Raw genomic sequence first — 68471 nt, forward strand, 5'->3', positions numbered from 1 at the left:
TTTCCTAGTCGGTAAATTGATGGATTGATGAAGTCCAGTTGTTGAAAATATACATATGATATAGGTGATGTATATAATTTGTTCATAACATACCTTGCACCAATGCCATTAAATTGTGGAATGGGACTTTGTCTGCGCGCACTTAAGCGTCATAATTGAAATCCAAGACTCCTTTCAGCGAAAAATAATATTGGAAGACTAGACAAACAATCGTTGAATGCACTCGTAGATAGAGAATAAACTTTTAGATATTTTCGCAATGAAATTGAAAAACTACTAAAACTACATTCGTGTATAGATTTAGGATAGAAACAAAACATGTAAAACTATTTTTTGAACACAAGACAAATGATCAACGAACGCACACAAAATAGACTAAAATATATTTTTTGATTGAAATTGATGAAGACTAAACAAATCATTCGTGTATAGATTTTAAGACACGTGGAGCACTCGTAATTGATTCACTCTGCCAATCATTTCTAACTCGTATTAGAGGATTACTCATGAATGATTATTACCAAAGAAAAAAACGAAAATACAACCCATTTCTTCCTTTCATATTTTGAATTTATTAACGGTTTGAAATGAAATCTCTTAATTTTGACAAAAAAGGAAACATATAAATGAATACATATTAGACCGATGCATTTCCAAATAACGATGAAAACTGATCATATGGAAAATACTATAAATGAACTACTTTACTGCACGGGTTGACAAGAAGAAAAGTGATAAAGCTATTTTTCTAAATACAGTTTCGTGACATTTAATCACTTATACAATTATAAGTTCGTACTATCTAAAACAAGCAGTGACTGCGGTGTAGCAAAATATAGCTCGACAGTAGACCGAATACCAAGGGAACATTGAGACATACGTTCACGGACATGTACTAGGAATCCATTTGAAAAAAAGTATTTACACGCTGAAAATTGCTACTGATCAATTCACAGGATCCCGTTCTATAGATTTGAGTATAGTTTTTAGAAATCGAAAGTTATCAATTCCAAACCTCAACCGAGGACCCGGGTCCAGTACACTTCCCCCTACTGGAAAAATCAAATGAAATTATTTATCTCGACGATTTTCTATAAAATATCGGTAAACTGGGAAACTTGATTAATGCCGATTGTGAAAGATTCTATTGGACACGTTTCGAGCGCTTCTGGTCAACGATCAGAGCGGCTGATGCCGGACCGTCTAAAAGAGCAGTATACGTCATCGCAGCCGCTGGTAACATACCTGGAACATTGAATACATCGCGGGCAAACGGTAACGACACCTGGTCTAATCTAACCTGGAAAACATCGTGCATGCCGGCTACAGCGTTTATACCCGGAACACGATTGGCAACAACACTTAATCTTCCACCCTCATTAAACCAACCTGACGGATCGAGAGTTTCCTCTGCCGTTCCGAAATTATTTGCACCCTTAACAGGCATGTCCCAAGGTTCTTTCGTAACTGCTTTACCACCCGGCTTCCAAGTGACGTCGTACTTGACAATCTTATTATACGCGTATCTCATCGACGACGTGACCAAACCGAGAACCAGGCCATCTTTAAACCGACCACCCGTTAATTCGCTAGCCGCCCCGGCCCCGACCCCTTGGGCTGCGACGCGTTCTAGATTCCAAGAATTTCCAAAATAGCCCCCGACACCTCCAGTTATAGCACCACCAAGGGCACCCTGCAGGCCTCCTTTTACTGACCCAGTTGCTATAGTACCCCCGACAAATCCAGCCGTCGCACCAGCTATCGCACCAGTTGCAACAGCAGCCGATGCACCAGTTAAACCGGCCGAAACGGCGAGACCGGCTGCCCAAGGAGTAGCTGCCCCAAACGTTACTGCAGAGGCCACCACGGCAATGATTACTCTTGGTGTGAAGACCTTCTTGAAGAATCTGCCAATTTTCTTGAAGAAAAATCCCGATGGATCGTTGTATCGTAGAGGGTTATTTTTAGCGTACGAGTAACGGTTAAAACTCTGCGTATCGTACGGATCCTGTACGTGTGGATCAGGACTCAAGAATCGCCCGACCTCCGGGTCGTAGACACGACCGTTCATATGGATTAATTGCAGCTCATCGATTCGTTCCTGTCCAGTAAAATCTCGTTTAATACCAGAGAACGAAGCGGCTGAATAGGAAACAGAAGAACGCTCGAAAGCCCAATCTTTGAAGGGTTGAGGTTTTCCAAACACGTTATAACGTTTTCTCAATAGTACCTGCCCGCTCTCACCAGTAATCGTATCAACTGATCCAACATGGTCGAGATGAACGTATCTCATATTTGTGTTGGAATTTATAACCGTCTCGATTCCCACTAGTTTATTATTGGCATAGACAAAATACTTGTGTTCATCGCCCTGGTCGTTTTCAGTAACTTCGTACACCTTTCCGAGGTAGTATGTCTTCTTTTCATTTTCGGTATGGTGGTCAAATGTACTTTTAACGTATCGACTACGATCCGGATCGTATTTGAAATTGACGACCTGGCTACTCGTTTCAAACTTTTCTGGCATGTTGAAAGAAGTCCATCCAACTGTCTGCATATTCTTGCGTATTACGTTCCCATTGTCGTCGTAAGCGTAAGAATTATGCCCAGCTTGGACGAGAGCCCTGGGCTTCTGCGAATGGTACACGTGATGTGGGCCGCCCATTCCGCTGAATCTACGAATATTACCGATTGCATCGTACTGCCAATCTTCGGTGAATGCGCGCTGATCAGCAGGATTCTGACTTCTCATAGTAGCTCTTACCACTCTATCGAGATTGTCGTATTCGAATGTTTCGATGGTTTTTCTCTCGCTGATGAGATCCTTCCTGCTCAGCATATTACCGTCTGTATTATAACCATACTGCCAGTGACGTAAGGTCCGCTTCGATTTGTCCGTACTACGTATATGGGTCACGTGATTCATCAAGTCGTATTGATACTCGGTTAGTATCCCATTCCCAGAGGTTTCCTTCGTTACCTGGCCAAACTGATCGTAGTTCAAACCAGTCCAGTAGTTATCAGTAAGAGGACCACTACAAGCCGACTTGCGCACGGCAATCAAATATCCAGTTGGCGAATAGCAGTAATGCACAGTCTTTCCACCAGGGTACGTTTGTTGTGTAATTTGGCTCTGCCTGTTATACGATGTTTTCACTTCCAATACCTTACTTCCAATTGTTGTATTGACGATAAATTCTCTGCCAACTGAATCATAATTATACTCCCTCGTGAAACCACCAGGCGCGGTTACCTTTGCCACCTTGCCCTTACCACGAGGCTTTGTATCATAAAACCAAAGCGTATCACCTTCTGGTTCATTCCTTTTGACGATCCTTCCGAGTTCATCAAAGTATTCTAGTTTCTCTTGCCCTTTAGCGTCGGTTTGTCGAACCAGTTCACCAAACGCATTGTATCCATATTTCCATGTTCCCATATCAGGGTCAGTCATTTGTATTTTATTTCCAACCTTGTCATAAATGAATTCGTCAGCATTACCCGCAGGATCTGTTATCTTTTTTAAATTGCCCACAGCATCGTACTGATAATTAAGTTCACCGCCATTAGCATCAATAACCTTAATCATTCTATCCATTACATCTCGCTGAGTAGTTGTTTTATGTCCTTTTCCATCGAACGATTCCGTTATCAATCCTTTAAACACTTTTCTCGTCACGTGTCTCAAATTGCTGTCCATCGGCCGATCGACCTTCACTTCGCGACCAATGACGTCATAAGTGTACTGCACCCAGGATGGCCTACAAGTTGATTTATAAGGCAACGACTGTTTTGCTACATGTCCCAGTCCGCTATAGGTGATATCTTCATAAACATCTTTACCGTTAAAATCTTTCGTGTGAATTCGAATCACTCGATCGAGTTTGTCGTAGATTCTTCTTCCAGATGGTTTTCCAGGTTCAGATGTGGAAACCTTGTAACCAGCATGCGGTATGGTATTATCCCACTGATAGGACCAATTGATTTGCGACCCATCTGGCCTCCTCTCTGAAAGCTTCCTTCCGAAATCGTCGTAGGTCCAACTCGTTTTTAAACCATTAGCACCGACCATAGCGATTGTGTTGCCTAATCTATCGTACTGATACGTTTCCGTGTGACCGAGGCTATTTGTAGTGCTCACTTTACGGACACCATTTGAATCATAGGCTGTCGTGACTGAACGAATCTGTTTCGCTTGATTACCGTGAGTGAATTTCGGAGTACGAGTTTGCTTTATCATGTTACCGAACTTATCGTAAATATTGTTGGTTACTAATGCCAGATTATCATCAGGTTCAATGACCATTGATGCGATGGTTCTCTTAGTGACGTCATACGACCGCATCGTTTGTCGTACGGCTTTCTTGCCGTGTTGATCTGTATGCGTAACCTTCAGACAAAGAACCTGCCCGATAAACCACTTCTGCTTATTATTCAAAAACGATCTATTAGTTTCCTGTTTGAACGTGACTCCGCCTCCACTAATCGTTCTCGTGATGTCTCGTGCATTTCCGTATTCATCGATGTTCTTAAACTCTTCCGTTTCCACTTTTATCGGGGTTCCATCGATTTCATTGACCTTCTGTATGATCTTATCAAGAACGATCTGAATGTTGTTGGCTCCGGCCTGTGGATTTTGACGATGGCTGAATGTTTGACTTTTTTCCGACACGACTTTACCATTTACGTTAATAGTGCTCTTCGCCACCGTTCGAGTTAACGGGTAAATAAGGTTGTAAACATCTCTTCGAACTTCGTTACTTTGAGGCAATTTCGCCTCTACCCACTCGTAGCCCAAGATACCACGACCTTTCATGTTAATGAAGAGTGGTCCATAAGTAAAATCAGTAACATTTTGTCCGCCAATACCATTATCATTATCGATGCGCTTCACCAGTTGTTGGGCGTTGTTAAACTGTGCATTTGGATAAGTATTTACTTTCTTTGTAGATTTATAGACGGTTTTATCCGCTTGTGTCGTGTACGTGATCGTATCTTTGTTGCCTAAACTGTCCGTGACACCGGTTAAAACTTTTACTTCATTCTTATTCAAAGATATGTAAACGCCAGAGTTCGCAAATCCGACAATATCCGTTAACCCATCCCCATTCACATCGACTAGCATTCTCGGATGTGCTGATACTCGCCAACCACCAGTAGAAGCACCATACTGACTCACCCAATAGGAAGGCGTTCCGAAAGAGCTACCTGTATTCAAGGATATGTATGCGCCAGCGTTTGCGAATCCTACGACATCTGGGAGTCCATCACCGTTCATATCACTCAGATATCGGGGATGAGACTCGACCCTCCAACCACCTGCTGAATAACCGTAATCTTTGACCCATAATTTTGCGGTAAGAAATGATTTACCAGTTCCGATAGATACATAAACTCCAGCATTAGCAAAACCAACTATGTCGGCGAGACCATCTCCATTTATATCAGTTACATATCTCGGATGAGATCGGACTCCCCAGCCGCCTGCAGTGTAACCAAATTGCCTCAGCCACAGCGATCCAGAAGCGAAGCTACGTCCAGTATTCAGTCCTACGTATACACCGGCATTAGCAAAACCAACAATGTCTGGAAGTCCATCTCCGTTCACATCTTCGACGAATCTAGGGTGTCTTTCAACTCTCCATCCCCCTCCAGAGTATGAGAACTGGCCGTTCAACCACAGAGCCGGGGTTTTAAATGAACTACCCGTATTCAAAGACACGTAAACCCCACCCGAACCAAAGCCCACCACATCAATTAATCCGTCACCATTAACATCTTTCATGAATCGGGGATGCATATTGATTCTCCAACCTTGGCTATAACCGAAATCGGCCACCCATAATTTTGGGGAAGCAAAGCTTTCTCCAGCCGTATTAAGGGCTACGTAAACCCCGGCATTCGCAAAACCTACAATATCGGGAAGGTTATCACCATTTACATCTACTACGAATCTCGGGTGAGATGCTACCCTCCATCCCCCTGCACTTTGGCCGAATGAACGAACCCAGTATTTTCCAGGGCTAAATTTGTTGTTGCCCGTGTTTAGGGCTACATAAACACCAGCGTTTGCGAAACCGACTATATCAGCCAGACCATCCCCGTTCACGTCTACGACATGTCGAGGATGATTACCAGTTGACCAGCCTCCACTCGAAGCACCAAACGCATTTATCCAATAGCCCGGTGTCGTGGTTTGTTTTACATCATTTAACCCTTTATATGACATTTCTACTGGTTTTAAGCAATTTCCGCTTCCACTACAAACCTTAACCTTATTCAAAACGCTCATTTTACTCTCGCCAGACGAACTGTATGTAATGTATATTTTTCGGTGTAAATTTCCACCGACTAATGTCTCAATCGTCTTCAATCTCATGCTAATTTTTCTCAGAATGTGTCCGTTGAAATATTCACTTCTCACATCTGGCCGATTTTCGTATCCGAATCGCACCTCCATTCCACCCGAACTGATCTTTGATAAATACGGGTAATCTTTGCCGGTCAAGTAAGTGAAGTGGATTGAAGCGTCGTTGTAGGCGCTCATTGATGTAACCAGCCATTCGTATGTTCCAGGTTGTGAAACGCCTTTCATCGAGGAATCGCCAGTTTTGCCGTAATACGTTTCGCGGTCAGTCGTCTCCACCTTGAAATAATCGGGTCCAGAAGCTTTCGTTCCGTATGATGTGATTCTACGTAAACTGTCAACTTCTGTATAATAGGTGGCGCCATTTGACCCATACGACCCGGATGCGCTAACCAAACGAGCGCCATCTAGACAAAACCGATCAGAGGAAGTATACGACACTCCTAACACGCGGCCATCTTGGGCAACAGTTTGGCGGCATCTGAAGACGAGAAAACACATCTTTATGATTATAAAATTCTCTTAAATACTTTCAAATCATTCATAAGACCTCGACACTTTTCCTCACCTTACTATTGAGCCGGGAACATCGATGTTCCAGCCCAAACCGACAGCGCCATTTCCGCGACTACTGTCGTACGAAAGAACTAGTTCCGGCATCAGACCATAGCCGAACCCATCCGGCAGCGGTATGGGTATTTTGTAAGCCGCATTACCTTGTTGGACGTTTAGTTGTGTAGGAACATTGCCTACGACCTCTGCAGCGTCACCCGTCGATGGTAAGCTGGTGACGACGAGGCCAAAAAATGTGTAAAACACACTTCGCAGCATTTCACCTAAAATTGAAAATGAAACCAGCTGAATATTTGTTGACACTGAATTACGTAGATCGCTTCAGTTCATGTAGATATATACATACACATACACAGATATCAACAATTCGTTATCTTTTATCATGTATCACTTCACGATAATTTAGTAATACATTTCATTTCCTGGTCCGATAAAGATAATATCCCCAGATATCAAGTCTCTGAATGTGTCTATAAGTGAAATAAACATTGAAAAAATCGAATTCGTGTGTAAGCCTCGAAAACGCTACTATCATAGTAAAGTGTCAAATTGGATAATTCTTGAAGATATCAAAGTGGTTTAGTATCCGGGATTTATGAGTTTGCACATAGAAATATGTGCACATTGAAAATTGGTTAAGTTTCTATGTATATGAAATACATTAGCCGTAATACAAAAGCTACCGATGCTACATTTTGCGACATATTTCAATAGAAACATTAATCATAGTAATTAGATGTGTTGTGCCCCTTTCACTGTGGATACAATGTTCAACATCGCTTTCCACTGGGACGTTAATAGAAAAGCGAAAACATTTCATTAACTCTTAATATAAATTCGAACCCAACCTGCATTCTATAGATAATCGATAATGAATTATATACCATAAAGTTGGACATAGGAAAACTTCTCAAACCAAAAATGAACTTCAGTGTAAACAAGTTTATTTTTTATTTTGGTATTCTATATTAGTTTGGTGTAAGGATTCTGCTTTTTCCGAAACTGATAATACACATTTCAGTCCTAGCGGTTTTCTACTAATGAATATGAAGGATTGATGAAGTCCAACTGTTGAAAAATACAATTGACGCAATCTAACTCGATACCGTGTAATGTCGAATTTGTTCATAACATACCTTGCACTGCTCCTAGTCAACCAGTGAAAACTGAAGAATGGTGTTGTCGCTTTCAGTACTGTTAAGTGTTGTGACAAGAGCGTCACAAGAGCTTGCTCATATCCTAGCAGATTTGGAAAACCCAAAGTATGAATGGACTGATATGACGTCTGCGGGTGTATGGACTTTTGCTCATATCCTAGCAGATTTGGAAAATCCAAAGCATGAATGGATTGATATGACGTCAGCGGGTGTATGGACTTTCCCCATTTATAAATACCCCGGTATAGTGTCTCAATCGTCTTTTCAACTCGCGCCGGAAAACCCAATTAACTGTTCTATGTATTTTAGGGACTGACGAAACTGTTACTCGAAAACAAGTTCTTAATAGAAATAATGTGAACAATAACAAGCCAGAAAAAGTGTCCCGGGATAGCTCTGTGTAATCAACCTATTTATTTTATTTGTAGCTTATCAATGAGTGTCATTCATTTGTGGAATTGAACTCAGCCTGCGCGCATTTCTTCGAAAAACGGAAAGACCTTGAGCGTCATGAATTTCCAGACAAAAAATATTTCAGCGAAAAATAATTTTTGAAGAGAAGACAAACAAGATCAATGAAAGTACAACGAGTAAACCAAAAACATTTTTGATTGAACGGCTAAACAATGCATTCGTGTATAGATCAAAGATGAAAAATTCATGGAGACATTAAGATACAAACCCACTATTTACAAATTAAAAGAATTCTAAAATCGAGAATTTATTTATTGAAACAATCTAAAATATAAGAACACGACGTTTCCATCTCACCCTAGAGATCATCGTCAGGTGTCAGTGTGGTTATCGTACTACATAGAGACATGTTTCTAATTCGCTCTGCTGATTATTTCTAACTCGTATTTGAAATAATAGCATTTCATCGTGGTAGATATTGGCATGTCTCTACCTATTCCGGAATTATATTCTGGCGCATTCATTTCGATACATAGTCAGGAAAAGAACCCGATTGAAACGACCGGGATGGGTTCGGATAGGTTTCGGCATGGTCTAATGCCGAAATTAGTTCTCTCGTCGCGGATAGCAGTCGCGGGAATGGCGCTGTCAGTTTGAGCTGGAACATCGATGTGCCCAGCTCAATAGTAATGCGAGGCAAAATACCGAGGTGAAGTAAATGATTCAATAGAAGAAAAGAAAGTAGTGAATAACGATGTGAATCCGTGTATTCAGATGCCGTCAAATTGTCCAAGATGGCCGCGTGTTAGGCGTGTCGCATAATTCCTCTGATCAGTTTAGTTTTAGAGGCGCTTGTTTGGTTAGCGTGTCCCCCACGCGGCGTGTCATACAATTATTTCGAAAAGGAAGAAAAAATATATGTTTTTGAAAACAAATTTAATAATAAAATCAACATTGCACGATATCGATGAAGTAATGAAAAATTGTTTAAAATACAATGATATCTACATGCAGCAGACTCAGCCTTACCCCGAAGAACTACTCAAATCGCTAGGTTAGGAAGACTTTACATAAATATATTCAATCGCAACCAGGATTTCGAGGCAAGCGAGGCCGGTCCATCAGGTTCGCAAGTTGGTTATAATCGCTCTATGGACCCTCAATATCAATCCGAGTTCATTGCGATTTGCCTAATGTCGTACACAGAAGAGACCAGTAACTTAGAGGTAAATTTTGCCCTTCTACGCACGCCATCTAGCAGAGGCTCCTAACTTCCTTGTGGAATATTTACTATCAATGCACTATACCGAGTAAGGGTAGAGTCTACTGTATGTAATTGTATGTAACATATTTGGATCTTTTCACGTTCTCTTCTGTAGCAATCGTTTACACCTGGAGAATTTAACGCAACGATTTTTATGTAGAACGAGGCCGGGCGCGCATTCACATCCGGGTACACACGGGCGATTGCAGTTCCGGTCAGCTGTCGGGTTTTCGCAGGTGCGCAGACACGCGGACATACACTTCTCATATTTCGAACCGTAGATACATTTCGGCGCTAAAATCGAAAAGAATGAAGAATATTTTTACACATTTTTCAAGTCGCTATTTTTCAAAAAGAAATATTACAAATTCCACGCGCTAGAACTACCAACACACGACTTTTCGACGTTTCACACTATGTCAGTTTCAAATGAACTGGGTAGAGAAGTAGGAATCTGTACAAGAGGTCATCATTCATTGAATTTAGAAAAGAGACGTTTCAACACCAAGTAGAGGAAACTTCTTTGGAGTACGCGTAGTCAACACATGGAAGTAGACAGCTCCATCAACGAATGCATTTAAGAACAGCGACATAACACCGTAAGTTCTATTGCTGCCACTATTGACATTTCAGGTCAAATGACACAAATGCTTTGTCGAAAAGTCGTGTCTTGATAATGTTCAGTGCTTTTTACACGCAATACTTTACTATTATTAATAGATAACTAATAATCATTTTATTAAATGAAAAGATTCTTACTTCCGCAGAAATGTGGTGTTTTCCATTCAGCGACGATATTAAAACGAGCACAGGCTTTCGTATAAGCGATCAACGCTTCACAGCTACACTGCATGTTACTTGGACAATCACATACATCAGTTACACACGCCCTGTAAAGATAATGCAATTCTTTTTTGAGTAAAGTGATTTCAGAAGGTTAGAAATGCGTCCATAAAAAAAGAGGTGGGACCAGAGACAGCAGCTCTCGGTTCTCGGGACTTAAAGCATTGAAACTTATCCAAACGCTATGTTCAAATTTAACCGACAATCTGTGGAATCAGGCACAAATTTGCGGTCAGTAACTCCCTCTTCGCGAAGCTTTCGTTATTTTGAGATCAATGAAACACACTACCGGGTTGTCTAGTGTACTACGAGTAAAGTCAGTTATATAGATAAATAAACTATTTCTTAGTTTCTACAGGCCCCTCCAGGTCTAATTTACTGTATTTTGTATTATGCTTTGTACACTATGCGGTAAATTATATTTGAAAAATAAAGTGTTCATTCATTCATGGACAAATTCTTTGTGGAAAATACAAAATGTATACGTACTTGTAATAAGGACGGACGGGTAAGACTTCTCGGCATTTGGCGAACGCCGGCGTGAACAAAAAACTGCATTCCTGATGAGCTAGCATTTTATGAGAGAAGACGCTTGGATTCAAACACGGCGAAGGTTTATTCGATCTGTTCGGTTTCAGACATTTCCCTCCGACTCGCCACTGATCGCCGAATTCCTTCGAATCGTGTACCCGTTTGCCGTTTTTACCAATGAAATCGTCGCTAGGATCGCCGTTGTAATTGCCGCACAAGCCGCACAGTTTCGTTTTCAACTTCGCGGGCACGGTCACCTCCAGATAACTGTCTCCGTCCCAGACGATTTTGATGCCGTTCGAAGCCCGAACTACGATCGACATATCCTCGATCGTGATATTAAAGCCGTCGTGCTCGTACGGTAAATCCACTGTTTTACGCTCGACGCGCACGAGCATTCTCTGCAACAGGAAAATCCGCGTCTTATTCAACTGAACGGCGGCCATCTTGGTCCAAGCGTAGTTTTCGTAAAGTCGCACGTGGTTTCGTACTCGTATGTTGAAAGCGGCCTCGTCCGAGCAGAGCTTCGTCAAAGTGTATTTACAATTTCCTTGGAAGTCGAACATTTTCCCGTCGTAGGTTCGATAATGCGGGTCTCCAAATACGGTACACACAGATTCACCTGGGGAAAAGACACAACATTTTCGTTTGAGATTCAGACATAAATTGCTTTTACGCATGAACAGAAGAACACGTTTTTTTGGTACATGCGATGTATTCTCTCGGATTGGGACCTCACGAGGCACGTACGCCATGCCGTAAGATAAACGGGTGAATTTCGCGAGCAAACTTACGGCTTGGAGTAATCAAATGATTTACTCAAAGCTTACGGGTTCAGTGGAACCATACGGGCAACCCATAAATCTCACGGCGGCGGGCCCAAAGCACCTCGTAACAGAATCGCTCATTGCAGACGTTTGTATTGATGATAAGTAGTATTCCTTTAAGAGCTTCGTATTTGCGGAATTTGCGGTATACTTACGTTCGACACACCTCGGGCAGCATTCGCCGGCCGGAGTTTTCAGTTCGAAATTCTGAAGGCATACGATTTGTTTCTTTTCACACGGGACGACTCTGCATACATTCTCACCGTTAACGCATTCGCACTGCGAACAGCCGTGTCGCCATGTTTGACCATGCTGCAAATAAGATGTTTCAGAATGAAATAATATTTCGTTTCTCAAAGAACAATTAATCGTCGAATGATCCCGACAATGTAGATTATAAGAACAATTTTGAAGCTATGGCTATATCAATTTGTTAGCTAACTGCATCACAGGCCAGTTGCTCAAAAGCTGATAAACTAAATAGCAGACAAAGTACTGCATTTTGACCATATAGTATTCATCTTTGATAATACAAAGATAAATTGATGACTGATTTATAAGAAGGTTAATTACCGCGTATGTGATATCTTCCATTTTACACATTTTCCCATGTTTACATTTCGGGCAACATTCTCCTGGTGGGTTGATTATATCTTCTAAACTACAGTCAAGAGGACCACATTTCTCCACATCACACACCACCATACTATTCTGTATTGAGATAGACATTGCTATTATCAAACCTTTAACATGTCGTACACAAATACATGAATAACGTAATGTGGCATTTGTTTTAGATTCAGCGCCGAATTCATGAATACATACCCTACAAAAACATCTTATACACGGATTATCAGCAACCATCGGCACATCTATAGAACCTTCAACGTCACACTTCGCAAGGGTTCCTACAGAATTGAAGATGAATACTTGTCAAAACAGACAATTCCATTATGGATAAACCATAGTGAGTAAAACCATTAGAAACTGTCAGAAAATTGAAATGCGGGTTTCGCTTAGTAACCCTGAATAATAAGATTAATATCACAGTCAACCAGTCATGAATAAGTGTAGTAGAAACAGTTCTACCTTCCAAACATATCGATTTTGAAATCTTTACCAAATCGTTTACAAACAATTTCGAAACTTTTTACGGCAAAAACTAAAATTCGTAGATCGCTTCAAGAACTGACATGAAAAGTTATTTACCTGCTAATACGGCGACTGCTTCGTCGATACAACCCGAAAACACAACGATTGAAAATACGATAGCTCTAAAAATCCAATCCATCTCCCATTTTGCCGTTACTGTGATATTCTAATCGTGTTGAGCGTATTCTCGAGCAGAAATAAATTGACCCGTTGCCTTTCACAATCACTGCATAAATGTGAATTTAAATAGACGAGCAGGCCGCTCTTTATAGTCTCGTGAAATGACATCTATAATATGAGGCGTGATCACCAGTCTTGCTGGGCACGTAGATTATCATTCACTGTGTTAATTATCCAGCGAATGGCGTTTGTTGACACCTAAATTAGACACAAACAATGTTAATCCCTTTACGTGTCACTTTGCAAGCGCCAGATTCGCTCCTGTCTAAAAATTCCTGTCCAATACAACGCTCCAGTTTAAGGTCCAGCTGTATCAGTCGTACTCAAGTCCATAAGTTATCTTAAATTTTAAGACTATATAGCCTTAGTCAGTTTGGGCCACATAAAAGTGGTCTGAATAACGTTAATAACGCTAAGACTGTGCAACTGGCCCATGGGCATCGGCGCTTTCCTACGTGGAGGCACCACGGTTATGCAATTCAAACTGTACTTGAACTGTGCCGTGAACTCATTTTAACTTGTAATATTTGAGCTGTGCGATAACTTCTGGTATTCACGAACTTTTATTTGTACAATAAAATTAATGTTCATGGTGTAAATTACTTCCAGGAATGCTAATCAAGTTAAGGGTAGTGTAATTGGCACCAAATAATTTCATGGGTAATTTACTATCTAATTCAGAAGAAGATTTATTGGGTAAAGCTCATAAAAGGAATGAGAAATTTCTATTTTGATTTATTTCAGTAAATGAGGTAGTTTGACGACGATCAATTGAAAAGTGACCCGGCTCGCGCGCCAGTTTATTTTACCGTACTGTACCGCCATCTATATCGCGTCGGGTCCGGTATCTTTCGGAGCCCGCCAGTCCGTACGGTGTCGCCATCTACATTAATGGAGGAGAGCTGTCAGAATTTTGTAAATAAAAACACACGTCATTCTTCATGTAAATTATCGGTGTTTTCACGCTTATCGCGAGTCGATGCGGCGCTGTTTATCGATAACAAGTCAGTTTAGATCTTAGATACAGTTAATTTTTTTGCTGTAGTCTTGTTGTCAGAGGCTAAATAGAACAATTTGGCCTCGAGCCCGAGATTCGAACAAAAAAAAACGAAACAGAAAAAAAATCCATTGTGTAGTTCGTTGATCACTGTTCAATTTGAAAATATCTGTAATTTTAAATCGTTTAGTAGGCTTAATCTTGAAATAATCTTTGCAAGGTTGCGTCCCATTATAATTTTTTCGTTATAAGCTTTTGTAACTTAATATTATATTGCCATTAAATTTATTAATTGACAATTGTTCTAAATTTTGAGATATCAAAAATTAGATTATTTTCCGTCTATCAATTTTGATGTTTAAGAAAATGATGGCCGTATGAATCATTGTTTTTATCTTCGAAGGTTAATTCCTGGTGAGAATATGATTTGACGAATGATACATCGCATCAGTTCAATGTAGTCGTAACGGAGTATAATGGATGCGAGTGCAGGTGAGCGCGCTGTTAAACTATTTCAGCAAGCTCAGTACGTCGATGCATGCGCCATCTATTCCAAATGTCTGGAACGAATTGTGGAGTCGTCGAATCAAGATGATCACGGAAAACGAGTTCAACTGTTGCTCAATCGATCGGCTTGTCACGTTAAATTGGTAAGTAGCAGGTCGACTAGTACACGGGTCAAACTCGTACCCGGTCAACTGGTGCACAGGTCAAACTCGTACCTGGGTCAACTCATACCCGGTCAACTGGTACACGGGTCAAACTGGTACCTGGGTCAACTCATACCCGGTCAACTGGTACACTGGTCAAATCGGTACCTGGGTCAACTCATACTCGGTCAACTGGTACACTGGTCAAATTGGTACCTGGGTCAACTCATACCCGGTCAACTGGTACACAGGTCAAACTGGTACCTGGGTCAACTCATACCCGGTCAACTGGTACACATGTCAAACTGGTACCTGGGTCAACTCATACCCGGTCAACTGGTACACAGGTCAAACTGGTACCTGGGTCAACTCATACCCGGTCAACTGGTACACAGGTCAAACTGGTACCTGGGTCAACTCATACCCGGTCAACTGGTACCCGGTCAAACTCGGAAGACTCTCATAAGCCTAATGCACCTGATATGACTTTCAAGATGATTTTGATGATATTCAGAACCAGGAACGCCTTACCTCTCATTGAGTCACTGGTACTTGCCTTTTCAGGGATATAAATCACACTGTTTTTGATATGTTTTGTTGCCCCTCTTTTGCGTGATAGTCTCTCTAGTTACAAGCTGGATCCATTAGGCTTTCATAACTTGAGATAATTATTACTATTTATTTTTATTTCAGAAAAACTATGAAGCCGCCATAGAAGATTATGAACAAGGTACGCTGTGAATGGAATGCCACAATTAACTCAAGCTCTCAGTCTTCTTATAGCTTTTAGACCTTACATCAAATAATGAAAAGGCAAAAACTGATATCAATTATTCAAAACTCTTTCAACCTGTTTTTCTGTTAGAAAAAGTATTTGATGTGAACAAACTTGACCTTAGAACAAACTGCTTCATTGTCAATGCTCATTGGTCAATTTTGGACAATATGGTTGACTATGTAACAGCTCCATTGCCCACTATGAGATAACTCGTATAAGCAACTGGGGGCAGTGAATATGTTAATTAAGCATTGGATTGTGGAACAGAATGAAAGATATTTTTAGAACCCCGGCCTTCAGTTTCCAAACTTTATTTTACAGTTTTGTTAATCGATGAGTTGAACGCGAAAGCGTTTTTAAAGAAGATAAAAGCTCTGTCGTCAATTGGCAAATTTGTAAACGCGTTCGAAACTGCGAAAACATGGCTCGAAAAGGATGAACAGGTACTATCATTTGATTTGAGGCACGATATAAAGATAGAGTCCAAAAGCTCTTGATCGTTATGAACTTTTGTATGTATGATTTTTAGAATGTACAAGCTAAGAAAGAAGTTGATCGACTGGAAATAGTTGTAAAAGCTCTACTCGACCAGGTAAGCTCATATTTAATGTGACCTGTCGGTTTAGTTTTTGAAGGTGTCTACCCCTTAAGCCTGAGAGTCTTAACCCTTGTTGTGATTAGCGAATATTTTTTGTGGCCCCAGCAGTGTTTTGATGTGAGTCTATACATCGGATGAAGTTTAGTTAAACTTAGATTTCATTTTCAAATGTGGAACTCTTTTAAGTCTTGTGTGTTGTACATCTATATATCCTAGTTTTACAAATGTTTTTTAATCACAAATATGGCCACTTCTAGCGTGCTTGTGGGTTGAATTTTAGACAATTTCTCATTGTAGCAGTTAGATGAAGATGATGATGACGTTATCATTATTGACAATGGAATAACAGTCGACTGGGAAAAGGAGGAAAATGTTGAGAGCACCCCGTCGATTGAGAAAACCAAACCAGATACGTGTAGTAATTGTGATATCACTGATGATAATGAGGAGGGTAAGTCAAGGGTGGATCCGAGGAGCGGGTGCAGGGGATGTGGCCCCCCTCCTAAAAATGTCAAGTTGCCCTGAAATTGTAGGCCTACAGGAAATAAAAAATACTAAATTGATACCTAAGAAAATTTAAATTCATAAGCTTGTTCTCTGTATATCCGATGATGAGTTAATGTTTGCGGTGAATTAATTATTTCGAAGATGAATTATTGCGAGTAACGTATAATTTTTCTAGAGAATGATTCGATGAAGATTGATTTAGCTATCGATGCATGTTTGGAACCTGCGAGCGGCGGTGCAAATGAAAATGACGATGACGTCGATGTCGAAGATGAAAAAGGTGATGACGATGATGGAGAATTGGAAGTTGATATTGCGGATAATAACGACAATTCTCAGCAGAGCGGTGACGATAAAAATGATGGCGGTCGAACATGGAGGTTCCGTGAACCGCCGCGAGGCCTTACCAGCGAAGAATTCCAGAAATGTCCCAGGTGTGTTCTGTAATATTCTGTATCCAGGACCCGCTTAAGTTGAATTCTACTCTACAAGATTACAGTTGAACCTCCTTGAAACGATTCTGTTTAAGATGAAACCCATTTACTACGATGGTTTCCAGCAGAGATATTTATATTAACAATTTCCCTTTTGACTACAAGAATTGTCTACATTTTCGCTCTTTCAACCCTAGCATGCTGCGATATTTCAATAGAGATTTAAAAAAGTCATTCCTACTTATATCAATATACTGTGATGCAATGTATTAGCAAAACCCATTACCGATCTATACACCGCACTGTGGTGTAGATGCACTGAAAGGATTAATGTTTAATGATCATTATTCTGCCAGGTTTATGTCGAGTGGAATTTGTCGATTCGGCGATAAATGTACGGAAGCTCATTGCGACGGAGAACTGCTTGAGTGGCGCAAACGTTTCGATGACCGTTACGAGCAGCTGCAGCGAGAGAGGGACGAGGAGAATCGTGGAGCCGGCCTCTCGTACGCTGAACAGCTACTAGAAAAATGGATGAACGCCGATAATCCAGAAACAATCGTAAGTGTCAACATTGAGATGGAGGAGTGGAGGCTGAGGCATGTATGATAGTGGCTACCACAGTTCAGACTGTACCCAGTTCCACAGTTCAGACTGTACCCAGTTCCACAGTTCAGACTGTACCCAGTGTCACATTTCTGATTGCACCCAGATTGCAGTTGGTTGAATAAATAGATTTTTGCTTTCACATTTCAGATGACGAGTAACCCTCCTGGTATCAAATTCTACTGCAATTCAGATTCATCAATAACTATGGCAACTAAAAGGTGTAATCACGCTTGGCTTTTCACGTTGACTAGCAAGGTAGGTAGCTTTAGCACGTGCTTCATTCATGATTGGGAATACGTACGTACACCTACATGCGCCATCAATTTCCACGTCGAAAAAGAAAGAACTAACTTTTTAAATCCGCTGAAAAATAATTTGCTAAGAGCTTACTGAAATGTCGTAAGTTTTGATTAAAATTTGAGTCTATTTCTATCCGTTGAAAGCTGTATTTAGCTCGTGTGATTCTATTGGACGAATCAAAACGCCATTTCAACATAACGTCCGTCACGATCGGCCCGAAGAAAAATCAAAAATCGCAAAAACTCGACGAGAGTTGTCAAGAATGGTTGAATCCTGTCGATCAGAATAACTTGTCAAAAAACGAAACTGTCTACAGAGTAAAGGTCAGTTTTATTTTCTCTCACTATGATTTTCTATTCCCCTAAATGCTAACTGCACAATTGAGTCTAAGCTCATTTTGGTTCTATAGTCAATCTAACAATATGACAAGACTAAGCTCATTTTGGTTCTATAGTCAATCTAACAAATTAACACTGGTCTAAGCTAATTTTGGTTCTATAGTCAATCTAACAAATTAACACTGGTCTAAGCTTATTTTGGTTCTATAGTCAATCTAACAAATTAAGACTGGTCTAAGCTTATTTTGGTTCTATAGTCAATCTAACAAATTAAGACTGGGGTAAGCTTATTTTGGTTCTATAGTCAATCTAACAAATTAAGACTGGTCTAAGCTTATTTTGGTTCTATAGTCAATCTAACAAATTAAGACTGGTCTAAGCTTATTTTGGTTCTATAGTCAATCTAACAAATTAAGACTGGGGTAAGCTCATTTTGGTTCTACGGCTAATCCAACAACTACAGAGCAGTTTTATGATTTAGTACCACTCCCCCTAAAGTTCACTGTTATGATAACATTCGACTATTTTCTATGATTTCAGATTCTATTTCGTACGGATATATTCGGAACGTTTCGTCAAACAGTCGTGTTTGATTTCGGTGTCGAACCGGTGATGTGTCAGCAGCTGTGCGTCGACTCCAGTCCGGTAATCGACGTCGATAAACTACAAGCTGAGTTAACCCTGAGTGAAAGCGGCCGCTGGGAAGTATCGACTATACCCATCGTTGAATTCCTCCCAAAGTAAGCGTTTTCCTTATCTGACTTTCAAAGTATTTTATCGAATTTACTGTACATCCATCATACTTTTTTGTGTACTGTGGACTGTGGATGGAATTTGTTGAAATTTTATGACTATTGGATCATGTTGAGAAGAGTTATGTATTTTTGAGGGTCCACCTTTCAACATGTCTGACTGGTGGCCGCATTTGTTCTTAAAGCTATCTAGGCAAACATCCTTCTGTTCAAGATACAGACTGAACCAGCGAATGGATTCTTAAATAAATTCACGACTTCTTATGAAATCTACCGGGTATGTGAAATAATTTGTGGTTAAAATTGTGATATCTGATTTCGTCGTAGGCCGCGTTGTAACCGTCGTGATGCCGAATTGTTGGAGAAATATCCGGTTCCGTCTGCCGCACAGATTGCTACTAGCCATTGTTTACAGGACGGCGTCACGTCGAAGGAAAACTACCGCGATCGAATGCACAGTTTGTTGTACATTGAAGAAATGGCGCAATATTCAAATGTATCCAAGTACGTAATACACTGATACTGATTAGTGAAAAATTGTGAAGAATGGAATGTCTGCTTAGAAATGTGAGAATCTGTGAAATATGATGAAAATGTGTGAACAGTTCAAGAAAAGTGTCTGTCAAGATATTTTGATTGCCGCTTATGTCATATACTGCAGAGCTTTGAATTCATTTTAATCTGTCCAAGTAGTAACCAATAACTGCTTATATTATTGATGTGAAACATTTGTAAAAGATTATGAAAAATGTGAAAAATCCTGATATTTCATAGTAGAAAATTGTGAAAAAGTAAGGATGTTATTCAGAGTTCATCAATTTGATCGATGTGAATTTTAAGCATTATCTATTCATAGGGAGTAGTGGCTAGCATCCAATTATCAGAAAAATCTTAAGCTTAAAAGCTTAAGAAAAGTTTCAATGAAGTGGTAATTGTTTTTGAACATTCCAGAGTTCATCGATCTGATCCTTTTATGCTCGTACACTTCAGATATAACATCAAAACCTGGTTGGATTTAACGACACGATTCATGTTGATGCCTTCGACGTATTCCACGGCTAAATACGCTCAAAACGACGAGCTGTTCGCGCACACGAACCTAGCGACGGAGATCTCCGAGGATACCGCTCACGGGCGGCTCATTTTACAGAACGTCAATCGCGTTCTCATCGCGGCCGTCGATAAAAATAACAAGTCCGAAAACCAAACTCCCGAAAAGGTCAGTGGTTTATCACTTAATTCCTCCCTGAATCAGTGCACCGTCCCGAATCAGACCTAGATTCACCCCTGAGATTATTCATGCTATGATTAAAATTCCGCTGTACACCATTTTCACTACTGACCCTGTGAAAATAACTCATGAATTCTCCATTCATTCAGGACGTATCCTAAAATTTGCCTAAAATTCAGAATTCCGGTACTACTCATTACTAGCCTCACAGGTGTATGGTTTGAACTTTCTATTTTGAAGTTGTATGAAGCGATTCTAGAAGAGAAAGGCAAGGATTTCGTCTACATGAGATTATCGGCTCAGTGCGTTAAAGATCTAGATCTTCAAACTGATACGAGCGTGTACGTTCAGGTAAGAATACTGTAGTGCTATCTATCTTATACCGCAGGAGCACGAACTGAAGGTTTTAACAAATCTCTCAACTTCAATGTGAAAACAGGTCATACTGTCGAGCTTCGCCGATTCTATTTGAAATTACATGTTTTCGTACTACAGCGTAGGTTGACTGATTTTATTTGAAATTACAAGCTTTCGATACTAATGCGAAGTAGCTTCATCAGTTACGGTACATGATAAATTACCTTCAGCTTAATCATTCTGATGAAGCTAAAGCTTGTAATTAACCTACACACAGTAATACCTGTATTCTCATTTCATTTGATTACGATGTAGCCTGATAACACAAATATCTATTTTCATTGTTAGATTCAGTTCCAGTTGAACCGATTGCCGTTGTGCGAGATGCATTTAGCTATCGACAATTTGCCGGATACGTCGATGATATTCCCCGATCTTTCTAAAATGATCAAGATACCGTGGAATCCACAGAAGTAAGAATCGAGAGAGTTGTTAAATGATTGTCTCAACCCACTGAGCACCACTCAGGGTATTATCAGCACCTTCGAAGTTTCTTTTTCGCATATAAGGGAAGAGAAGCTCTGTCACCTCCAGAATTCAATCCTATGAATCCTGGATTGTTGAGAAGTTTCACAAGCTCATGAACTGCACCTACTGAAGTTTAAAAACTAAAAAACCACGTCAAAGTCAATTACCTTAAATTTAAGCTTAATCGAATGAATTGTATATGGTTGATCCCATTGTTTTCAGACAATGGCATGAAAAATTTGACAAGAAATTGAACGCCAAACAACGCGAAGCAGTCGTCGCCATAACGACGAGTTTAACGCACCGATTACCGCCGATATTGTTGACCGGTCCGTACGGAACGGGGAAGACATTCGCTCTCGCTCAGGCTTCTCGTGAACTCATCAAACAGTCGAATACTCGTATTCTCATCTGTACACATTCAAACAGGTCAGTTTTAACTGGGAGAATTATGGACCCAGTTCTGCACCAGGTTTAACCCTTTCAGTGCTGACTAATTAATATCCTATAGTGCTTGAGATAATTTGAAAATTTTGAAAAATTCCACCCTAGTGTGTTGAATGATGGGAATACCACTATAGTGTGTCTACACTGTGGCGCGGTGTATCGTTAGTTACTAATATTTCACTATGTTTGACAGGTGCTGCCATCTTTCAATAGCGATAGAAATTAATTACACCAATACACCGCAATGCGGTGTACTAGCAAAATCCATCACCGATTTATACACCGCATTGTGGTGTAGATGCACTGAAAGGGTTAAAAGGACCGGAAAAAATCAGGGAAAACTCGGGGGATTTGTAAATGGGCGGAAATTCGCCACCCCGTTTAAAGGGTCATAATTATTAATTGATGTTTACTACTTATTTAGCGCTGCTGATCTATACATAAAGGATTACCTACACGGGTACGTTACTGACGGATTACTGGAAGCGAAACCGCTACGCGTCATGTACGAGGGTCGTTGGATTCAGACGGTCAGCCCGACAATACTCGAATACTGTATGCTTGATGCGAAATCTCATAACACTCAGTTCCGCTGCCCGACTAGACAGGATTTAGAAGAACATCGTATAATCGTTACGACGTTGAGTTCATCTAGAATGCTGTACAATATCGGACTCGAGAAAGGTATCTAACGCAAACCTATGATCCGGTTCAACTTTCTAAATTGAGTCCGTTCCAATTTAGAACTGACCCGGGGCTGTATCGTGATGAGTTTGGATTTTCCCTTGAATTTTATGACGAGTAATGGATACTACCAAGTGCAATTTTTGAGTGCTAATAGGTTAAAAAACTTTTCATTCATGTGGTTCCCATTTAAGCAAGGTTTTACTGATCGAATTATTTCGATGTAACAACAACAAAAAAGGCTTAAAAATTAAACGAATGAACATATGTTGTATGAACCTTTTGCGATTTTATTTCAGACTTTTTCACGCATATTCTGCTGGATGAGGCAGCTCAAGCAATGGAACTTGAGATGATAATGCCGCTAGCGCTGGCTGGTGAGAACACGCGTATTGTTATGGCTGGTGATCACGTTCAGGTCAGTATTTACAACAAACTTCAAGGCACCAGAAAATCTGTTCATTATTACGATATTAATTAGATTATCCCTTAGTTCTGCTAAACCCAAGCATGGCCATTTACTTGGAAATCAAAGGAAAGTCGGGGAATTTTCTTTTCTTTAGACAAGTGAGGGAATAATCAGGGAATTTTGTTAAAAAACTCAATCCAGGGAAATTTTTCGAGATTGCCAGACTGCCGAATAATCAAATGGTTTCCGTCTATGTTTTACTTTGTTAATTGATTGGATTCTTAGCAGATCAAGTCAGGGAAAACAATGTGTATGTCGGGGAATAGTCGGGGAAATAGCAAGTCAAATAAAAGTGGCCACTTAAATTTTACTGATCATTCGCCCTTCTCTACGTATGCTATTTCAAGCATTATGTACATAGGTAGAAGTGGCCAATTTTGGATCCGAAGACAAGATCTGAAGAGTCATGCTGAAAAGTTTTTGGGCAATTTCATTTGACGTTAGACAAGGGCATTCTTTTTCTGTATTCAGTGAAAAGATACGCTTGTACACTATACACTACTGAGTATACCTACTTAACAAAACCTATGATAATTCATGGATGTTTTGATATATATATATAATATGTTTCCAGATGAGTCCTGAAGTTCACTCAGACTTCGCTCGTCACCACGGTTTACACATCTCGCTGTTGGAACGTCTTTACGACATGTTCCCGAAAACAAACGCCTGCAAAATTCTGCTCTGCGAGAACTACCGCTCGCACAAAGCGATCATCGAATTCACGTCCGATTTGTTCTACGATAATAAACTGATCACGAGCGGCTCGCAGCCGCGACACGAGGTGTTCTATCCTCTGTCGTTTTTCACCGCTCGCGGGGAGGACGTTCAACACCAGAACAGCACCGGCTTCTACAACAACGCAGAGGTAATAGATCATCCTTCAAAAAATCTTGCTGATTAGATCGAAATTTAGGATCCAAATCCTGATCCAAATACTGCGTAAAACAATGAAGACCAATCTGCAGATTGCTAGTCGATCATTCCTGATTATCAGTATTTCGTTACGATTGTATCACAAGAAATACTGTTTAAAGTGTACAGAAATATTAAAAATATTACTGAGGGTCCTGAAGAAATTGATTGCTGAGGAATTGTCATTCACATTTGAATGAGATGTCCCTGAAAAAATTAATACTTGCTACTAATAGCGCTATTCAAAGATTTGTAGCCCTGCTTGTGATTAGTGATTGATTTTGTTTTTGAAGGTTTATGAAATAGCCGAACGTGTCGCTTACGTGCAGAAAATGTGGCCAAAAACTTGGGGGCCGTTCGATGAAAACAGCATCGGGGTCGTGTCACCATACGCTGACCAGGTTCGCAATTATCAATTCATTTTATACTTACCACATATAAAATGATATATTCTCACTGTATGAAATAATGAACAATCCCAATACAATTGATATCTAAAGTTTATTTCTCTAAAGTTCATCATTCTTGATACGTAAATAATAGTATAATGAACTGTGTATTTCTACAGGTCGTTAGAATTCGTGCTGAATTACGTAAACGAAAACTTGGTTCGATAAGCGTTGAACGTGTATTCAATGTACAAGGTGAGTCTTCTTATCATTAAACAATGCAGCGGCAACAACATCTCTGGTCTTCTATCAGTTTCAAACATCCCCGAGTAGATGTTTGTTTCCGTAGACAAGTCTATAATTCAATGAAAGATAAAATCCACAATTACGAAGAAAAACTAGGAAAGTATTGCTTGGCTAGCCCGTATTGGTAATAGTCGGGATGATAACGTTTGCTTTTGAAACGCGATGAATTTCTATTGCTGCATTGCACGACGCTCAAGCTTACGAAATGTCTAATGCGGTAATAAAATCTAGGTTCTTATCGTAAATGAGTAAAGTTGTCGGCTTTATCGATCAAATCATTTTTACTCATTTCGATCGTGCAATGTTGCGTTGTTTATGGAATGACTCATTACTTCCTGGATGACAATACAACAGGGTCATACATCTCTTCAATAATGTCATAATTGATGTATAAACAGCCTGAGTATTACAGGTCATCTGTCGCTTATCTTCAATGTGACAGCAAGCCCATACTGAGGATTTTTCCGAGTTCGTTTTCATCGTGGGATTCGATCGTATTCTACCGTTGCAACCTGTACACACTGTTTGATTATAGTTATTGTAAATACGTTGTTCTAGAACAAACTGACAGTTGGTGATTTGACAATTTATTTTCTGACATTTTCGAAGTTTTGACATCAGAGAAACTCAGAAAATGAATTGTTAAATCATCAACCATAGGTATTGTTCATTAACTCTGAAATACTCAGATCTATACGAGTCTCTAGTAGTTATTATATATTGTTCTGTGTGTTTCTCTTACAGGTAAACAGTTCCGTGCTATATTTCTGAGTACGGTCAGAACGAGACACACGTGTCGTATTGAAAACACCAGCGACGAAAACGATTACGGATTCTTATCGAATGTGAAACTATTGAACACGGCGATCACACGGGCTCAGTCGTTAGTAGCGGTAGTCGGCGACCCGGTCTCGCTGTGTACCATCGGAAAATGCAGGTACATAATATAAAATAGGGGGCTGATTGATGCGAAAAATGGATGTCTGCTTGTAAAAGTGTGAAAAATCATGGAAAATGAGTGCAAATTTGAGAAAGCGTTTGTCAATATTCATGTATTTTCATATATTTTCATCCATAATGACTTACGTAAATTCAGACTGACCTGGAAAATGTGTAAAACTAGAAAACACGGAATTTGGACAATGCTCTTGGCCTTACACTACCTTATACAGGGAATTTTGTGTTGTAACATAAAATCTGGTATAACTCAGGGGATTTGGTGAAAAGTGGCTACCCTGAAATTGTGGACTCATCTGATGAAGACTTAACTGAAGCACAATGAAAATCATTGAATCCGCAATTGTTTTGTTTGCTATTCTACGTAGGAAAGTTTGGGAGACGTTTATCCAGACTTGCCACAACAATAACAGCCTGTACGGCATCACGTGGAAACAACTTCGATCGCAAATCGACGGAATCGAGCTGAAAAAGACGTACGTCCTGAATCCGCTGGCGCCGGAGTTTATTCCGAACCGTCTGCGACACGGCGCGTCGTCGCAACACTATTCGCCGATTGCCGCTCGCATGTACGGCAGCCATTCGGTATCGTGCGACCCTACAACGAATAATAATACACCGCAGCAGAATAGAACTCATAATATGCATTACATGCAACCGTTTATTCCTCAGGTAGGACTCAAATTATTTCAATTTTTTCAATTCGATAAAGGATCCTACAATGACCATTACTGAAGGGAAAAAAGTTTATGTTCAGTAAACCTTACCTAACTCTTGAATTAAACAAACGTATGAGTTATGGATTGAGGCAGGTTTGATTGGTCTCCACTGATTCTGTGGTTCTCTTCTGACGCGTTATTTTTTCCCAGAATATGCTCTACCTATTTTGGAATAGCATCATCTGTAAACCCGATAGAAGTGGCTGATACAGAGTTTGTAATTGTTGAGATTGCTTTCTTTCTATTTATGAGAACTCAGCCTGGGTCCCGTTCACTGAAAAGTTAAACGAGAATTTCTGGTTTAATTGCTGTTGATGACAACAACAAATCATAGTTAACTGTTTAAAGCTCGAAGTTTTTTCATGAAACCGAAACCTGGGTCCAGTTTCATAGAAAGGATTTATTCCTTAAAAGAGTAAAACCTTTTTGTGAAGCTAGAACCTGAGTTAAACTCTCATACGTGAAATTGTTTAGGGGTGATGGCAATGTTTATTAAAGTGAGCAATTGAGTATTAATTGAATATTGTTTATTGTAATCAGTTTCAGATGTATCCACAACCGGTTGGATTCGGTTATTACGGGATGGCTCCGTGGTTTCCGAGGTTTTCTCCGCTGATGGCTCAATATCCGGGTATGAATGCTCGCTGCGGCAGTGGCGGCACTGGTGGCGCTACCGTACGTCCCGGCTTATCAATGCCCCTTGATCCGTTCGGATTCCCGCTCGTCGTACCGTCGTACGTGCCGCAACAATTACCGAACCCGGTACCGAGCGATCATTATACAGTCGTGTCGGTCAGTCGTCCCGCAACCGCTGAAACCCCCGAACATCGAAAACGCGTAAACTCCGGCGGAGGGAATGCTCCGAATTCGAAATCTGCCGTAAAAGCAGTGGCGACGACAAGTTTCCCACCGAGGCCTGTGTGGACGACCGCTCCGAAATATACCCCACCTTGGATGTGCAATAATAACAGGTTGGCCGCGACGGGAAAAGTGTCCGGTTTCGAGACAAATCACCATCGACCCGAAAGTCAAGACGGGTCGACGGGGTCTCAATCGGCGACCATGTTGCTCAGTCCGTATTTACAACGTGAATTCTACAGTTACATACAGCAGAAAGACGGACAAAACGAAGCGAACAAATTTCTCGATAAGTTACTCGCGACGTCGTACGAGGGTCGGCCATTTGTTCGGAATAACGCAGGAGCCGCCGCTACCGCAGCTGGAGGAGGTCGCGCGAAAGATCAGAAAAACGCGACCGTTGTTTCGGTGAGTCGACGTCAGCGTACGCGTAGTCAGTCGTCGAGCGCGGCGCCGGCAGACGCCGTAGATTCTATTAACGGTTCGATTATCGACTGGAACAAGTTGAACGCCGGTCGTAGCGTGGCATTGGCTAATTCAAATTCGACAAAAACGGTTTCGCAACAACAACAGCAACAGCAGCAGCAGTGTAAAACTAATGTGAACAGTAGTAGTACGCAGACGGAATCATTGACCGCACCGGCTTACAACAACAACAGCAATAACAACCAATTGAAAAGGGCGGAAACGTTCAATAAGAACGCCACGGTAAACGTAGGCTCAGTGCTCGAAACTGAACGTCGAGAAAAGGCCGATTTCATCAGCGAATATCTGATGAATGATCCGGATGCTCCAATCGCTGTTGATCAAGTCGTACGGTTTCTCGAGGACAGCATCGATAGCGACGATTCAGACGATGCGACCGACACGGCGTCGTCGTCGTCTTACGCCGGTGTTTTGAGTCGACAGCAGCGCGGCGGTAACGACTTGACGACGGCGTCCGCGCGAGAAATGACGGCGGAAATATTTCCCTTCACCGAACGCGGCGTCGTTCCGTCGAGTAATCACCGGCGATCGGCGCCCCCTGGTCACGAAAACCAACAATGGCGGAATCTGTCGCGTTTGAGTTTCGTCGGTTCGAACCGCGGGCCTGAACCGGCGGCGTATTCCGTCGCGAATATATCGGTTACGGCAAATTCCGTACAAAGACCGACGGCGACTACGCCGTTTAGTCAAACTCAACACCCGATTCACCACCAGAGGGCGATGCCGGTTACAAGCAGCGTTTCGCGTATTCGATCGACGAGCGCGCTGCCGCAACAGCAGACGCGGCAACCGACGTCGACGACGATTAACAGCGATTTGTACGGGTTACTGCGGCATCAACTGGTGGCGCCCCCGCAGAACAATACGATTGTTGAATCCGAGATTCAGGATCCGCTCGAGGTGTTGAAGAATTTGAACATCAAAGCGTCGCCCGGCACGCAGGCGTTTTACCAGTATTTCTCATAGATACAAAATAGAACCATTCGGAAAAACTGCGCGCCACTTGCTCAAGAGTTGATCAGTGGACAGTTGACATAGTGATGATTAAAAGTTCATTGTTACAGTAGAACTCGGATGACTAGGGACTGCGCCCAGATTTCTCTGAATTAACTTAAATCCGAATTATGAATAATAGTTTACGTGGTTCCAGGTTAAATGGACCAAATATTTGATCTGAATTATGTGAAAATCCGGATTGAAAAAATCTGAATCAAACGAATTCTACTGTACAATGGTATTTATCGGCCTGTTATCTTTAACCAACTTTTGAGCAACTGGCCCCACGTCGTCGGTTGAACTGTTCAAAAGAAATTCGCAAATTCGATGATTATGAGGTGTACGGTAATCCTTGCCTTGTTCGGACGAACTCAAACCGGCAAAGTTAGTCCCGAGTTCAGTGATATCAGAATTAAGCAATGTTCAAGTAAAAAGTGAAATCTTGAGGTCAGTGAAGTTCAATTAAGTGAAGTCCAAGTTAAGGATCACTAAAGTAAGATCAGAGGAAATCAAAAAATGATTTCATTCATGTCTGAGGTTGTAAAAAGATTGTTTGTCACGTTCAAGTTTGGCAAGGTTTGCTGAAGATATTATACAACTGTAACTTATTCAAGGATTGGATTGTAGTGATTTCGATTTTGTTTATCGGTAGGTATTTATATTTTGAATATAGTTGTGTAGTTTTCTCATATATTTATTACGATTCTTAACCATACATATTGCACGATAAATTACTGAATGACGTCTTAGACATTAAGAAATTCATAGTGTGTAGAAATTTGAAATTGGAACTTAAGATAGCGTTACCGTGTGTGCGTAGTATTTGTTGGTTTTTAGAATCGAATCGATTGTGACTAGTGTGAAAAAATCGCAAACTTAATATAGATCTTTTATTAGTTGTAGAATATATCGAAACTTTGTATCTAGCTGTACTTAGAAATAAGATACTTAGAGGAAACTAGGGACTGTGAATTGACTTTGATATCTAGTTGAACTTCGGGAGTCTATGTTTGTGTATATGTACAGTACGCGTATTCTGTACAAATCTTATTGCATTAGCACTATATCGGGGCTGCATCTAGGAAAATTGGAAGGCGAGGTCCAAAAATTGGAGGGAAATCCTTGGATATAGCTGCCATACCGACGGACACGCTCAGTGAATCTTTGTAGTGGTATATCAGAAATTATGAAATTTCGAATGTCGAATTCATTGGTTTTAATGATATCAGTCTAGATGGATTGGAAAGGGCATCCTCAAGTCCAGACCCGTGACACCACCTCCCGATCCATCCCTGCTACATTTAGATATAATTGTCGTAGATTAGACGTCAGTGTTGTTTATTGAAAAGTGTTTTTTTAGACGTATTGTAATCAATCATTCATTACACGTATATAGTCCTAAGCACACTCGAATTGTATTTTATACTTTTATATCTGTAGTCAGTGGTTTACTAAATCATATATACATACGCGAGTATCTCGAGTCTATCTGGTATTTATGATGAATTATTTATTCAGTGGATTTGTAAAATTAGGAGGACTGAAAATCGATATAGTCATCAGGCGTAGGCCAGCGGTTTGAGCTTTGTTTTTGGAACTTGTTTCAGTTGGTAAAAAAATGAAGTTCACACTCGGGCTGTGCATTTTTTGAAGAGAGCGTTCTTGAATAACAACTTAAGATTTTTGTGTTTTCTTAATAGGCCTAGGTATCAATTTTGAAAGTCTGTCTGCTATAGGCGGCTGTGCTCCTTTTGCAGTGGTCCAGACGTATACGTATTTTTTCCAACATCAGTTCTTACGCAGTGCAGCGACGCGTAGCTGGCTGTTAATTATCAGTGAACAAAGTAATTTTGAGTTGAAAAACTTTCACGAATGGAAGAAAGATGGAATGAAACTTCCCTTTAAACACTGCTGATTTACTTCCATTTTAGCCTTCCCCGAACGAATGAACTACTTCACAAACAAAAACTCCTTTTCTTCGTAACATATTTCTGCTTCCCGATAATCATCATTATTGATATTGTTGATTTTATTTTTCTGCTCCGAAACACGCTTGATATCATATACATTATCCATAAATTATTATCATAATGATTTCGAGACATTTTTGCAAAGTAAACACGTGTTAAACACTATTCATAGAAAATAGCCTATAGAAAGTACCAGTACCTATAGATCTAGTTTTAGATACAAATGTTTTTTGTGATGGGCCATACCGATACGTCGCCCCTAAAATGACATCAAAAGTTCCAGGGGCAGGTCCAGGAGCCGCAGATGCCCTTCTTGAAGAAAGGCAGAAAAAATTCAAAATGACTTTGAAAACTTTTGAAGTGGTTTAATGAGCTTTTTATGCGGGTGGTTTGAAAATGGTACATCTGGTGTACAGATTACCTGTACTTTGAATTGGGGTGACTCTAATTCCAGTAGTTAAAGTTCGGCCCCTGAGTTCAGGTCTATTTACTGTGTTCATTATTGTAAACAAGGTTGCTAATGGTTTTGAACTAAGTAATGTTTGATATCGGTTTGTTGATAAAATTCTGCGGCGCTTCTTTAAGATTTATTGTGTAGAATTTTTTGTTTGTCGTAATTCTGAGGCGTTGTTTTTGTGTTTGTAGTAATTAGTATTTTCAGGACTTGGTTCCACAGTGCTGGGTTAAATTTGACTCTTAGGTGGTTGAATTAACTCATAGATATGTCTAACTATGAACTGTGGAATCAAGGCCGGTATATATAAAGTTGTTATTTTGTAATACTTATTCAACAGACATGGTCTGGGTGGTGGGAGGGTGAAAAAGAAAAGAAAAATATTTCATTGCTGTCTATATGAATGGACCTATGAATGATAAGAAATGCTGTAAAAAAAAACTGTCAAGGTTTTTCAGCTGCTGTTCAACAAAAAGTCTTGAAAATAGTGCCTAGAATTGACAGACCTTGCTGAAGGATGATGTGTATAAGCATCATTGAAGTCATTGCTAGACAAGCGGTATATATGTCACATCTATGAAATAGGGCCCTAGACTAGAGGGTTGTATGTGATGATAACCTGCTGCTGTTCTGTTGCTGTATCGACTGGGCATAGTAGCGGATAGCTAGATATCAATGGTAAAGATGGAAAAAAACCAGAAAAAAATTAATTCAAAAAAATTCAAAAACAATCGGATTTGCGGCAGTGTTGTCCGTCGTTGGCCTTGTTTTTGTTTTGTCATTCAAGGAACTGTTGTCGTAACTGTGATATTTTACCAGACCATGATCTTATTTCACGATTATATTGTTATATATTATTATTATTAATATCATTATTGTTCAAATGATTATTATTAATATGATTATTATTATTATTAATATAATTAATATTATATTAATTATTATTAATATAATTAATTATATAATCTTCTGAATGCACCCATTTTTTGTACTTTATTGAATATTCAAAATCATTGTTTACGATTTGTACATTAGTCTATATATATAGTAGTTAGTACTTTGTGTAGTGTACGTGTATTTACAAACTTAAATGTTTATGTAAAAGTCAGCGAATATTCCATCAGTCGGGTTTCAGTTGCTGAACAGCAAGACTTCCAAAATTTGCCTGTCTATAACGTAGAATCTGGATTAAAGACAACTACAGAATGTCTTTTTCGAAACGTAGATATCGTTTTTCCGCTTAAAGAACTAAATTGTGTACAAATAAAAAACTTATTTATATCCTAGACTGAATCAAGGAATGTGTCATCTCAGAAAGGGACATGGCTTTCAAAAAGGCAGATTAACTGCCTTTTAGATGAAATCTTATGGAAACTTAACTTATTGAAGTCTTTCTGCGGCAACTTGGCCTGGCCAATAATATGGTGATTACAATCTGTTTCATAGCAGCCTACAGGACTGTGCACCCCTGTTATTTGTTATATTTCTCCATGAGCATAATAGTGACTGAATTATCATACATGTACTGCATTTACGTTTTTTAGGGACCAATAACAAATTTGTCTGTTATATTAAGATATGCAAAACTAGCGCATTAAAATATGATACTTTGCAGGTTATTTCAAAAAGAATGTTATTTGATGTGCATCTTATTTTAGAATTCTAACATTACGAATCGTGCTTGCCTTATTAACTAATTATCAGCTAGCCTTATTTACTAGAAATATGCTTTTTGAGCAGACTTTTTGTGGGAACGAAATCCAGCCGATGTCTCGACTATTTCATGACATAATACTGTAATATATTTCCCAATGGCAGGGGGCCATTTCTTGCACAAAGCTATGAAAACAGTTCGAAAGCCATTTTTTGTCGTAGTTTGTCAACTGGACTTTGAAACAAAAAGAATTAGTCATTGTTATTATTCCACCTAACGTGAAAACTCCTTCCTCATCGTGCAGCAGTTTACACTTGTATTATGATTTGTAATATGCAAAATTAGATTGACCAAAAAAAAAAATTTTATTTATAGTTTTTAAGCCTTACATTGTACGTACAGTCAAACACGTTTTAGTCAATGTAGTTGGTAGTTAGGGGTGGCGACTTATCGAAATGACGATTTACATTAAGTATGATCGGAAATACATATTGGGATACAAATATAATGGTGATGTGACAATTTAGACTTCAAGTTTGACTGTACTGTACAAAGTAAGTAATTTGTTGTTTTCCGCCTAACCCATCTGTGTATTACGAACTAAAGTTTAGATGAAATAGCTGTTATAAAAGAATGATAGATATTTTTATGTTTAGTTTGATCTGCCGAACTCAAAATACCGGGTGTTTAGCTTATCACGTTACAGCGACGTAATTTTATCTTAACAAAATGTATGGAATTCTTATGGAATTATATTGTAGTAGTAGTTTAACTCGGTTAATGGGATAGCTCTTTCAAAAAGGTGATAGCGTATAATATAATCACTGAACTGAATGGTTTAGATTTAATTAGGATTTACAACGTCGTAACGAGAGGTTAACGAGAGGTTCGGCTGCTGCTGTTGCTGATTGTTTACCGTGTTGTTTATCTCGTGGTGTATTGATTGTAATTAATTAATTGTTCGTCGTGTAACGAAGACACCGCAGACTTGTGCATAAACCAGTCTAGATCTCTGGATCACGTGATAAGGGTACAGCTGACTACTATCTATAAACAATACGAGTACATCACGAGTATCTACAATAGTTTTGAAATGAAGATACATTAAATGTGTTTTTGATTTGAAATGTTGATTTGTGAATACGAGCCATTCAATAATATGCGACATCTACCTGTGTATATAGAATGCTACAGCGAATTCCAGCTAGATTCGCCCAATTTTCATCATCTTTAACATCTGATATTCAGCTCGTAGGTATTGTTGTTTTGATTGTTAGTTTGTTGTACTCATACACGCCCGAGATCTGGGTCTCTATAGCGCTTTAGAAGAACATGTTAATTGCTGTACGAACTGTCGCCCAAGCCTATCTAACAGGGCTATTGTCTGGTCCCTTGTTTTTGATATGGCGGCTGGTGTGCACTTCTTCAATAAAATACTATTTCTCGCTACAAATGGAATCTTCTATTGTTATCAGTGTTTTTCTCATTTCTAATGATGGATGTGTGGACATATTTCACATTTCTCAAGACTTGACTTATTTTCTGTAGAGGGTATAGCTCAGACGTTCCATTCAAACGCTCGGTAGCATCGGGGCAGCTGTGAATATTTCACTTGAGTTGAGAAACCTATAGGTAGCAAAGGGACTGCAAATATTTCACCGAAGAAATTCTTATGGTTGGGTCTGATGTCAATGTTTCACTGTTGGTAATTAGGGAAATGGAGGATTTTTCAGGTAGATTTTATTTAAGTTCACACAGCCCTGAATAAGGCAGAATCTACTGAATGAAGATTTCAACACGCACATCATTCAGTAGGAGTCATCATTTCAATGAAGTATGTATCCTCGGTGAAACTTGTATCCGAATCCAACAAAACAGAATAATAAACGTAAAAAGACTTCATATTTGAAAAAATTCTACACTACATTTATTTTACAAATTCGCGGCAACAATTTTCATTCTTATACGAAAACATCAACTATCGTAGAAACCGGATCCTTGACGCGACTGTTTCTTGAGCGAATGAAGTTTTTTCTGTCGTAACATTTCCTGTCGGCGTTTCTCTTGTCTGCAATAAAAATCATTAGAAATCTGTCAGAACTATGAATACGATAAGTTGACGATCCTCTAGGGCAGGGGCACGGGTCGACTGGGGCTCAAGGTGCCATGGTAAATGGATATTCCTTGAAACATCACATAAACGTAATTTCAGTAGATTACGCTTAAGTCCAGAGTTTACCAGGGCAGTTTCTGCGATAAACTTCATGTATAGGGTTCAGAAAATAATTTCAACAAATACAAATATCTGAGTCGAATGAATCTTGAGGGTTGAGCAATTATCCCAGAATTGATAAGTTATATCTGAGTTATCTCAAAGCGTCAAACAGTTATCTCTAAAGTTGGTCGGAACCAACTGAAGTCTGTAAGCTGTAAACTTCTTAAGAATGAAGGCAACAAATTCGAGATATTTGTAAAGAATATTTGATTAACCGACCATTACCTTTTCCGCTTGAGCGCCAGATCATCTTCACTCGTTTCAGCTGGTTTAATCGACGCTGTTCTGATCATATTACGCAGTTTATCTAAACAATCGGCTTGATTTAAAATCTGTTTTCGAGTTCGATCCGAACTCAATATCAAAAAGCCATCTTTATTGATACGATTTCTTTCCTGAAAAGAATTGAAACAACATGAAATTATGCTTTGTAGAGGGATGCCTTTGAAATGATTGTGGACACAGAGAGTAGTTAAATGGTGGTTACAGGCAGTAAATTTGACAGATATTTGAACCTACATCTGTGGAACTCTTACATAAATCAGTTCATGTTCAATTTTCAAAACTAGTTTCAAATATCAACACGAAATGGGGAAATTGCATTTTGTTTTTCAAGACTTTTTTAAATCACAGAAAAATCATTCAAATTATTGCAAATCGTGAACACGTAGGAATCGAGTGATTACTTTTTCGGCTAGTTTGACCTTGACATCCTCGTTCAACCAAACGGCTTCTTTCACGTGAAAACGTAGTTCTACTTTCGAGTTTGTCGTATTAACGTGTTGACCCCCAGGTCCACTTGACCTCGAATAGCGAAACTCTAATTTATCTGTAAATATAAGAATGCGCATTGAAATAACAATTTTAGAAAGAAATATGAATTTACCAGGTCAGGAATGGATTGATGTCTTATTCTCTTAGTCAAAATATCAAAATCTGAATCATCATTACCACAGTTTAGTTGTCAATTACATGTACAACACAGGACCAAGAAAGGCGACCTATTAATTTAACTGCAGTCTTACTCAATTTTCTTACCTAAAGGAATAAAGCCTGTAAATTCTGAACTAGTGGGCAGCTGAAACAAATAAAAAAAATACTTCAGTTAAAGGCCGAAAATGGTACCATGGCATATAGGAAATCCATCAATAATTTCAGCAAAAGACGGATGCTTAAGAATACTCAAGAACTTTCCATCTTTTGCAGAAATTATTAGGCTGGGATTTCATTCATATTTCAGTTTAATCCCTTCACTGGAGAATTCATGCAGAGTGAACATGGTGAAAAGAAAGTAAGGCCTACGTGATAAGTAGTCTAAATACCTTATAATCATATATATATATATATACTATAGACATTGGATTAACAGATTATTATTTTTACAGTACCTACAACTCTGATACGAGCCCCTTTGATTTAGACTACGTAAAAAGAGGCTGAGGAGGTCGGGAGTCTGAGGTTGAGGCTTTTCTTACCTTTTTCGCTTCTTCAGAAGGCGTACCACTGCCGGTGTTTGATTGCGGGTAAAGCCGTTCTATGTTGTATTGACTCTTGTAACCGACCACTGATAAACGACCAGGCTCTGCTACAGTAGGCAGCACTATTGACGCTGGACGCATCAGAGAAAACGATGAGAAAATCTGCCGCAACATTTTGGAAATGAATTGAATTGGCGAACCCGGAAGCGAACGAATGCTGTCTGTCTGCAGAGTTTCCAGAACCTGTCAATGTCAGGTCTTGGGACCTGACATGACAGGTCCCGAAAATCCCAAACTCACAACAATATTTGACGAAACGGCGAAATATCTAGGCATGTGCTAGACGAATGGAAGAACATTTTGAGTTGAATGAATATTCTGATCCGTCGTAAATATCGAAAATGATTCAACAATAACGATAAGGAAAATGTTCTGACTAATAATTCATTTGAAAGGTTGATTTATAAGAAGAAAATATTTATGTGTAAAATGACTTATTTCTGTATTAAAGGAAAAAAATAAGTTTCAGGCATAGATGAATTAATTAATGTAGAAGTAAGGGAAAATTTTCGATAGCTGAATCGAGGTCTTGATATTTCGTTTCCGCAATAAGACACTGAAAAATATCTGCTCACTATCCACAGTTCGCCGGCATCACTCCTCACTGTCCTGAAGTCTCACTATTTATCAGTATCAGTATCAGTGTATTTATATTCATTGTTTTTACGATGTACATGTATAAAGGAGCCGAATGCAATATAGAGACTGATTTTATTGAGACTGATTTTAAATCAACTCATCAATTTAAAGCAAAATTTAAAGCAAGAAGTTTTTTTTCTATTTATATCAGTTTTAATGCAGACCTGTCACCACAGGTTGCGAGAAATTCTGCAAAATGGCGCGAGCTGCCGTGTGAGGTCTCGCTTCAAAATTATTGTTTTATAGTAACTTAAGATTTAATCTATCTATGGTAAGCAATTGATGTTATACTCATTACTATAATGAGACCAAAAAAATTTTTTTTTAAAGTTTTCCTTCATTTCATCAGTTTAATAATGCAGACCTATCACCACAGGTCCAGAGAAGCTCTGCAAAATGGCGCGAGCTGCCGTGTGAGGTCTCGCTTCAAAATTATTGTTTTATAGTAACTTAAGATTAACTATATCCGTGGTTAGAAATTTATTTTTATGGCCTTATTAAAGTTCCACGATATTGTTCAGCTGGCTACTGGCGTGTATTCAACCGGGCAGTAGAACCTTTTCATTCAACTTCTATAAGCTCTCAATGTAAATCCATTCAACAATAGAGACACAATTGCGGCTTTTCAGAGTTGTTGATATCATTCATACGCGCCATTGAATACGTCACCGGCTGACTACGTTGTACACAAGCATAGGCCATTCACCTCTGCACACTCACACTGTGAACATGCTACCGTGGATTCTCCTCCTGGCGATTTTCGCTGCGCTCCCGCTCCTGCTCCTGTTCCTGCTTCCTGAGGAACGACGTCTTTATGTTTTATGTGTTACTGTTCGTCTCCGTGCTGTCCTGTACTGTTCCGTGTTCATTAATCCGTTCTATTTTTCAGCAATTAACCCGTTTTATTTTTCAGGGCCGATTTCTCTGTCGAATTTTAATGTTTGCTGGAACAAAACTAATGTTCGAAAGCGTCAGCTCTCCTTCGCCGGTCACGTGTCGAGGATGTCAGACAAAGAGTCGGTCAGGAAATTCTGCCCTCTACACGCTCTCATATGGAACAAGAAAAACAGGATGGCGAGGCCTCATTGCCCCCACCTATCTACAAAGTGTGCTGAGTGATGTCAATGACGGGCATATCTGTGGGATTGCGCGGGATACAAATGGAGTGGTTATACTGGATTGTCACGCTACTAGCATTCATTGTGTCCTTGTGACCGCCCGGATGAGGGATGATTCTACTGTCACGCTCTTTGTTTCTGGTATTCTGAGTCGACTGAGGGATGATTCTACTGTCACGCTCTTTGATTTCTAGTTTGAGTGCTAGTTTTCATTGTGTCCTTGTGACAACCCCGGTCAGTGGATGAAGTCTCTTGTCGGCTTGTGAGTGCTAGTTTCATTGTGTCCTTGTGACAACCTCGGTCAGTGGATGAAGTCTCTTGTCACGCTTTTGAGTGCTAGTTGAGATCCTGAATCTCAACCCGGTCAAGCTGGTTGTACTGCGCTATTTGTGTTTCGTGCAATCTTACAGGTTTGTCAGTTACTGACGTCGCCCAGTACACCTTGCGGTTAGATGGGGAATGTGAGGCGTTGTCATTCTGGTTTTCGCGTTCTGTGTGAGGGCGTGTAGAGGGCAGTATATTCCTGGCTGGCTCATTGTCTGGTGTTCTCGGCATGTGACCGGCGACGGAGAGCTGAAAAGCTTTCGAACATTGTTTTGTTCCGTACCAGGTTTTCATCGCTCTTCTCTTTTTTTCATTTCAGGACTCCCAAGAAGTTGAAGAAGAAGATGGTAGAAAGCGACTACAGAAGATGCCGAAAAAAGAATAGTGAACTCCGCAATCTTGAAAGTTAAGTTGATTCACAAATAAATTAGGATTAATGATGTAGAAATGTGTGACTACAAAATGTTTTTCTTTTACTCAATTTCAGCTTCGACGAAACCCAAGAAGACAAAGAAGTACTTCGATTCCGAAAAAAATGATGTAAAATCGACTGACGATCACGCAACTATATCTGTACTTTGATTTCGAAAAAAATATTAGACAAAATTATCTTCAACCTTGTAAACTTTCGGACTACATGAAAAAAAAGACCAAAGAAATGTATAAATTAGACAAAATTATTAACCTTGTAAACTTTCGGACTACTAAAAAAGACCAAATATTGTAAAATTGTCGAAAAAAATGATGTAAAATCGACCGACGATCACACAACTATATCTGTACTTCGATTCCTGCCTGTTTCGCTCCTGGCAGGTGTGTCACGATCGTAAGGGACACCAACTCAAAAAGTCAAACGAGAGCTCATCAGAACAGTGCACAGAAGGGGCCAATTTGGATGAAACTCAACCAACCAACTAAGGAGATCCTCCGGTAATGAACCCAGCCATCATAAAAGGTAATTTGATATTTGATAAACTGAACCCAGCAAACTTGAAATGTAAGTTGATTTTAGGCGAACTGTAGGTTTGCCTATGCAAATGGCCTGGAGAAGCAGTTTTCATTGAAAATGAATAGAGTACCGGTGTGTCAACAAGGCATAAACATTGGCTGTTGAACCAATAGTGTTGATTTTTGGTGTCATGGTTTGGCTTATAATGAATTCTCGAGCCCACAAAAATTTCATAGTGATCAAGTTATTTTTAGGGGACTTATTCTTGAAAAACACGTAAAAACCCTGCTTTTTAGCACTAAGTAATGGCACGTTTTCATACATGTGAATTTGCATACTTGGAATTGAAATATATAAAAGTTCATTCGGATGGAAACTCTTCTAGGAATCGTATGTTCGCTTATAATTTGTTCGGTGTTACGAATATAACCGAGTAGGCTATTCTAGGTATATTATTTATGGAAATTATTATGATAAATTCTAAATGAAATATTTTGTCATTACAGGATATCTTCTTTTAATCATTGCAGCTAAATTTCAACTATAAGAAAAAACCCAGCTTGAGATCGACTACTCGTCCAAAATCAACCAACTGGAACAGTGCACAGATGAGGCCAACTAACAAACTAACTGATAGGATAATCGGCGATAACCAAGCAATCATATAAGGTAACTTGATATACGTGGAATTATTTCGATAAATTCTAAATGAAATATTTTGTGATTACAGGATATCTTCTTTTAATCATTGCAGCTAAATTTCAACTATGAGAAAAACCCAGTTTGAGATCAACTACTCGTCCAAAATCGACCAACTGTAACAGCGCACAGATGAGGCCAACAAGAATCCAACTTATCAACAAACAAACTTAAGATGATCCACGCCGATTACGAACCAAGCAATCATTAAAGGTAACTTGATATACATGAAATTATTTCGATAAATTCTAAATGAAAAATTTTGTCATTACGGGATATATCTTCTTTTAATCATTGCAGCTAAATTTCAACTATGAGAAAAACCCAGTTTGAGATCAACTACTCGTCCAAAATCGACCAACTGGAACAGCGCACAGATGAGGCCAACAAGAATCCAACTTATCAACAAACAAACTTAAGATGATCCACGCCGATAACGAACCAAGCAATCATTGCAGGTAACTTGATATACATGAAATTATTTCGATAAATTCTAAATGAAATATTTTTTCATTACAGGATATCTTCTTTTAATCATTGCAGCTAAATTTCAACTATGAGAAAAACCCAGTTTGAGATCAACTACTCGTCCAAAATCGACCAACTGGAACAGCGAATAGATGAGGCCAACTGACTAACAAACTAAAAGGATAATTGCCGATAACCAAGCAATCATAAAAGGTAACTTGATATACATGGAATTATTTTGAAATTCTAAATGAAATATTTTGTCATTACAGGATATCTTCTTTTAATCATTGCAGCTGAATTTCAACTATAAGAAAAAACCCAGCTCGAGATCAACTACTTGTCCAAATCGACCAACTGGAACAGTGCACAGATGAGGCCAACTAACTAACAAACTAATAAGATAATCGCCGATAACGACCCAAGCATAAAAGGTAACTTGATATACGTGGAATTATTTTGATAAATTCTAAATGAAATATTTTGTCATTACAGCATATCTTTGTTTGCTCATTTCAGCTAAATCCTATCTATATGAAACTGCCCAGCTTTAAATCAATGACTCATCAAATATCTACAGATAAGCTCAGCCCACTGAACAATCCAAGGTTGAATCAAATGCATCAACCAATTGCATCAACCAATCCAAAATCTACAAACTGGAACGGTGCACAGAAAAGACCAGAACTGAACCCAGCAATCTTTAAAGGTAAGTTGATATACATGAAATCACCTGTATATAGAAATTTCAGTCCTCATATGAATATCATTTAATAAGTGGCTATCATCAAAGTCTATTTACCAGTCAACATTGCTGAACTTTTATCTTCACTAGTCTTAAACAGTGATGAACTAGTCCTACTACTGCAATTAATTATTGGGGTTTAAATCAGCAATTGACGTCAATGAATTTTACTTTGTGAAAAACAGGGTGGCTTGTAATTTAAAATGACACGTAAATTAGGATAAATCTATCTGAAATGTTTTGCTTACTTCACTTTGTTTCAGCCATACTACATCTCGGAAAAATTGGCCTGTAGAAAACACTCACAAGTAGAAGAAAACTGATCGACCCATTTGCTAATGAAAACTGCAGAAGCCCAGATGAAAAGTTGAGGATCCAGCAACGGATTAATCACTCAATGATGGATTCTTCTACAATCGGTGGTTGATTTCTATAAAACCGCAGAGACAATAGTGAATCTCATAAGCACTGATTCAGGATAAACACTGTTTTAAAAGCAGCAAAGACAATAGTGTATCTTATTAGGAGCAGCATAGATAATAGTGCATGTTATAAACACTGAAATCCAGGAGCGGCGAAGACAATAGCCGACTTCTGTAGTAAAGTATTGATTTTTTTGCTTATCACCTTTTTCAAACCAGTCTGATGGATAATATAGTGTTTTCGAGGAAACTATTTGATAATGTTTATGCAATGTGAGAGTCTAATAAAAGCTAAGCTCCATTAATGCACGATTTTGGTCTGCGATCCTTGGTCGATAGATAAGTCAAGTTAAGTTAGTCACTAGGGGTAAATGGTCGTGTTGAGTGCCTAGTTTTCACTCGTAGGTCTTGTTGAGTTAACTCCTAAACTGAGATATAGTTTCAACATGAATTGTGAGTTTAATCATCCAACTTACCATAGTTAAACATAGTCAACTGTGGCTATTTGTCCGTGTAGATATCACATAGTTAGGAATCATAGAACATAACGTTAGACCAGGGTTGATGTACAAATATTAACTATTTGCTGAATTGTAGATGTACAAATTCGAAGGTAATCAATTTGAAAAATTTGAAACAAATCATAGATTTCGATTTAAGCCTCCATCAATCTGTTTGATGATCATATCTACGTATTTGAAAACTAAAGCTTTATCTGAAAGGAGACCATTATTTACATTTGAGACTAATTTTTAACGTTTTAACATTGTTAATAGCTGTTTGAACTTCTTTTATTGTAATGGGTAAATCCATATCACGAGATGGCTCTCCTGAATAATCTCTTAGCTTCAAATCGGGTGTATAATGATTATTAAGGAGTGGCAGTGAATCAGTAGCGCTTTCTTAAAATGGGCCCAGAACTTTACAGTGAAAAAATGCCTGCAGTTGTAAATAGAGGAGTATAAATAATACATAACTACAAACTGCAAGTACATAGATTAATTCTAAAAAATAAAAAAAACCAATAGATAATAAATAGAATAAACAACAATACAAACAAACAACAAATTAATATTCTATTTACATGAAAAGGCATTTTTTCAAATATTTATCAACAAGGTTCTTCATTTATCGAACAACCTTCCCTAAGTATAGCGAAAAGCCGAGATCTTTTCTGTTGTTATTCAAAGCATTCTATCAACTCAGTTATTGTAATAAACAAAACAAATAACCATTATAAACCTTAACTAAATCGAAAACATTTAAAAAAATAACTGATATGATAGAATGCTTTGAATAACTGTGATGAAAGATCGACCCGTCCTTTCAACTAGCCGCGTTCAATCACTGCTGTGACTGTTTATTGTTATACATGGGTAGACTTACTATCTAAAATCTGGTACATACATTTTAATTTTTAGAAAGAATTTAAAACAGCTATAAACTTAAGTTATTGATGTTATTGATTAGTTACCGATTGTATAATTATGTTGAAGCTGCCAGGAAAAACGTCAGAATACTTAGTATGTAATGTCAAGGTGTTTGGAAATCTTTAAGACAAGGCAAAGTTGGCAAAATTCTAGTTTTCTAGTGAAAGTAATGATTAATTGATACTAAGAGTTCCAAAGTGAATCTGAGTTTCTCATCTCTTAGTTTTAATGCTTTTATGTTGGAGATTGTTATTGTAACACAGTTCGCGTGTTTGTAAATTAGGAACTTGCATGACGATTCCTCGGTTAAGATATTATTGTTGTGTGAATAAAACGATGTACATTTTCATCATTCATGTTAAAACTTTTCAGTTGTTAAGTTTTATTGCAAAAATTTCACTTTGGTGCTTTTCAGTGGTTCATAAAATACTGATCTAATCAAGGCCCTGTCGAAAATAGCGAGAGCATAGAATCATTGTCCTAGCTTTGTTTTGATTATCAGTTTAACCACGTCTGTGTGGGGCCTGTAATATCTGGACAAGAAGAATTTCTGATCTTTATATAGAGTTGTATTTATATCTACTATCAAGTTGAATAAAACAATTAAGAAGTTTTAAAAGCTTTGAGACATAGAATTACACAAGCCCGGTGGATGAGTGATTATGATAACCTTCATGCCCTAATGAAAATATACTTGTCCCGGGCAATTGGACTAGTGCTTAAATCAGACCCTGCTTTGTTTCAAATGTAAAATTTGTGAAAAAGTAGTTGATAATATAATGTTTGAGAGAAATCTCTTAAAGACGAGGAAAATTTGGCAATGTTTTTAGTTTTCTAGTAATAATTAAGATTAATTAGTTAACCTTACGCTTTCCAGAGCGAGTGAATCTGTAGGTTTAATGTTTTTTCTTGATAATTGATAAGATGTCCTCAATCTCGATGTCATTTGAAAAGTTGACGATGATAGATTCATATTTCATGAAATATAACAAAGTGTCGGTTATATTGACCTCATGAATTGTCAAATTCATAATCTTAGACTTTCTGACTAGTCCTTTTTTCGGTGTTTTATGGATCAAAGTTTACAACTCTTTGTGTATTTTTGTTATTTTCCCATTGATGCAAATTGTATGAATCAGCTGTAGTGGAAATGTATCATACATAAAGACTTATAAATAGGCCTACCTTACATGTAACTTTTGTGATTTTAAAGTTAGTACAACTTCATTATAGTAATAGAAATAAAATTGCTATTAGAATTTGAGAAAATAAGCTAAAAGTTAATAATTTGATATGTGAAAATAAAATGATGCAAAGCATGTAAATCAGATTGATTAATCCTACGCTTTCCAGAGTATTTGGCCAGGTTTATCTCTGGTTTTAGTGCGGGGGCCATGTACAATTGAGTCCATGGTTGGGCCATAGACTTTTTTGTTTTAGAGTCTATGTTTGGACGAAGGGGCGTATAAACACTCATTTATAGTTTATAGCCTTGGTGGTTGGACTAGTTGTTTTTTGAAAGTCCACGTGTTTGAGGAGCTTACGTTATAATTCCTCGAGCAATCCTGGCATTTTGTATAATTGTTGTATGAGAATAAATATGATTTTGAAATTTGTCATTCGTTGAGTTAAGAAACAAGTGATACTAAAACGAAGCACTACTAAATAAAAAGACTATATGCACCAGAGAAAACCGACCAATTTACGTTTCACATGCATTTGTTTATATCTGGTATTGCTTACACTAATTAGCAGAGGTGGTTGAATACACAGATAGATGGCACACCCAGTGATGATTTCTAATGAGTGCAATAGCCCATCGGACTTCGTTTTAGTCGTGCATAGTTCTTACACCTCTCAGTGCATAGGTCTTAGTTTTAGTAGTGCATAGTTTTAATAACACCACCATTTCACTGCCCTTCTATTAAATTCACTGCTTTTCACGGCCGGTCCGTGAATCATTTATAAACCCTGGCAGTTGAATCAGATGCAGTTTCCTGGAAAACCTTTAAAGGCCCACAGGCAGTACAAAAGCCCAATCAATGTCAGACAAGGCAGTATCTTTGAACCCGTGGAGCAGTGAGGAGCTCCAACGATTGAAACTGGAATTCTCCTATTTTCTCTGTCAGTTATCCGGTTTGGATTCTCCTTTTTGTCAATGCATAATATATTCATTTCTGCAGTCAAAATTATGTTTCAGGCCCTCCTCTTTGAGTAATTAAGCAATTTCGCTGGTATTTTCTTCAAGATTTGAATCTTTGAATGACGTAAAGGGAGGAGTTATCCAGTGAATCAACGTAGCTTTCATGGCACAGTACCGGTAGATTGATTAATGTGGCTGTCTGAGGCCTTCTTTGATGGTAAATAATGTGATATGATATAAAATAAGTGAAGCATTCTGATGAATTCAATAGGGGAGAGGAGATGGAGAGGGGAGTCTGTAATTCAACGGGAAAAGTTTCAAAAGTTTGAAGAACCATCGCACCGTGCGCAAATACTCTTCGGGGTTAGCTAGGGCAAGATAACATTAATTCCACAGGAGCTTGTCACAATTTGACGGAGGATGGATGACATCAATATCCCTATACATAAAATGAAAAGGATACTGGTGTCATCCATCCTCAATTGTGACATACCGGCCCGAAGCGAGATATGCAGAATTGTTAATCGGGATTCGAACCTAAGTATGCGGAAGTTGTTACTGTCAATCAAATTAAAGTTTATTGAATCTAGAAAAGAAAATTATTTAGCATACGATGTAACAAAATCGCAGAGTGAGAGTTGAGGCCCAACAGCTGAACGGTGTCTGGTCGCTCAAAGGTCGTTGGTTGATATTGGAAAGGTCAGTAATTTGTCCGCATTTTTTCTTTGTAAATATATTTCATTATCCTTAAAGTCATTATTGTCATCGAGGCTGTCACGGACCGGACCCTCACAAACGAACAACTAATAAAACAGAAAACAGAAGCTGTGCCCTGTGTGTGGTGGGGCCTGGTGGTGGTGGTGGCTATGCCAATCAATTCAACAGAACAGAAGAAAATTTGAGAAATCTATATTCATCGTTGTCATCATCATCGTTTCAGATGACACTCATCAGAAGTTTGCAGTTTGTTGTTCGCACGCAGCCCGTTCTAGTTCGATACACTTGCCGCAGCAGCTATCACGGAGGAGGGGGCGCTTCGGTTAATAGCGGCGCCGGTGAGAATGTGGTTATTGATCTGCGTAGTGATACGGTTACTCAACCGAACGCAGCTATGAGGCTCGCGATGCAAAACGCGACGGTCGGCGATGATGTTTTCGGGGAAGATCCAACTGTCAACTGTAAGTTATATAACATCTTTTGAAAATGCATCCAGGTGTCATCTCACCTCCAGGTGTCGTTTTGATGTATCATCTGTAGGTACGTTATAACGACAAGTAAAATCGATTAAAATCTTTAGATATTAAATGATTGAATGATATTTCAGCTCTGCAGGACAGATGTGCCAAATTATTCGGCAAGGAAGCTGCTTTATTTATTCCGACGGGAACTATGGGTAACCTCATCGCGCGTACGTATTCAAATTCTTTAAAATGCCTACAATTCAGTTATAAAACCTCCCATAACAAATACCTTTCCACAGCAAACATTTCCCCCCTACCCCAAGATGGAAGGCGTTCGTAAAGATAGGTTTACTATATTTCTAGTGATGCATTCAATAGATTTTTCAATGTGATTTTTCAGTGATGGTTTACTGTGATGGCCGTGGTTTAGAATGTTTACTCGGTGATAAGTCTCATATTTTCCTCTATGAACAAGGCGGCATGGCTCAGGTTAGTTTTCTACCTATTTACTTTGTAGATTCGATTAAAGCGAAGAGACAATTATTCGGAATTTGTTTCACAGGTGCTGCTATCTTTTAATAGAGATAGAAACTAATTACTAATAACATCGATACACCGCGATGCGATGTACAATCAAAGTCAATCACCAATGTTTTACACTGCACTGCGGTGTAGATGCATTGAAAAGGTCAATTTTTTGGGAAACTTCATCGTTACTGCAGCATTCATCTGACTTTAAACAACTTTGAGCAACTGGCCCCGAATGTTTGAAATTATATTTCATAGATAGCAGGCGTGCATCCGCGTACGGTGTCCAATTTGAAAGATGGGACTTTCGATTTGACGGAATTGGAATATAAAATCCGGATATCCGATGATGTACATCAGCCGGTTACTCGTATGATCTGCGTGGAGAATACGCACAACGTCTGTGGTGGGCGTATAATGCCTATAGACTTCCTTAAACACGTAAGTGGACTTTATTCTGAGATTGGTTTCTATAATTCAGTGGGGAACCAGTAATACTATTGTGCGTAGCCCACATAAGCGGTAACGTCACAGAGTCGGCATTCCCTTCAGTTTACATTTCTATCCAAAAATGCCAGGAACTCATCTTTGGATTGAGTAACTGTTGACTTTAGAAAGTGCTGAATTTGGCATCAGTCTGACTGCTACAAAGCCTGAAATATTGTTAATGAAGTTGTTGTGTATTTTTTAATTGCTCTATACAGTTATTCGCTCATATTTCACGTAATATTTCAGTTGTATCAAATAGCGAAGAAGAACGAGATAAATATGCACATGGACGGAGCTCGACTGATGAATGCAGCCGTTGCTCTGGATATTCCTGTTTCGGATATAACCCGGTTTACTGATACCGTTACGATGTGCTTTTCAAAAGTAAGCTATACATTTATTGAAGAGTCCAATAAATATCCAGTGAAATTTGACTCGGATTTTGGTTGCAGCGTAGAAATATACTGTACTGGTTAATTATTGTTTTAGGGACTTGGCGCCCCGATTGGATCAATATTGTCGGGATCTGCTGATTTCATTCAAGGGTAAGTCCAGCATGAACACCAACGCACATTTCATGATAATTGAATACATAGTGAGCCAAAATCATTTTCTCTTCATGAAGTTTTTCGAGCTTTCATTGTTCCAGGTTTTAGCTTATCAACAAATTTCAACAAATTTCTAATTAAATTAGACTCCTAACTACTAACTCGAATTGATTTGGCTGCAGTGATTTCTGTTCGAGTTTTGACGATGAAATTCAATTCACATTCTGTTGCAATAGTTCGGACATTTGTATTTCAGAGTCATAGAATTAATTTGACAATAATTTGAAAGCATTCGAGTTAAGAGGAGTCTACTGTATCAACTCCTCAACTTCATGATTGGCTTAAATCATGAAATATTTTGTAAATGTTTTTAGAGCGAACCGATTGAGGAAGTGTTTAGGAGGCGGTATGAGACAGGCGGGAGTTCTTGCGGCTGCTGCTCACGTCGCACTCGACGAGGCTCAATCTAAATTGAAAACCGATCATCATCACGCTCGCCAATTAGCCGAAGGTTCGTTGTTTTAGATTTTAAAGTTTCGAAAATCATGACTCGATTTGGCGGTTCTCGGTCAAGTTGAACTATGTATAGTTGAAATAAGTTCAGTTCTGGGTCCAGTTCCACAGTTCTAAGTTAAGATTTGACCCTGGGTTAAAACATTGAAAATGAACTAACTTTAACTCAGAGTTAACTCTAACTCACAACTGTGGAACTGGGTCCTGGGTAAACTGTGGAGTTAAATTTCCAGGGTCCCTAAGACTCCTTAAAAATCTCTTTCTAAACAGAAAATGCTTTTTAAGTTCTAAGTTAGAAATTTGGTAAAAGAAACTTTAAGTATTATTCGCTATAAATGTGGTAGACATTTTGTGGTATAAATGGTATAATCTTGTTGTGTATATTCAGCGTTGAATCACCACGGTAAAGGAATCGTCAGCGTTGATTTGAACGGAATCGAAACGAACATCGTGATGATCAATATGGAAACTGACGATATTTCAGCGGAAGATTTATGTGAAAGATTCGCTCAGGTTCGTTCGCATATCGATGATTGTCTTGTTTTGTTTTTGAGTAACTGTTTCGCATTTCAACTGGCATAGCTGTAATACACACACAATTCAGTACAAGTTTACTATAAGCATTTGAATTCTATAGTATATCATGTATAACGTTATGAGTATTCCTGATGACTACTGGTAGATATACCGGTAGTCGAATAATCATTAACTCAAGCAATAGAATAGAATAGAAATTTATCTAACATTACATTATTTGACATAATAACGGTATTACATAAGATATGGAAAGGAAGGAAAGTATCACAAAATCATAAGGGCTACATCGAGGAAAGATTTTGGACTTTTACTCAAAATGAAAAGTTAATGTTATTTCATATGAATCAAATTCGTTCATGCCTCCACAGTTTTGATTGATGCTTTTCATGTTACATAGTGAAGATGATTACAAATGAAATGGGTATTGGTCAGGAGTCAGTCACAGGGGCAGATTTAGGGAGTGGTCTCGGGGGTCCGGACTCCTGCTTTTCCATTGAGGTTGCCGTTTTTCTCAATTCAAATATTGTTAAAACCTGCAAATTTGATGTTCATTCTTTTGGAAATTGCATATTTTCGGATGCAGTTCTGTAAAAAAAAATCTACCTCCAAAGGTTGTTGATGTTAGTAGCAAATGACATGACTGCTTTATCTGGAAAAAATACCTTTTCTTGTCTTCTGGACCCCGGCCTTCCAATTTTCCTAGATCCGCCCCTGAGTCAATCGAAAGCGGCAACATGAACCAAACTCTTTCAGGTCAGTAACGACGAGCTGAAACAGCAGACGCCGCCGGCTGTAGTCAAAATGCGACCAACGCGTTTCTCACCTCGCGTTATTCGTCTTGTTTTACATCGCGATATTAATCCTGATTATTTTGCGATGTTGCTTGAGAAATTACCATATGTTTTTGCTGACGTTCTACATCGAGGTACAGTTTGATAGAAAAAGGTGGCTTCGTTGTGTCTGTATTTAGAACCTGGGATTCCTATGAGTATTGTAATGGTAATCATGGTTCTCACAGGACATACCCGGTACAGTGTGGCCACTGACCTGGAAAACCACGAAACACAAGGGAAAAACTTGGGAAGAATTTTGAATTCATGTCTCTGAGGGAACCATAAGTATCGGTAATAGTAACATCTCTTGTTTGCAACAGGTGTTTTTTTGTTGATGCTTTTCATCATTTTTATGAACAACAATAAAATGGCAACGATTGAGAACTTCTTTGCTCTGTTTCGGTCATGTCTAACATTAGTACATGAATGAACATCAGTCACTTCTAACTTCACTAGAAAATTCACAGTGATTGTTTTTGATAGCTGACTTGCACCCGTCTTGCTTCACTAACAGAATGGCAATAGATGTAGGTAGAAACTGTCTATAACACTGAGAACTGGTTTTCATAATTATATTCCCTGCATTTCCTTACCTTATTAATGTTTAAATTTTAATGCTTATGTTGTTTGATATATCTTACATACTCGCTTGCCAGGATTTGATTGGATCCCGCTGAGGCTCACACCAACACAACCCCTGACTGCGGACCCTTCATTGGTCTGTTAAATCGTTACATTGCCCAAGATTACTTTGGCTTAGCGGCCTCCAATTTCTGTATAAAGTCAATCAGAATCGTTGTCTGAAATCTTCAGCGGTGTAATAGACCTGAGGGTTTGCGACCAGGGCTTGGTGTGAGGCATTCAAACCCTGGCAAGCAAGGATGTGTATCTTAATGTAGGAATTCATATATTCAACAAAGATAGATAGTGTATTTTGGTATAATTGTAGTCAGTAGAACTCGGATAAGTGATCAGTATTTTTGAGTCCTGGTTACTGACTCTGCTATAGTCTATGACGCCTTGCTTTATCTGAAAAATGCATTAGTCATTTCTTTGAACTGTTGCCTTCGAATTTTCCCCCGAGGGGGCAGTAGATCAGGTCTCTACTGTAGTGTGTCTACCCAGGATTACATGACATTTCCTGCTTTTTCAGGTGACGGAAGCTGAAAGAGCAGAATTAGGCGAAGAAATAGTCGTGCAGCTATTGGCATTCTCCGAGAAACTGGTCCGTTTTGTCACCCATCAAAATTTAGATTCCGTCTCAGTTGAAAAGGCGACTAGAAAAATGAAATTCGTTCTGGACGAATACGCTTTGAAGCACTGCACTAACGAGGCAATTAATTCATAGGAATTCGGATCAGTATTTCTTTCTCAGCTGATGTTACAATGGAAAGTCAAAATCAATTGATTCAATGATGATTCCGGTTTGTTCTATTAAGATACGCTGCTTAATAGAAAACGGAACACCCCAGCCCCAGATAAAATTATAGAAAAATCTATTTTAAGAAAATCAACATTTTGACTTGTGGTCTTCAATTGTTAGATTGACTACAATGAGCTAAGATTGATCTTAAATCGAAGCCATGACTGTGTGAAACTGTATAGAGATATATCTATTCAATTATTGTTGATTATGCATTTCGATTATATTTACATTTATAATTATATTATACAGCATGTTACTGTACGTTTTGAAAAAGTGTTGAAATGATTTTATTATCAATGATGGTATTAAGGTTTTTATTGTTAAATATTGAGAAAATAAGAAGTGATTTTATCTTTATATATGATGTTTATGGTGTTTTACATCATCCTTGGAAATTTAGCTTTTACACGTACCAACAGTTTCCATAGTCTTGTACACAGCCATGGTTCGTAAACAACCCCTCTTGGGGGAACCCGTACATTTTCTGGTCTTGGTTGCTTCATGTTGGTGTGGGCTTCGGTAAAAGGCAACAAGCCCTGGCGAGTGAGACAATGAGGACTTGTGCAAGATTTTTCTCAGGTAGATTTCTCAACTGATAGTCTAACAGGCCCAAGGGCAAATTTAGCTGGACCCATATTTTTAGCCAAGATAACTTAGGATCTTCAGTAACCGAGGATCCCAACAGACCTCCTGAAAGGCTGCCCACCTACAGAGGTTGCTCTTCATATACTATGTTACTGTATAATCTAAATTCCTGAATCCGTCTCTGACCTGGCTTAGTCTTTGTGATGTCTACTTTTGAATCCAGCATCTCTACGAGGATATGCTTAACAACCAACAGCAGCAATAATCAAAAAAAGGACTACAGTTGACTAATTTTATTATCTCAAGAAAATAGTTATATATAAACGAGTATTATTAAGGACAAAATCACATCCGTACATGTGTAAAAATCACCATTCTATAAACACAATTCATTACTATTTATGTTATGAAAACAGGAAATTTGTTTAGTAAATCAACAATATAAATACAACTGATTGATTCCAGTTCATCATAGATATATATATTTATCGAGGTAAACTGTTTCATAAATCCAGTGGCGAGACTGATGTTAAGTGGAATTTTCACATTTTTCATCGGGTACCTTCAACTTTTCTTCACTCTTAGAACCTAGATTTTTCAAATAAGAATTATAAGAAAGTACGAATATTCTTTAATTTGAGTATTGTGAGAAACAGTTTCTCTCATGATGCCGAGAAGCAAGAAGGTTTGTAGTTGAAATTGACAGACTGATTCCAAACCAATAGGTCAAAATGAACAGTATCACAAATGATACGCGCACATATATGCAGCATGTGCTTCTCAAGGTAAAACAGAAGAACACTCCATAAAAGCACATCGGAATTCTCTGCAAACGAAGTTTGATATTTTTCCTCATTTCTTAACATCAATCTCACTCTACAAATCAGATGCTATATACCGGTAGTCGGACAGAGTCAATCGTTGACAAATGAGTTTATGAGCGTGTTGTTTCTCAAACTCACAAACTGATCTGTGATAAATCGTTCACTACAGGTCAGTATTTCGTATGAATCGATTTCCTTCGGAATGACGACCGTAATACACATATTTCGACACGCCGTAAGAGCCTGAAAATAACCAGAAACCGCTAAAATACGTAAGTCCTTAAAAGAAATTAACTAGACTTGAAAACTCATTCAGAATTTTCTTAGAATGAGAAACAAATCAATGCTAAGGAATTCGGGGGCCACAGTGGGAGCCATTTCAAAGAATGACTTATATCAGTCACAGTAAACACACAATACTGATGATAAAATTCAACAAAAATTCAAATTCCCCGACTTTTCCCCTGACTCTCAAGACAAGAAGAGCCAAATTTCCCTGATTTTTCCTGCAAGAAATAATTGAAATTCCCTGATATTTGTTGATCTACAAGAACTCTGTAACACTTACCGACTGGACCATTTGGTTGTGCTGTATTTTCAGGTAAAGGAGTGTATGGCGATGGTCTTTCCGGTTCGCAATAAGTCATCTACAAAATGAATTTCTAAAATGAAGCACCCTCTATAGACAACCCTTCGAGTTGATGTCTAGACCGTGAAAAGAAGAGATTGAGTGTTTTATAAATGGATCTAGATTTCTATATATCATTACCATATCGTCATCACGAGCTTTCACAGTTTTCAAAAACTCGCCAACTCGCTCCGCTTCAGACCGTTCAAAATCAGTAACTGGCGATGCATCGATGAACTTCAAATTCGGTAAATTGTGTAACAAATAAAGCCTGAAATATACCGTACAGTATAGTTTAGTTGATGAACTTGCTTATGTGGTTTATTTGAAAATCTATCAGAATGAAAGTCAATGATCAAATGAACAAAATAACTCGAAAGTCATAACTCGAAATATTTGACATGGGTTAACCCAAAGGATAAATCTACTATTCACACTATGTGAAAAGAAGACCTTCTAAAATTGAATGTTTTATACCTGTATTTCTGGTAATCATCATCATCTTTCTCGATGTTCGACAGCTGATTAGGACAGGCCAGATTTCCCAGCAGACTGATGTACGTCAGCGACGGTAAACTCGTTCTTATTTTGTCGATCAGGACGTCTAGATCTGATATTTACGATCGTCAAAGATGAAATGCTGTCATACAGAAAATCCCACAATCAATCCATAAAACATAATTTTGTAGTTAAATCAAGTATTCCTGGAGATGATCACTAGGATATACATGTAGTCTAAATGTCGATAATAAATCATTAACTAAAGGAACTCATTTTCCTTCTCTGAATGAGAAGTTTCTATATCATCACTACAACACAGGCTGCATCGTTTTCAGAATGGTTTGTAAAATGTCACCATCTCTTTTTGAATATGCAATGAATCTAGATATTTGTTAAAAAAGATCAAGAATGGTCGTTTTGTAAAAGGATATTTGATTTTTATTCAGCATGAGCGTGTGTAGATTTTCTAATGGTGGAATTTCTGTGTTGTTGTTTATCTTATTATTGTCAAGTACAAGTTCTTCTAAATGTGTGAATGGCCTTACATCGTCCAGTGAGCTAGAAATATAGATCATTTTCAAAGTGACAAATCATGATAATGATAACGGAATCATTTGGTCTAGCACGAACATTCTCAAGACGAGCATTCCATAAGATAGGGCAAAGGTAGCTATTGAAAGCTTTTTTCCCCATCTTTCGGTGTCAGTTGCTTTGAAGAATAAGCTTATTTAGCTATCATGAACTCTAACAATTTTACCTGAACTGATTAAAACTCAAATCTAGACATCTAACGAGCTCGCTGTATTTAGAGATGATATCTTCAGACAGTTGATCGACATCTGCCCCGATACAAGAAAGCTACAAAAATAAATAAACATAGTGAGAATGCAATTATAAAGCAGTCTTTCCTTTGCAAGATTTTCTCAGAGAACTAGCAGGGATGAAATCAATTGGACTAAAATTAAAGAAATCCCATGATATAATGATTCAACAACTAAAATCTGTTATCCTGATATTTCGTGAAGATTATTCCTTCTCATGTTTAGAGATGAATAAATCTCTGAAGATGGAGAGGAGAAAATGGCAAGTGATACTTTGCCACAATAGTACGGCATTATTCCCGTTAACATTAAAAAATGAGAGCGGATAGGGCAGTATTCAAAGCATATTGATTTAACTCTAAACCACTAAGGATTGCCCAATTCTCTAATGTTTTAACTACATAGAGCACTCAACCTAACCCTATCCCTAGCAGTAAAACGAACCCTTTTTAGACTAATCCTCATAACCATCTGGATCCTCTTAACCCTAATCCTAAACCTAATAATTCTATTGCTATTTACATTTGTATATCTTATCATATATAGATGTCAGCAAAATGGCTTTCACTAAAATAATGATGCGCTGGCAAAATATCCACTTCCAAAGAAAAACTAAGTGGTCAGTCGGAAATGTCAGGATTTTGTTAATTGTGTGGAATAAGCTACAGGAGTCATTTTCACAGTCAAGGCTTCCACTCATACAGGTCTAAGACAATTTTCACATCTTTAAATATGTGTTTGACATTTCTCCTGCTGTTGTCACTCATATGCACACAGTCAGTCAGCAGGTCCCTGCTGACCTCGTAGGGTTTTCAGATCACGTGACCAAAACCGGCCATAGTGCCGTTTTTTCCCACTTCAAAAGTTATGAACTTGATAAATCTTATAATTGTCATCCGATTTACTTGAACTAAATTTATGAGGAAAGATAATAAGCATCTTGTACTGTGTTGAAAATTCCATGTTAATGCGCGGCGTAGTTCGTGAGTTACAAGCTGTTGGACTCCAGCCAACTTTAGATTGTTGATTGACAGGTGCGCGTGTACTCTTCACCGCGGATTTCGAAAAATGCAGTTTTGAGATGCCCATCTTCTAGGCGATACTGCAGAAAAGGGGCGGGACTGGGGATCACGAAACCTTCACAGGTGTTTTCAAAACTTCTTGATTGACATCCAGGTATGCCGTACTTGTTTGTACCGGCAATTTGACCGATTTTGCGACACTTAAAAGATTTTAACGCAATATATTTCATCAAATTTTGAAATTTAGAAATTAGTTCTCCCCCAGGTGGAAAAATATAGTAGTTTTAGTGTATATTGCAAAAGGTTTTAGTTAGATTCGTTAAGCCATCGCTCTCGACTTTTGGGTTAAATTTGGGAAGTATCGAAAAAATTGCTACATCCGGGCATTTTCATTCACTTCCGGGTTCGCGTTAGCGTTTGTTTACATGTGTAAATCAGCTGTTTACGCTAGTTTTAAGTTGTTTTAAGTCATTTTCTCACAGAATCAATGAAATTTATGATAATTACTTTATATTGAGCAACTTTGGGGAAGATGTCGCCGATAAAGCTCAAGAAATCCCGTGTGTCATTCTGAAGGCCTTAGGCCTACCTCATCAATCACACTGAAAAAGCAGCTAGATGAACCCCCAGCCTCTCCCCAATAAAAATGTCCATATGAAACCTAAATTGAAATGAAAATACAATATATATTTATCAAAAAATCATTTATTTATGTTTTGCAAGCTACAATTGAAACGGCCAAAGCTGACTCCTACTCGTAGTCAATTATCATCTTCCTTGGACTTGGGCCGCCACAAAATTTATAATTGCTGTATTTTATTGCTCATATGAAATTCTCAATCCACAATTCCATTAACTTATCTATATTGAAGCTTATTTAGATAAGATGGTTGCAGTTTAAATAACTCCATCTCAGTGAGAGTTAAAGCTTTTAGGACTTGGCCTACATTTTGCATAATGATTCTTTTAAGAGGGGTTGGCTTATTTAACATCATAGTTCTTAGAGTGACCTGCAAAAGATAAAAGTTTCAATTGATAGATCCTTCTTCAAGTACTTTACATACCATAAAGGTTCTTTCTGGATCTTTTTTAGCAACGAGGATCCAATAGGCCTAACGTGACTTGGCCTAAATTTGAAATTCAAGAATTCTTACTGGATCACTAATATTTTCTTACCAATCAACTGAACGCATGAATCCTGATTAAATAGAGGAAGCTGGGGTAAATACGATCAGTCTGATACCAATCATGATGCTTTTTTGGGTTTGAAATACTTTCCGAGCGCCGACAACCATTTGAATCCCAAATATCAATTGTTGCTATTGTGGTTACCATGGCAACCAACTTTTATGTGTTGCGATGTCTGTGGTAAATTATAGTCGGATATATTTATCCCTGTGAAGTCCTAACACAAATAAGTAAACATTTATCCTTTGTTTTTAGCTGATGAATACCTGGAACTGGCAATGAGCCAATTAATTAAGCTAATTACCCTTAATTGGCTTAATTAATAATTAGTTTAAGATTTATAATCAATAAGAAAAGTATTATTCTGTATTTTCCCAAAGTTTGATTGAAATCGGATGACAAATCCCAAAGATATACAAGTTTCTTTTCTACTTTCAATTATTTCTTAACTAAGAAATTGATCATTTGGTCACCATTTGACCTTGTGACCTTTAGTTCATTTCCTAATGAAGACTCTATGGCTGAGAAGTGTGGTTTTCAGCCGACAAATTCCTTCATAACTTTTGAACGGCTTCACCGATTTTAGTTCTGTAAATTGCTATGATCTTATATTAAACCCTTCTTTCATCTAGGCCTTTTCAATTGTTTGTATAGTGTTTGGAAAATTTTCACTTGAAAACCCTCTAGGCCTACCCGGTTCTCTTCAGCTGCAAACACAACGTTCACATCGACATCGTCATCGTTATCAACTTCATTTGTCGTACTGTCATCATGTGGACTTCTTTCAACTGGAGCAATTTCCATTTCTAATGACCTTTTCAAAGACTTGATAACTCCGCTACTCGATGAAATAAGCTGAAAATATATCTAAATTCTTAATGTTTAATTTACAGTCCATCCACCATATTGGAATGTCACATGACTTCTGTTTGACAGCTGAAGCAGAACAACCTTGAGAATCGAGTATTAACATTCACCGAATCAATTCTCGGAGCCACCCGCTATTGTGAACCAGGAAGTAATAAACAAGAAGCGAAGCGGCTCGTGCGAAAATTGTTCTCGTCTTTTTCTGTTAATTGGTTAAAATGGGCATGAGAGCTGACGCTAATGGTATTAAACTGGGACTGCACAGTTTAGAAAGTCGACTTGAAACGTTTAATGATTGGCCTTTTGCCAGTGACTGTCTGTGCACTCCAGAAAAAGTGAGTAGTTCAACTTGCTTGACTCGTTCAACAAGTCGTTGTTGAGACTGAGAACACTTTTCAGAATCATCCAGGTGGCTTAGCTTGAAACATTGGCAGTTGAAACCACAGGCACTTGAATATGGGCTTTGATAATGGATAAATATTTGATAATTTACCAGCGATACGTTAATCCTACTTTAATAGATCCGCCATGTTTTATAATAAATTTACCCATGATGCAACGCGCGCCGGTCGTTTAGCTATACTATACAGAAATGCTGGAAACGATCCTATCTCCGTAATGCTTAAATCTACCCGCAATTATCGGGACCGCCGAACACTGCCGATGATTGCCGAAGTACATCCTTAGTGTCAATTTTAATCCTGAAATATAGGAGCGCCCATAATTTCAATTGTAGATGATTTTTTTGGAAACATTGACAGTGTTTTAGCTCCATTAAAGATTTTAAATGGCAACAAAATTGATTTTTGAAAATTCGCGATGCCTCTTCGGGATTGCTGTGACATCATCTGTCCCGATAACTGCGGGTAGATTTAAGCATTACGGAGATAGGATCATTTCCAGCCTTTCTGTATAATATAGCTAAACGACCGGCGCGCGTTGCATCATGGGTAAATTTATTATAAAACATGGCGGATCTATTAAAGTAGGATTAACGTATCGCTGGTAAATTATCAAATATTTATCCATTATCAAAGCCCATATTCAAGTGCCTGTGGTTGAAACATTGTTTTTTAATCCATTCTAAGCTGTATAGAAGGATGGCCTAAAAGTCTGCATTGAAAGGGAATAAGAAAAAGAGACTCCATGTTTTGAAAGTTTAACAATATATTTTTCCATGTCTACCAACCAAACTTAAGTTATTTTGTCCTTAGTTATTGATACTCGTTTATATTATTTTCTTCAGAAAAAGTGAGTTGTTGAATTGTTGGTGGCTCAGCCCGCTCTCGGTCTAGGGCCTATATAACCTCCTGTGGACTGTGGTTTCTGTTTCTATTTCTAGATGGCTGAAGCAGGTTTTGTACACTGTCCGTCGAATGAAGAGCCAGACCTCGCCAAATGTTACATCTGTTTAAAAGAACTCGATGGTTGGGAACCTACTGATGACCCTTGGTAAAAATTCTACCTTTCGATTTGAATTAAAGCTTATTTACCCTTCTCCCTGTGACCGACATTTGATGTCAGAGGGATAGTTAGTTACCTAGGGGCCTAATCGTTGGTGGTAAGCTTTTTATAATCGGATGATATTATACCAACTTGTGGTTTGTGAAAATATCCGATCGTGAAACTAAACCACAGACAGGTTACTGACTATCAGAGGGACTGAAGTTTAAGCTTAGGTCTTCCTAAGAATTTTGTGAATGATTATGAATATTTTTTTCTATTTCAGGAAAGAGCATTTGTCACATTCGGCTGGTTGTTTGTTTGTCCAGTTCGGAAAGAAGAAGCATACGTTGGCGGAAGTGATTAAATTAGAGTCGGCTCGAAGACAGAATATGATCGTAGGTTGACGATTCAGAAATTACAAACAATCAAAACTTATGACTCTGTATTGTACCTCGAATGCTTTCAACGAGGCGCATTTATTATTCAGGATCCCTCTTGAAAACTGCCGCTTGAAACTTTTAATTGCAACAAAATGCTCGAAACTCCTTCAATCTTGAGAAATAGGCTATTAGAAATTTAAGAGTACTTCTATATCGGTACAGTTGATACCAGGGGCCGGTTGCACAGTCACAGCTTAGACTTAAGACCAGTCTAAGACCAACTTAGTTCTATAGCCAATCTAAAAACAATCTTAACGGGACCAGTCTTAAGATTTAAGACCACTTTTGGACTTATGTCACGACTGTGCAACTGGCCCCAGGATCTTTTGTCACCCTATTAGATGGTTATCGAATTAGAAACTGAGTTTAGAAAAGATGAAAATTTGCCTCCAAAACCACCGGTTCGAACAGTTTACCAACATGGACACTACCGATTTATAAACAATGTAACTATGAATCATTCTTGCGTTTCAGATGAAAGTTATGAAGGAGAAAGTAAAAGAACTTGAGGAATACGCGAAGGAGACCAGAGAACAAATGATATCGTTATTGTAGAGAATAAATCCGGAGATCTGTGTTTATTGGAACCTCGCTCGCTGACTTAAACAACGTAAAGAAAACTGTAAACATAACTTGAGCAGGAACCTGCCTGCTGCATGGAACCAGCTTCCGGTCAGTTCTGTGCAATAAAATTCATCAGATTCATGAAAAATCTGCATTTATATCCATATTCCCTGTGTACGTGACGTTATTTTGTTATATTTTGTCAATCAGTGCTGATGACTTGACAGAACTGAATAAAATCAGAAAATAATTACAAATCTCAAGTCTCTCATGTAAGTCACTTAGTATTGTGTTAGCCAACCAATATGGTGTAGTCAGGTGGACAGGGCACATGGCTGCAAAATGGCACCTCTATAGTGGCGTGTACAGGTCAAAATTCCAGGGCTTGTTCCGTAGTCATGGCTTAGATTCAAGACCAGTCTTAGGCCACCCTAGCAGCAGAACCTCGTTACAACAAACTTAATGAGACCAGAAAATCTGTTGGCTATAACCGATAGTTCGTCATATCCAGTCACAAATATGGAACCAGCCCGGCAGTTGTTTGAATAATGAGATCAGATCCGGAAATGCCACGTTAGGTAGCAATTAACCAAATTCAAGAGCGGCGTATTAAAATCAATAGATATAATTTATTTTTAACAGGAAACATAATATTACATTTTTTCTCTACAAACAGTAATTAATGATGTTCACTTGAAATAATATTAATAATAATAAGCTTTGTATCAAAATGAAAAATTTCCTGTTTATTTTCTATGAATGGACGGAATCGTTGTTGGAAAATCAAAACTTTAAACCCTTTTTTCCCTCTCCCGTTAGTCATCATGAAGACAAATTTCATCGAATGTCTACATCAGTTCGGCATTTTTAGCTTGTTCGATTTTTCGCCTAAATCCGTTCGTGCTAAGCGTCAATTCGGCGTGTGTCATTTTTAATTTTTCGAGTTTAGCGCGCAGGTCGGCGCCTTCGTCTTTACGCTCTTCGAAGTCTCTTAATAACGGTTCGTTGCCGAGTAATCCGCAGTTCTGTCGTAGTTTATGATTGTCGATGCGCAGAGCGTCGCGCGCTTGTTTCGTACGCGACAGTACGTCTCGTTTCTGAAAATATGAAAATTATTCCTGACTCGACAAGAAGAACAAGGAATTTCTTGCTTTAAGGCTAAAAAAATTGATACCTTGTTTCTCCGCTCTGCTGAGCTTAAATGTTGACCCGGCCGGCCGCCTATCTACCCTATACATTACTTTTTTTAAAATCGTGATCAATTTTACCATAACAGACCCGGCCGCTATAGAAATGAACTGTTTATAAATTTTATCATATTTTACAAAAATGACCCGGAGAAACAAGGTATCATTTTTGTTTAGCCTAAACTGAGAATATTCGTAGAGTAGCCGTGTTAACCTGGTTTAGAATAAGTAACGAGACGAGTAGTACTATATATAGGGTAACTATTTATTTGACGCACGAGCTTTCGCTACGAATGTAATAGAAGCTTCTTCAGGTGAATGAGTCAAACATTCACCTGATGAAGCTTCTATTCATTAGTAGCGTCTCGTTACTTGGTTTAAACTGATAGGAATTATTAATCTTTAATGAATCACGTATTCATAATGAAACACGTGGTCATTAATGCATCCAAATTCCAAGTTTTTGGCAATATTTGTAAAAAATATTCTATTTCCTAGTTTTCCAGGTCAGTGGCCACCCTGTTGTGGTTCTTTAAACAATCTAACATCTAAGTCAGTTTTGGTTCTATAGCCAATATTCCTGCTCAATGACACGCCACGCGACTGAAACTGAGTCCTGGACTAAATTGATTTGTCAGACTATTGTTTTTGATGTGAGTTACCTGTGCTACGTTTCCCTCTATGTCTCGTAGGTGACCTTTCAATACTTGATTTTCACCTTGAACGAACTGTAATTTCTCTTTCAAATGCGTTAACACTTGTACGGTGCTCGTAATCTTCTTACGCAATTTCAATAATTCCTATATTTGAGAAGAAATCAACCAAACAAAATCTATTATGGAGTTCTAATATTTTACACAGAATATGATGTTTTATGAACTTTATTCTCGGTGTGGAAGATAATTGAAATCTAAAAACTGTCAGAAAAATTAGCTTCAGTTATCAACAATTGTGAGATTTTTCATGCAAAGTTTTTATACCTCATTTCTTTCTTCAATCTTTTCGTTATAAGTTTGATTTTCAATTTTCAGTTGTTCGAAGTCGATCAAATGCAAACCTTCAGCGAGTTCCTCCTGAAAATAACAATAACAAAAAAAATATTATCATATCATACATAAAATATCAATCAATTTTGAATACAGGTGTGCTAATTTCACTGTCGAACTGGGTACAGAATTCATCAATTCATCTGATCACTTGCCTTCGATTTGAGCTGCAGTTCCTTTTTCTTCAGTTTATTTTTCAGTTTGATATTTTCTAATCGTACGTTGACAACCTCTGCTTCTTTCTTTGCCTCAGTTGCCAAATACATCTCTATATCCTGAAAATATAGGGCGTTTCCATTTCATAACCTGACAGCAGATTGTCTGAGGGGGTGCAGGGTACAGACAGCAGATTGTCTAAGGGGATGCAGGGTACAGACAACAGATTGTCTAAGGGGATGCAGGGTACAGACAACAGATTGTCTGAGGGGATGCAGGGTATAGACAACAGATTGTCTAAGGGGATGCAGGGTACAGTTTGAAAATATGATAAGTCTGAAAATTCAAATTTACCTTCTGTGGAATCTGTTTTCCTGAACGGGTATTCACCGAACTAATCGCCACCTGTTTTTTGAATTCCATGAAACGATCTCGCTCCTCGTCGACTTTCTCCTGTCGATCCTGACATTTATCTTTCAAATCTTCAATCTGATGTTTGAAGTCTTCTCTCTGATTGGAATCTTGTCTGCGTAAGTCTTCCAGATTCGCTACAAACAAACAGGTCGATCTTATATACCGTACAACACAATATTCGAAACTCGACTGATTTAAAAGTGGAAAGAAGACCATTCAGGGTATTTCAACAGGTTTTAGGTTTTTGATTCCACTCAAACCACCGAGTGTCACTCCAGGTATTAGCAAGATAAAGCTTTCTTTTTTCCCCTGAAACCCACTGAGCTCTACTAAGGGCATTATAAACTGATCTTCTTTTTCTCCTATGAGGAGCTTTTGACGATGAAACCGTCACCAGGATCCAGTTCCACAGTTTCTGGTTGAACGTCTTCATTGTTTTATCTCTAGATTCAAATTCAACTAAGAACTATGGTATCGGGCCCTGTATTCTAACATTAGGGTCAAAGTGATGTGGAACTCAAGAGTCCTGAACGACGAATCTTACACATGTATTTCAGATATCGTTGTTCCTGATCCGTAACATTTTTATCCATCTCTTGCCTCGTGTCGTCAGCCTTTTTCTTGCGGAAATATTCCGCTAGTTTGTGTTGTAGCTGGAAATTCTGTTGTTGTAATTGTTCCCTTTCAGAAATTGCAGCCTGATGAATAGACGAAATAGATTATGATTTAGGAACAGCTCATAAGCTACAGGGAAAAACACCAGGATGGCCACTTTTATTTGACTTGCTTTTTCAGATAAAAGCTCAAGTCAGTGGAAGATGTTTGGTCAGGTTTTTTTCTTCCCGTTTTCAAAGAAATTTCAGATCCAGTAACGGTTCGTTGTTCTTTGACTCTTACGTGATATTTTTCGATGAGCATTTCACGATCAAACTCCTGGAATTCTTCCTCTTCATATTCATCGTCGTCTTCATCTTCTTCGGCTAAATCATCCATTTGATGAACACCCTCGCCGTCTTCAGATCCTGAATCCATATTTCAACCATAGAAAACAAAACTGTCAGAAAACCGACAATATTGACGATTAACAATTCAAAGAATAGAGACTAAGGACTTACCATATCTATCTGGTGTTCCTGGTTCGAGAATTGCTGGTGGGGAACGTGGAGTCATTTGCTCATCAGGTTCAGGAGTCCCTTCGCGAGACAAACGCTCTCCGACTGCAACAGGACTCTCCACTCTCTCACCTTCTGCGAACGAATCACTTTTCTGCAAATTCGAATATATTATCATAGTTTTGTAATGTCTCAATTTTTAATTCGACTAGTAGACCGAAGTACCCAGCAGTTTTTGATTATGAAAGATAGGCTATTATTCAGAAAATTCTATTTTTTTTCTGTAGTACCACAGATACTAACCGGAGGTTGTTCTTCTTGACTTTCAGCAGTGACGGGTTCACCAGCCTCTCCATCTGCAGTGGCAGCAGTTTCTGTTTCATCTCCACCTATGCAAAAAATACAACACAAACCTTTTGGAAAATTCAATTTTTGGTGAGAACAGAAGTTCCCCGTAACGTTCATTCTTATCAAATAATGTGGAAAAAATATAAAACACAGTGGAACTCGTTATGATGACTTTCATATTTTTTGGAAAGAAGTCTTTCCCCCAAAATTTAATAAATCTTTATAAACGGATATCACAAACTATTTGGTTAAAAAACGGTCTCCTGAAGTTCCCTGTAACGAAGTCCCATAGTAATATTGAAATACATAATCTACACTGATTTTGCTCACATGCAAAGCAAATAAATAAAAGACAGTTAAAGCAAGTACCATACGGTTCTGTATTACACTATACAAGATACAGATAGAAGCTCAAAACTACATTGAAAACATTAACAGTCAACCTCAGTTGAGCTTTTATCACTCAGGACCCAGCGTTGATTGGATTAAGCTCATTTAATCTACTTTTTTCAAGAGCTTAATTTCTCCAAAGAATATCAGAATAATTTCTAGTTCATTTTCAATGAAACTACTATTTATGATCTCAAATTAATCTGGTAAAATTAAGGGTTAACCCGTGATGGATAAACCGAGGTTGACTGTAAATGACTAGAACTACAATAAGCTGAAGTGTATAATCCTGAAATGCTAATGATTTTCTACTGTTCCTAAAATGAAAATAAATACTGTAAAGGAATTGAACTAATAACTACATGTATGATAAATTCATTCCTGAAAAAGCCGCTATAAAGTGAGAGTTAAAGTGAGAACTGAGGTGAGCGTGGAGGAGGGGTAGGTGTCTGAGGAGAAGCATCTTGAAGTATCTTCTAACAATATTTTACTTTTCTCGTCATCCTCTGCAGCAGGTGCCTCCAACTCTTGTCCATCTTCGAGGACGATCTCTTCTTGTTCGGTATCACCTTTCTCTACCGATTCGCCGGGTTCTTTCTCTTCCGTCGCTGTTTCCTCAGTTTGTTCCGGTGATTTTTCTTCGAGCATCTCATCGCCGTCGGGAGCGGGTCTCTCCGAGTCCTCCTCAGCGGCGACCTGATCTTCGCTAGCAGCTTCTTCAGCGGTCTGATCTATTCCAAGCTCTGCGTCCTTCGGTGTAAGATCATTATCAGCCCCGGATTCGGGGGTAATTTCAACGGGTTCTAATAAAACCTCCTCTGAACGACACACACACAAACGATTCATGATTCATGATACAAAAATCTTTCTATTTAGTTCACGCAAAGAAATACCCTCATATCTCTTCCGGGATTTTCCTGAAAAGGACGAGGGAGGGCGACTTTTTCATCAATATTCCAATTATGTAGAGAAGTGATAAAATCTATCGAAAGTTAAAAATGATGAAAAGTAACCAATATTACAATATGGGTGAAACTGATGAACGAAGAATAAAACTGGACTTAGTCTAGTGTCTGTTCCTCAAACAACATGGAAGACCAAAACGTCTGAAAATGTTTGTCACTGATGCAGGGTTTCCATTTTTATCGAAGAAAACTTTGATTTTGAATTGGTTGATAAAATCTGCGCGTCATTTTTGTTCTGTTTCATAGAGGTGTCGCACATGGGATTTGGTTTGTATGAGAAACAAGGGTTTTTCTTTGCATGACCTTAATTACAAAAAATGAAACGTTATCTCACCTTCTTTTGCTTGATCACCATTTTCAGTCGCTTCATCCGTCATTGCAGCAACTTGCTCTGCTTCATCAGCTGGTGCGTCAGCAGCTGCACCTTCATCTGCAGCAGAGACTTCAGCACCGCTGGCAGCTGCATCAGCATCAGCAGTAGCTGCTTCACCTGTATTTCAAATTCGCTCAGTTAAGATTTTTTTTTCAAATTCGACCAAAAGATTCTGATCGGAAAAACTGAGGATGACCGATTGATATTTCATACCTTCAGCAGCTGCTGTAGTATCCTCCTCTGTTGCACCTGCATTTTGACCTTCATTATCTGCTGCAGTTGTCTCTTCTGTAGCGGCTGCAGCTGGTGCTTCAGCTCCTTCCCCTTCTGCAGCTGCCGATTCAGCTACTTCAGCAGGAGCGGTTTCTTCCTCAGCTGCGTTAAAAAATGAACGAAACACATAAATTAGAATTTCTTCATTTCTCATCTGAATTAAGACAAACCGCTGACCAGGGACAAGGAGCCAACAGCAGGCATCAGACCACAATTAGGTTAGTAGCTCGAAGATGCGTAGGGCCGGACCCCAAAAATAGTACCTAGAGTGAAGAAGAGGTCCCCCATAAATGTTGCCATAATTTCTGAAAATGGGATAGGTAACGAATTTCGGTTATATGTATGAAATCGATTGATCCTGAGAGACAGCTTGATGATGAAATAAGGGATTCCCTGGACTTTTTTTGCTTGGAGTAAGGGTACCAAACACGGTGGGGGATTCCCTTAGATATTTGGCTCGGATGTACTGGCATACCTGTACTGGGATACCCCTCCTTTCTAAAGGTTTGATTATTTCAAAAGTTAGGTTGGGTATGTGGGGCGAAAACCACTTCAATGCGTAGCTAAGATGCTGGCCTATGAGCCATAAGCAGGATTTCCCCTGAATTTACGCGCTTATATATGAACTAAACTCTCGAATTTCTTGTTTTTACTATAGGATATAGAAGATTTTGGAATAGTGGTCTGAGCTCAGCAGTTTAGGTGTCGAGGCTAACCAAACCCTAGTGATAAACCTGGATAGTGGGAAGGTGATCTCTAATATTATTAGTCCTACTGTTGATTAGTCTAGTATTTAGCTGTTGAAATGTATCTAATCTAATATCTATCTGTTGAACTTGTCGGTCTACAATGACTGTATTCAGACAACAATGCTAACCTAATCATAATTGCAGATAAATGTGTAATCAGTTATTTGTCAAATAACAATTACAGCTCTGAACTGCAATTGCCAACAAAGTCATTAGTCCCGAGAACAGTTGTGGACTGGAACAACAACAGTCAGGAGATGATCTGTGGGATATGTTCTGCTGCCTCAGTACGCACCATCTAATCACACCACCTTCCCCCTGAATCTTTATACACGCGATCGCGGTTCAGATGCAGTATCCCATGTAGATGTAGAAGCAATATGCCAGTTTGAGTTAGGGCCTACTACTCTCTGTAGTGTAAATACCTTGTTGTTCAACTTCCGCATTTGAAGGATCTGTACCAGCTGCATCTGTTGGAGGAGTTGATTCTTCTGCAGGGCTTTCATCAACCTTCAAATTAGGATTGATAAAATTCAGGTTTTCTCAGTTGTTTCGATCAATATACTGAATTTGAATTGTTTTGTTCTATGTTTATCCACTTTTTTGAAATATTGAGGAAAACTTTTCCCACACCAGTGAAACGGGGATACTACCCACAGCATATTTCGAGATAGAAGTTCCATTTTGCTCCGATATCTATCGATATTTTGATAAAATTTACCTGTTGCTGTTCTAGAGTATTTTGTCCTTCCTCGTCCGCCATTTTGTTGTTAGGGTAAACAATAAATTCAATCCAAATCATAATAGTTTATTCTACATTTTGGTCATCAATGAAATTATCCACCACAATAAAAAATTGAAAAGAAACGAATATTGAAAAACTATCTAAAAATTTATTAAATGCACATCTAAAAAAATCAAAAATACAAAAAATTCTAAAAATCCCTTTTTATATTTTAATTTCATTTTGCATTTTGTTGGTCGTCGTTTTGCAGAAGCTGCTGTAAATAATTCCTATGAATTTCCCTCTCGCGCTTCACGCCGTCCAACTCAACGAGGGCCGCGTCCCTTTTCCGCCG

The 68471-nt window shown here is 38.6% G+C and overlaps 9 protein-coding genes and 1 long non-coding RNA gene across 14 annotated transcripts in view; 4 read left to right on the plus strand and 6 right to left on the minus strand.

Annotated features, from left to right (window-relative positions):
- Positions 1-459: 459 nt before the first annotated feature.
- Positions 460-8184, minus strand: LOC141904717 (uncharacterized). Its single transcript, XM_074793358.1, has 3 exons — positions 8074-8184; positions 6933-7200; positions 460-6845 (listed from the first exon to the last, which is right to left on the minus strand). Exons 2-3 carry the CDS (start codon positions 7193-7195, stop codon positions 1145-1147), a joined length of 5964 nt encoding a protein of 1987 aa, XP_074649459.1. The 5' UTR covers positions 7196-7200; positions 8074-8184; the 3' UTR covers positions 460-1144.
- Positions 8185-9778: 1594 nt separating this feature from the next.
- On the minus strand, positions 9779-13267 carry LOC141904560 (BMP-binding endothelial regulator protein-like). Its single transcript, XM_074793160.1, has 7 exons — positions 13183-13267; positions 12799-12881; positions 12547-12684; positions 12129-12285; positions 11105-11768; positions 10532-10662; positions 9779-10066 (listed from the first exon to the last, which is right to left on the minus strand). The coding sequence occupies exons 1-7, from the start codon at positions 13262-13264 to the stop codon at positions 9870-9872; spliced, it is 1452 nt and encodes a 483-aa protein (XP_074649261.1). The 5' UTR covers positions 13265-13267; the 3' UTR covers positions 9779-9869.
- Positions 13268-14204: 937 nt separating this feature from the next.
- On the plus strand, positions 14205-31867 carry LOC141904494 (putative helicase with zinc finger domain). Its single transcript, XM_074793084.1, has 24 exons — positions 14205-14220; positions 14706-14952; positions 15646-15682; positions 16052-16173; positions 16260-16322; positions 16626-16779; positions 17011-17269; positions 17626-17830; positions 18026-18133; positions 18322-18501; positions 19057-19256; positions 19596-19772; positions 20259-20487; positions 20740-20850; positions 21205-21329; positions 21607-21813; positions 22256-22515; positions 22815-22933; positions 23559-23852; positions 24193-24300; positions 24468-24543; positions 25339-25531; positions 25920-26223; positions 26811-31867. The coding sequence occupies exons 2-24, from the start codon at positions 14779-14781 to the stop codon at positions 28578-28580; spliced, it is 5475 nt and encodes a 1824-aa protein (XP_074649185.1). The 5' UTR covers positions 14205-14220; positions 14706-14778; the 3' UTR covers positions 28581-31867.
- Positions 31868-34610: 2743 nt separating this feature from the next.
- On the minus strand, positions 34611-36642 carry LOC141904111 (large ribosomal subunit protein mL62-like). The gene is made up of 5 exons (XM_074792621.1): positions 36439-36642; positions 36002-36041; positions 35650-35792; positions 35189-35358; positions 34611-34756 (listed from the first exon to the last, which is right to left on the minus strand). Exons 1-5 carry the CDS (start codon positions 36613-36615, stop codon positions 34663-34665), a joined length of 624 nt encoding a protein of 207 aa, XP_074648722.1. The 5' UTR covers positions 36616-36642; the 3' UTR covers positions 34611-34662.
- Positions 36643-39292: 2650 nt separating this feature from the next.
- On the plus strand, positions 39293-44884 carry LOC141903775 (uncharacterized). The gene is made up of 8 exons (XR_012619097.1): positions 39293-39537; positions 40062-40200; positions 40286-40443; positions 40531-40688; positions 40774-40911; positions 40995-41132; positions 41218-41407; positions 41707-44884. It is a non-coding gene; the product is annotated as an uncharacterized LOC141903775 (long non-coding RNA).
- Positions 44885-46049: 1165 nt separating this feature from the next.
- LOC141903687 (uncharacterized) lies at positions 46050-51829 on the plus strand. Of its 3 annotated transcripts, none has more exons than XM_074791919.1 (11): positions 46050-46137; positions 46379-46616; positions 46763-46846; positions 47020-47108; positions 47406-47588; positions 47883-48020; positions 48126-48181; positions 48559-48695; positions 49086-49210; positions 49988-50159; positions 51221-51376. In XM_074791919.1, the coding sequence occupies exons 2-11, from the start codon at positions 46379-46381 to the stop codon at positions 51232-51234; spliced, it is 1236 nt and encodes a 411-aa protein (XP_074648020.1). In that variant the 5' UTR covers positions 46050-46137; the 3' UTR covers positions 51235-51376. The 3 variants fall into 3 exon arrangements, with proteins under 3 accessions (XP_074648020.1, XP_074648018.1, XP_074648019.1); XM_074791917.1 differs by lacking the exon at positions 51221-51376 and adding an exon at positions 50253-50670; XM_074791918.1 differs by lacking the exon at positions 49988-50159 and having other exon boundaries at positions 51221-51829.
- A 557-nt stretch (positions 51830-52386) lies between these two features.
- On the minus strand, positions 52387-57983 carry LOC141903577 (leucine-rich melanocyte differentiation-associated protein-like). Its single transcript, XM_074791760.1, has 7 exons — positions 57756-57983; positions 54789-54889; positions 54458-54589; positions 54008-54142; positions 53672-53801; positions 53471-53549; positions 52387-53145 (listed from the first exon to the last, which is right to left on the minus strand). Exons 1-7 carry the CDS (start codon positions 57864-57866, stop codon positions 53066-53068), a joined length of 768 nt encoding a protein of 255 aa, XP_074647861.1. The 5' UTR covers positions 57867-57983; the 3' UTR covers positions 52387-53065.
- Positions 57984-58057: 74 nt separating this feature from the next.
- Positions 58058-61013, plus strand: LOC141903578 (baculoviral IAP repeat-containing protein 5-like). Its single transcript, XM_074791761.1, has 4 exons — positions 58058-58264; positions 59272-59381; positions 59659-59770; positions 60290-61013. The coding sequence occupies exons 1-4, from the start codon at positions 58148-58150 to the stop codon at positions 60368-60370; spliced, it is 420 nt and encodes a 139-aa protein (XP_074647862.1). The 5' UTR covers positions 58058-58147; the 3' UTR covers positions 60371-61013.
- Positions 61014-61070: 57 nt separating this feature from the next.
- LOC141903576 (cilia- and flagella-associated protein 184-like) lies at positions 61071-68162 on the minus strand. 2 transcript variants are annotated; one of them, XM_074791758.1, is made up of 14 exons: positions 68114-68162; positions 67818-67902; positions 66584-66745; positions 66332-66487; positions 65524-65850; positions 64598-64683; positions 64298-64448; positions 64080-64204; positions 63727-63880; positions 63123-63316; positions 62768-62887; positions 62547-62639; positions 62229-62366; positions 61071-61476 (listed from the first exon to the last, which is right to left on the minus strand). In XM_074791758.1, exons 1-14 carry the CDS (start codon positions 68153-68155, stop codon positions 61228-61230), a joined length of 2082 nt encoding a protein of 693 aa, XP_074647859.1. In that variant the 5' UTR covers positions 68156-68162; the 3' UTR covers positions 61071-61227. The 2 variants fall into 2 exon arrangements, with proteins under 2 accessions (XP_074647859.1, XP_074647860.1); XM_074791759.1 differs by lacking the exon at positions 65524-65850 and having other exon boundaries at positions 61075-61476.
- A 146-nt stretch (positions 68163-68308) lies between these two features.
- The window catches only part of LOC141903981 (uncharacterized), a 1910-nt gene continuing 1747 nt past the window's right edge, over positions 68309-68471 (minus strand). For both annotated transcript variants that reach the window (XM_074792409.1, XM_074792407.1), the window contains exon 2: positions 68309-68471. This exon is cut by the window's right edge and continues 1263 nt beyond it. In XM_074792409.1, coding sequence (XP_074648510.1) covers positions 68355-68471 — 117 coding nt within the window. In that variant the 3' untranslated portion in view covers positions 68309-68354.

The sequence above is a fragment of the Tubulanus polymorphus genome, chromosome 4 (genome assembly GCF_964204645.1).
Source record: "Tubulanus polymorphus chromosome 4, tnTubPoly1.2, whole genome shotgun sequence".
Classification (NCBI taxonomy): domain Eukaryota; kingdom Metazoa; phylum Nemertea; class Palaeonemertea; order Tubulaniformes; family Tubulanidae; genus Tubulanus; species Tubulanus polymorphus.

Excerpts from the sequence above, each read along its gene's own strand:
- LOC141904717 (XM_074793358.1), bottom strand. The coding sequence starts at position 7,195 with ATGCTGCGAAGTGTGTTTTACACATTTTTTGGCCTCGTCGTCACCAGC. Across the intron at positions 6,846-6,932 it reads GTTCCCGGCTCAATAGTAAG|ATGCCGCCAAACTGTTGCCC; the intron begins GTGAGGAAAAGT and ends TCTCGTCTTCAG.
- LOC141904560 (XM_074793160.1), bottom strand. The coding sequence starts at position 13,264 with ATGGATTGGATTTTTAGAGCTATCGTATTTTCAATCGTTGTGTTTTCG. Across the intron at positions 11,769-12,128 it reads CTGCCCGAGGTGTGTCGAAC|GTGAATCTGTGTGTACCGTA; the intron begins GTAAGTATACCG and ends TCTTTTCCCCAG. Across the intron at positions 10,663-11,104 it reads CCCGTCCGTCCTTATTACAA|GGCGTGTGTAACTGATGTAT; the intron begins GTACGTATACAT and ends TTATCTTTACAG.
- LOC141904494 (XM_074793084.1), top strand. The coding sequence starts at position 14,779 with ATGGATGCGAGTGCAGGTGAGCGCGCTGTTAAACTATTTCAGCAAGCT. Across the intron at positions 20,488-20,739 it reads AAAACCAAACTCCCGAAAAG|TTGTATGAAGCGATTCTAGA; the intron begins GTCAGTGGTTTA and ends TCTATTTTGAAG. Across the intron at positions 21,330-21,606 it reads ATACCGTGGAATCCACAGAA|ACAATGGCATGAAAAATTTG; the intron begins GTAAGAATCGAG and ends CATTGTTTTCAG.
- LOC141904111 (XM_074792621.1), bottom strand. The coding sequence starts at position 36,615 with ATGTTGCGGCAGATTTTCTCATCGTTTTCTCTGATGCGTCCAGCGTCA. Across the intron at positions 35,793-36,001 it reads TACAGGCTTTATTCCTTTAG|ATAAATTAGAGTTTCGCTAT; the intron begins GTAAGAAAATTG and ends TTATATTTACAG. Across the intron at positions 35,359-35,649 it reads AGGTCAAACTAGCCGAAAAA|GAAAGAAATCGTATCAATAA; the intron begins GTAATCACTCGA and ends AATTCTTTTCAG.
- LOC141903687 (XM_074791917.1), top strand. The coding sequence starts at position 46,379 with ATGACACTCATCAGAAGTTTGCAGTTTGTTGTTCGCACGCAGCCCGTT. Across the intron at positions 46,617-46,762 it reads GGAAGATCCAACTGTCAACT|CTCTGCAGGACAGATGTGCC; the intron begins GTAAGTTATATA and ends ATGATATTTCAG. Across the intron at positions 49,211-49,987 it reads TATGTGAAAGATTCGCTCAG|GTCAGTAACGACGAGCTGAA; the intron begins GTTCGTTCGCAT and ends AAACTCTTTCAG.
- LOC141903577 (XM_074791760.1), bottom strand. The coding sequence starts at position 57,866 with ATGGAAATTGCTCCAGTTGAAAGAAGTCCACATGATGACAGTACGACA. Across the intron at positions 54,590-54,788 it reads TTGAGTTTTAATCAGTTCAG|CTCACTGGACGATGTAAGGC; the intron begins GTAAAATTGTTA and ends CTATATTTCTAG. Across the intron at positions 53,550-53,671 it reads AAGCTCGTGATGACGATATG|ATGACTTATTGCGAACCGGA; the intron begins GTAATGATATAT and ends TTCATTTTGTAG.
- LOC141903578 (XM_074791761.1), top strand. The coding sequence starts at position 58,148 with ATGGGCATGAGAGCTGACGCTAATGGTATTAAACTGGGACTGCACAGT. Across the intron at positions 58,265-59,271 it reads GTCTGTGCACTCCAGAAAAA|ATGGCTGAAGCAGGTTTTGT; the intron begins GTGAGTAGTTCA and ends TTCTATTTCTAG. Across the intron at positions 59,771-60,289 it reads CTCGAAGACAGAATATGATC|ATGAAAGTTATGAAGGAGAA; the intron begins GTAGGTTGACGA and ends CTTGCGTTTCAG.
- LOC141903576 (XM_074791758.1), bottom strand. The coding sequence starts at position 68,155 with ATGGCGGACGAGGAAGGACAAAATACTCTAGAACAGCAACAG. Across the intron at positions 65,851-66,331 it reads TGGTGATCAAGCAAAAGAAG|AGGAGGTTTTATTAGAACCC; the intron begins GTGAGATAACGT and ends TGTGTCGTTCAG. Across the intron at positions 62,888-63,122 it reads GAAAACAGATTCCACAGAAG|GATATAGAGATGTATTTGGC; the intron begins GTAAATTTGAAT and ends CTATATTTTCAG.